General features: G+C 40.0%; 1 protein-coding gene, 1 non-coding gene and 1 pseudogene across 2 annotated transcripts; 2 read left to right on the forward strand and 1 right to left on the reverse strand.

The window, feature by feature from the left end:
* Positions 1–1,239: 1,239 nt before the first annotated feature.
* Positions 1,240–34,327, reverse strand: PIK3CG (phosphatidylinositol-4,5-bisphosphate 3-kinase catalytic subunit gamma). Its single transcript, XM_056118505.1, has 10 exons — positions 32,327–34,327; positions 28,555–28,620; positions 28,216–28,441; positions 26,086–26,189; positions 22,544–22,690; positions 20,672–20,762; positions 19,749–19,879; positions 18,572–18,683; positions 16,925–17,082; positions 1,240–1,535 (listed from the first exon to the last, which is right to left on the reverse strand). Exons 1-10 carry the CDS (start codon positions 34,325–34,327, stop codon positions 1,257–1,259), a joined length of 3,315 nt encoding a protein of 1,104 aa, XP_055974480.1. The 3' UTR covers positions 1,240–1,256.
* LOC130027845 (uncharacterized) lies at positions 24,023–24,122 on the forward strand (annotated as a pseudogene).
* Positions 34,328–60,747: 26,420 nt separating the features above from the next.
* LOC130027866 (U6 spliceosomal RNA) lies at positions 60,748–60,852 on the forward strand. Its single transcript, XR_008793084.1, has one exon. It is a non-coding gene; the product is annotated as a U6 spliceosomal RNA (small nuclear RNA).
* Positions 60,853–72,089: the final 11,237 nt, after the last annotated feature.

Raw genomic sequence — 72,089 nt, forward strand, 5'->3', positions numbered from 1 at the left:
CAACCTTCTGGGCTATGGTATAGACAAAAAGAAAGTTTCAGGCTTCATTAAAATGATCTACTTAGAAAATTTAAAAATTTTGATATATATTACATTGGATTACATTTAAACAGGGGGGAGGGAGGGAGGGAGGACAAAAATGAAAGGAGGAAGGAAGGAAGGAAGGAAGGAAGGAAGGAAGGAAGGAAGGTCAGAGGGAGGGAAGGAGGGAGGGAGGGAGGATGGAGGGAGGAAGGAGGGAGGATGGAGGGAGGAAGGGAGGGAGGGAGGGAGGACGAAAATGGAAGGAGGAAGGAAGGAAGGAAGGAAGGAAGGAAGGAAGGAAGGAAGGAAGGAAGGAAGGAAGGAAAGAAGGGAGTTCCTATTTTCTGTGCTCAGAAGGCTATACTTATATTTGATAATTTACTCTGTGGGCAGAATAGAACTAAATAAACTCATCTCTTTTTTTTTTTAACTCATCACACAGGACCAGATCAAGAGAGAAGAGAAAGGGCACAAAGGTTCTAGGTTTCCATTTTGTGGTTGTGCCTTTCAGCCATATACCATTGGAGAGCCTAAGTAGAAAAGTCACTGAAAAGACTTAACTCAGTGTCACAGTTTTTAGCACATCACTAACACTGCAGACACTGGAGTGTTGTTGGGAAGCATTACTTAAGGAAAGAGAGTGACAATGATACACCCTTTCCCACCAAGACCTTGAACAACACACGGATGATCAAAATTAAGACCAAACCCAGATGAAAATAGATGCCATCAGTGACTCAAAAATTCCCAAATGTGCTCTGTAAGATTGCCAACATGAGGGGCACAAATGAGGACATGGTTAGTCTGCTTAGATGCAGAATATTCTCCAACATCATGGAGTCCAACAAAACAAGACCAACCCGTGAGACTGAAACAGAGCATACCAGTAGTTTCTTGCATTAAAGCACTGAACTAAGAAAAGCGCTAGACTTCTCCAGTGCCAGCTTTCAAACCTGGAACATTCGGGCACGCTTTATTTATTCACTCATCTTCTTTAGGGGCCACACCAGCAGAGCTCATTCCAGTGCAGGCTGGTGATGTTGGGGTGCCCCCTGCCCTGGCACCTGCTGGTGGTGGGGAGTGAACTCGGGGCTTGTGCAAGCTAGGTAGAAACGTGCTCTACTGCTTGAGCCATCTCCATGGCAACTTCCAATTACATTTGAAATCTAAGTTTGATGGCTGATGTGCGCTTCAGCACACTGACTTGTTTTTTAAATCGACAGTTCCAAATGTCAGGCTGAATGCTTCTCTCCTTGTTTGATGCCAAGAACCAGGTGGAGGAACCAGTTAAACTGCACAGTCCATCCTTTGTCTCGGCAAACTTCAATCTGATCAAGAAAATACCTTTTTGCATCTTCCTCATTTTTCCCCACAGTGAGGGCATCTCGGATATATTCGATGTCTTCTTTGCTTGTTAACTGAGGCATGCCTGTCATCAGCATCATGGAGAACAGGATGATCAACAAGTTCGTGTGATGACGGAGTGCTAGATAAGCCTTAACGCAGACATCCTGGGTAAAGGAGGAGAAACGGTTAATTCCTGCTGTGAAAGTACCTGAGCAAGCTGAACACCACTGGGCTATGTTAACAGTTACCAGCCAGTCCAGGAACCACAGCACAAAATAGGTGAGTCTCTGGCTTCAGATAAAATGCTTGATGAAAGCATACCTTATTTTTATCATCTCTAAAGGCTAATTGCAAGTATTCAGGGCTGTGCTCAGAGCAAACCAATAGACACAGGTAAGTTTCATTTTAATTTTTACTCTCCCTGGTTGTTTCCATTTCTTTCCTTGGAGATTTGCCATGAGGATTGAAATTAGTCAGCTGCATGCAAGGCAAGTGCCTTCCCTCCTATGCTATCTCTCTACCCCCTCAAAGCTCATTTTAACAGGTTGATGCCAGTGTTGCAATTTTTGTTAATTAAATCATATTCAAGGGTGAAAATTTCTGTAGTCTCTGAAGAACAGTGAGTCTGTTTCTGAACACCGTTCTGGAACCAATAAACCTTATGCAAACATAAATTATGTTTGCCAAGAGCTAACAGAATCCAGAAATGATGAAATGTGGTGCATGAGATTTACTTAGTGGTAGTCTTATTTTACAATTTGTCCTACTCTAAGGAAACAGATTAATTAGCAGTTCATTGTCTGATTCTCAAACTTGTTAAGCTGTGAAATTTTAATATAAATTCGGAATCTTTAGTGGGAGAGGGTTTTAAAAATGCAGTGTCTGAAGCTTCCCCTAAAAGTCTTCAAGGTGATACAGGTGAGTTAAGTCTGCTTATTAAGTGACATACATGTCTCATGCCAATTAAGTTGTTTCTAAGCATAAAAAAGGAAAAAGCCTCTTAATTGCACAGCATCAGAGTAACCCAAACTCAGTAGCATAACTGGACAAATGTAAAGGTGTTAAAGAAAATGGAATTTAATTAACAGAAATATAAATATTTCAAATGAAATATGGAGTACATTTTCAAAGGAATAATGTCATAGCCAAATAGGATTTATTTCAAACTTACAGGAGTAGTTCATCATAAAGTATTGTCTTGTTCACTTGGGATTTTTATAAAAATAACATGTGAACAATTCATAACTAAATTCAACAATGAAAAGGATTATCTGAAATTACCAGAGAAAAATCATTCTGAAAGATGCCTACCAAGGAAAGAAATGAAACATAATGCTAGAAAAGATCTATTAGAATTTACAGGTAGCTTTCCTTCTTGAAATACTGAAGGGAAAATTCCCAGTACTATAGTAACTGGACTTTTTTTATTCAAGTAAAACTAGCATTTTATAAAATTAATAGAATGTCACAGGAGCCTCCAGTTAGAAAGCATAATGAAAAATTAGATCTTAGAATAATGAGAAAAACACAAGATTCCTGGGAAAAACACATACAATGTTTGCAAAGCCCATTTTGTTATTTTTATTATTTAATTTTTTGATTTTGGGGCCACAGCTGACAGTGCTCAGGGGCTATTTCTGACTCTGTATTCAGAGTGATCCCAGGAAGTGATGAGGAGGGTTAGGAGGGGTGGATTATATGTGGTCATGGGGACTTCAATTGGAGTCAGCTAATTGCAAGGCAAGTACCTTTCCTCCGATGCTATCTCTCCACTCCCTCAAAGCCCATTTTAACACATTGATGCCAGTGTTGCAATTTCTGTTAATTAAATCATATTCAAGAGTGAGCCACCAGTGAGTTCACCCAGCATCAACTATACAATAGTTAAAATATACTGAGACCCATGAAAAACAAAGCACACAGAGAAACAAACCATGTTCCTTGGTGAGAAGATGTAAACTCATCTCTGATTAATAGCAAAGTCTATGTGTGTACAGTACAAAAAAATTACTGAATAGTCAGACATGGTTTTTAGTTCAAAAGAAGCTGAGAGGAAATTTTGAGGAAAAGTATAGTGATTAAAAAACTGCTTGCTATACTATGTATTAAAACATAAAATGTGAATGTTTAAGAACATTGTGTTAAAATACTATAACATTAATACCATGAAAGAGTATGTAGTTATTTTCAAAAAAGTAAGAAATTGCTTTGAATGGATGGAAAATTCAGATACATCTAAGTATATGTATGTAATAAAATTTCTCAAATTAATGGAGAAAGGTTTATTATTTGATAAATGAAGCTGGTACAACTCATTTGTCATTTGGAGGAAAATAAACTTTTACTTTATAATATACCAAAATCAATTCCAAATTACTTAAATCAAAATCAAATATTTAAGGATATTCAAAAATATATTTAAATATTCAAAGAGGTGATATTTAAATACTCTTGGAATGAAAAGGACTTAATGATGAATAACTGCCAGTGTAGAGTCAGCAAGGAAATGATGGAGAAATTATAGAACCCACAAGTACTAAGAAAAAATGTTACAATCTTAAAAGGTAAAAATACAAGAGAAAACATCTGCAACATAACAGGTCACTCTGTTTATAAATCAATGAGAAAGAGTTGGTTAACTAGAACCTATAACCCATGGATATGCATGAGAATTCTGACCCTAACACATAACAACAGGTAATAAATAAATAGTTTTTTAAAATATGCTACTTCAGAGTAATCAAATGTCACTTGAGATTAAAAAAAACTTTTTGTTATGTTGGATAAATATTTTTATTTATTAATTATAATTGGACTGGAGCAATAGCACAGCCGTTAGGGCGTTTGCCTTGCATGTAGCCAACATGGCTGACCCGAGTTCGATTCCTCTGCCCCTCTCGGAGAGCCTGGCAAGCTACCGAGAGTATCTCACCTGCACAGCAAAGCCTGGCAAGCGACCCGTAACGTATTCGATATGCCAAACACAGTAACAAGTCTCACAATGTTACTGGGCCCGCTCGAGAAAATCGATAAACAACGGGAGGACAGTGACAGTGACAGTGATTAATTATAATTGGCAAGCTTTAATTTTCATAAGCTGATGGTAGATAAGGATAGAAATTTTGGGGAGGAGGGGAATTTGGGCCATACTTGGAGATGCTCAGGGGTTGCTTCTGACTCTGTACTCAGGAATTATTCCTGGCAGTGTCAGAGATCAAACGTAGTTCAGCCATGTGCAAGGTAAGCATCCTACCTGCTGTACTATCACTCCAGCCCCAAGGATATAACTATAATTATATAACATATTTATAAAATACATAAGCATTTTTGCAGTGCTGAGGATTGAGCGCTGGCCTTACATACACAAGGCAAATGCTCTATATCTGAGCTACATTCCTGGTCCTGGCAATAGATGTGATCTTAAAAGTGACTTGATAGCCTGCACCAAAAGCTTTAAAATGCTTTTAAATGTTATATAATTTAATTGTGGTAGTTACATAACTGATGAATTTTTAAAAATCAATTAATACAAAAATCATATACATACATTGGATAAATGCCACTGTGTGTTACTTATACCTCAATGAATTTGACTTTAAAATGGTTTCTTAGCAATTTCCATGCTAGGAATTTACCTTTTTAAAAAAATGGATAATTTGGCAGCAATTTTCTATAAGAGCATTTGTAAGAACCTTGTTTAAATTTGGAGAGAGTTGAAAACAACATAAATGGTCTACAGTAGGGGACTGATTTTAAAAAGGTTTGTGGAGGTACCTACTATTGTACATTCTGAAATGGCCACAGATTGGTATGGAACAAAAACATTTAATAGGCATGTACAAGTGAGGACAACAGCATGTATAAAAATAATATATGTGGACCAGAGGAATAGTGCAGAGGTTAAAGAACTTGCATTGCATGTGGTTGACTGTGATTTAATCCCTGGCACCTTTCCTGAACCCCTGAACACTGATAGGAGTGGTTCTTGAGCACAGAGTCAGGAGTAAGTTACAATCCCCCTGTCCCCAAATACATAAAAAAAAACATTTTAATGTTGTGTGTCTTAGCTCTTAGATAATCTTACATGTTTCACTTGCACGTGGCAGGGACCTTGGTGACAATGGGGAGCAAGTCTATGCCATTTGTTAAGGGTGGGCAGAATACTACACCCCCATCCCTAGTTCCACCCCAGCTTGCAACATATAAGCCTATGAAAACCAATGGACCGTTCTGGCATTTTGCTTATTATCTATTTGAACAGTATCTCCCAGGTAGTGATCAGGAGGGATCCCCTGCTTGATTCTCAGCTAACTTGCCAAGTGGTTCCATGTGAGGGGCCCGAGGATGCAGTCCTGTTCAGGTCCATGGTGCTGGGGGAATCATCTGAACTGCCCCTGACAGGGCTCAGAGGCCTCTATGGCCACTCCTGCAGGGCTTACGGGACCATGTGCTGCTGGGGTTAATTGTCTGCAAGACATATGCCTTAACCCCTGAGCTGTCTTTCTGCCCCCCATTTTGGCATGTTAAAAATGGTATTTGTGCTAGGTTCAGTGTTAGTTCCCACTCTTCCCCATTTGGAGTGTAGATGACTCCACCGTGACTCTCTGCCAACATCAAAGAGTGAGACTAGACAGACCCCAAAGACAGGGATTTTCCAGCCAGGGCCTTGGAGGTTCTTAACTCTGGGAGCCGCCCCAGCGCATTAGTGCTCTTACATTCTTAATGACTCCACTTATGGCCGGAAACCACTTGCTTGGCTCCTCTGTAGGACAAGGAGGTCTCTCTCATTTCTTGGTAATTACACAGCCTTTGGGCAGGTTTCATCCCAGGAAAAAAAAAATCTCATTAATTTGCCACCTCACAGAATTCTCACAAGGGCATCAATGCCACCGCTTTCTGATTTTTGACTTGGTGTACATTCTGATTTTTAATTATTTTTCTCTCCTTTTGTGAGCTGGAGTGACAGCACAGCAGGTGGGGCATTTGCCTTGCAAGCGGCCAACATGGCCAACCTGAGTTTGATTCCTCTGCCCCTCTCAGAGAGTCCGGCAAAGCTACTGAGAGTATCTTGCCCACATGGCAAAGTCTGGCAAGCTGCCCGTGACGTATTTGATATGTCAAACACAGCAACAAGTGTCACAATGGAGATGTCACTGGGCCTGCTCGAGCAAATTCATGAACAACAGGTGGACAGTGACAGTAACAGTGACTCTCCTCTGTACACTGGGGCACTAGGCAGCTGCCCACTGCCTGCACCCACTGTGTTTCAAGCAGTTTTCAGAGAAAAAATGTTGAGGAGGAAAATTAGTCTGGACTCAAGGTATTCCAGCACCTGTTTGTAGATGTATAGAAATTATGTGTTAAGTAGCAAAACACTTATATCCGGTAGCTCCAAAGATGGGCAAGGCACAGCCCTGCTTCTCCCAAGGGCCTACACATCTGTATTAGGAATTGTTGCTGACTATTCAGTTAGTTCTGGCTTTCCCAAGGGCTTCTGTGAGAAAGACAGGCCATCCCCAATTTTAGTCACAGGCACCTCACTTATTCTGTGCAGACTTAAGGAATTCTGTTCAGGTGTGATTCTTTGACTTAAGTGTAGCGTGAAACAGTGCTTCAAAGCATAGGTTCAGATGGGTATGAGAGATTATTATAGGTGCTTGATACAATTTTGATTCCCAGATACGGCCCTGGTGACCCCCGAGCATTGGTTCTGACACTGTGGACCCAGTGCAGCACTGTATTGCTTGATGCACCCTCACATTCAACCACTGGGTGTGACTGGCTGAGAATCAACAGCATCGCCCCCCTGACCCCCTGACCATTGCTCAGGAGTTCCTCCTACACCAGCCAAATAAGCCGTAGATTCACACACCAAGATATTGTCTTTATTACTGATAAGCTATTGGTCATCACAGGTGTGACTAACCCTTAGGTTCCCTTCTATGAGGAAAGAATCACAGTGAGAGCAGTGGGTGCAGGGAGGTTCAGTGCTGTGTAGGTAGTTGGCTATGATTAGGTCACCTGTTCTCAGAGAGGAAAATCCAAGGTGATGAGGTGAGTGGGGGTGGGGTGGGGGTGAGGGACAAGCCTCAATCCGCCAGCCCAGGGGCTGCAGTTGCAGATGTTTCTCTTGTTCTGAGGAGCCACAGTTCTGCCCACCAACGCCCCAGAAGTTTCATGAGAGAGAGAGAGAGAGAGAGAGAGAGAGAGAGAGGGGGTCACTCTGCTGCTTACTCCCAGGGGCCTGTGGTTTGAGGGACCATGAGGTGGGGCACTCAGGGGCAGCACCGTACACAGAAGTAAGAGAATTTTTCCTTCCCAGCCAGCACTACTATCCTTGACCTCAAAAATCCTCCCTCTGTGCTTGTTGAAGATGTCATATTACTGAGTGGGGATGAAGGGACCAAGGGAGAATCTGATGGGGTGGGGGGTGTGGTTTAATGTGCTTGGTGATATATGTGATTGTGGGGAACACTGGACCAGAACATTAGGCAGTGGCAGCCAATAAACTAGTCACACCTGCACTGTGCCTATGGTGGTAATTTTGTTGTTGGTTCAAAGCCTTGATTGTAAGGACAAAGACCAAAGCAATGCATTGTCTGTACAAAGCTACCATTCCTACAAGTCTTGGGCACAAAGGAATTTATTATCAAGATCAAAATTAGAATTTGATTTGTTATAATTGACCTAACATCTCAGTTCACTAACCTGAAAACAAACTACTTCCATACCACAATCTACTAGTTTTGTTTTTTTTTTTGAATTTTGGGGCCACACCTAACTGTACCTGCTGTACTATCATCACTCCAGCGCTAATTCTACTCAACATTTTAACTACTGATAAAATTAATTACACTGTTCAAGGGTAGCACTGTAGCACTGTGATCCCATTGTCCATCGATTTGCTTGAGCGGGCACCAGTAACATCTCCATTGTGAGACTTGTTGTTACTGTTTTTGGCATATCAAAACGCAATGGGTAGCTTGCCAGGCTTTGCCATGCGGGTGGGATACTCTCTATAGCTTGCCGGGATCTCCAATATCAGGACTGATCATGCTTTTTCTTACAACTAAACTCCCCCATCCTCACCTAAAAGTAAAGTGGAAGTGAAATATTACAGAACCTAGCCACCAAAAAGGGGAAGTAATATATGAGCCATGAAACAAAAATTCCAGGACAAAAGTCTAGAGCTAAGGGGAGAACAAAGAGGAAAGTTACAGGTATTTATCAGTGAAAAGAAATATTCTCTCTTTTCCTTGATAGTTTCTTTGTCTGCTAGAGGATTGAAGACACTGGAGAAAGAGTATTTCAGCTTAATACACAGGACTTGATTTTTGTTTTCTTGTTTTTATTTTGGGGGGCCACAACTGGTAGTACTAGCATGCTTCTAGCTCCTCTCCCAGGGTCACTATATGGTCATGCTCAGGAGGCCATATGGAGTGCCAGGATTTGTACTCTGTTTGACCATGTGCAAGGCAAGAACCCTGCCTGCTTTACTATCTGGCCCCATTGATTTCTTTTCTTTATATAAAAATCAGTGAATGGTCAAACCAGGGGTTGGGAACATCTGGTCTGTGGGCCATATAAGGCCCACTAAATCCTGTGGGCTGGCCCTGTACATGATGGGACAGATATGTAAGCTTCTCATTGGCTGCCTGTATGGGATATACTATTAATGATATTATAAGTATCCACATGGCCCTTTGCAGCAAAATATTTCCCTACCCTTGGAGAAAAAAATGGCTTTCTGGTCAATCTGAAAGAAGAGTGAGTTTTGCACTTGACCACTATATGAATTGGTTGAGTTTGATTCAGATTCTTATCTTTAAAAGTTGCTTCAAATCTTATTCTCAGCTTAATTCTCACTACATGAAAAGCTCATTAGAAACCTCAAAGTTACAACTATACTATTCTAAATAGCCTGTGTATAGGGGCTGTGTGTTTTTGGGTTATCTTCTAGCCTTGTTTCAAAAAGGATTGGAGGTTGCCTATTTGCGTATGTGATAGTCAAAATAACAATTAGAAGTAGGTAGAAGAGAAGAAAAATAAAGAAAACATCCCACAGTGGTTTAGGGAAAGAGATTCATCTTAAACTACGTATCAAAACTCCTTTATACTTGCTGTGGATAGCCCTCAAATGAATGTGTAGCCGAAAGGGAAATGGAGTCTGTTCTTTCATCCACTTTTCAGAAGATTAAAAACAACATTTTTAAAAGGAAAAACACAGTGTTTCTAGAAACTGAGACCTGAAAAGAATTTCCCAGGAGACTCTTAATAAAGAGTATACATTTTTTTACATGGTGAATAACAGCCTGGATAATATTATTGTGGTAGACAAAACAGTTCTCTAAAAGAAACTAAACATTGAAAGAACGAGGCCAGTTGGAAGGTCATTCTTGATAAATGTTTAAAAGCAACAGGGTCTAATATCTCCAAAAGGCATGGAGATATTCTGCACACTGGCTTAACCCAAGGCCATCTTCCCAGCCTTGGATTCCTCTCTTTTTCATAAAAGAAATAAAATTCAACCAGCTAACCCAAGTCCTAAAAGTTCTATAACCAAATTCAAGTTCATGATTACCAACATATTTAACCCCCCACAAGTAACTAAGGTTGACCCCTTCTCTCAGGTCGCCTTCCAGCGACTAACATGGAGAATAGGTAAGAGCTGAAGGTCTCCAGGTCTGGCTGAAGGAGACTGAACCTTACTTGCTGGGCCTTTGTGCAAATCTCAAGAGGGAATCCATTATCAACTCAGTATGTTATGGGCAATTCAACAGGGAAACTTGTCATCTTCCACTGGAATTTTCTTTCTTTCTTCCCCCCCCCTTCCTTTCTTCCTTTCTTATCTATTTATTTTTTCAGCCAGAACCTATTTATTTTTAGCACCTGGTGGAGCTCAGGGGCTACTCCTGGTTCTGGCTCTGTGCTCAGCTACTCCTGAGGATCATGTGGTGCCAGGAAATATACCCAGGCCTTTGTGCCATCTCCCAAGTTACAGAATAGGCCTTTACTTACAGCAATTTGTGACTACTCAGTTGAGGTTTAAATGACTCTGCTTTGTTCTCCATGCTCTTAATCCAGACTGTGTTTTACTTCAAATGGTATCTTAATTTCATTTCTTCACTCAAATTTTGCTACACACTTCCAGGTATAATTATGTCTCTGCCCTCCCAGGAAGGAACAACTGCATTCTCTCCCCACCCCTTGTGATATTTAATATTTCCTTCATGTCTTTGCTCAAACCATTCTTTTTGCCTGAATGTTTGCTCCCCTCCCTACATTTGCTTGGCAAAATGAAGTGGAACTGGGCCTTAAGGATGGATATAAACTCTTCCTTTTTTGCTATTTCCCTTTTCAATATCCAAGGCATGAGTAATGTAACTTTGTTGAAATCCTTCCTAAAAAGTGTGTGTGTGTGAGTGTGTGTGTGAGTGTGTGTGTGTAAGTGTGTGTGTGTGTGTGTGTGTGTGAGAGTGTGTGTGTGTGTTCTGTGTCCTGGGGCTGTGTTGCTGCTCTGTCTTATCACCTGTACCACATAAAGGCAAAGGGGTGATGAATGAAAGCTTCACATGCTGAAGCAAAGTTCGGTTTGTAGCAAGATTCACCAGGGTAAAGACATGTTGAATTAGGGGGCAGTCACATATTTGAAGGAAGGATTTAATGGTAGTGCTCACTGGCCTTCCCAAGAGATGCACTTGAGTTTTCTGTTCCTGGCACAATGCAAGAACATCAGTCAGTCTTTACTGAGTGTGTTGTTGGCTGAGTGTCCATTTGGAAATGAAAGCCCAGGGCCTGGAGACTATAGCAGGATGGAGCAGGAGACTAAGGAAGCTCCTCCTGGCAGCTTACAGCTATAAACAAACATGAGAAAAGAGTCAGAGGAGGAATGAAAAGTAATGGTGAGGTCATTGTAGTTCCCAGCCCAGTGCCCAATGGCAAGGTTGCTGGGGTCTGTGCTCACAGGAAGTACGTGAGTCCCCAACAAGGCAAGTGGCAGGAAGGAGCAGGACCCCCAGTCCCAGAGGCAGGCAGGACAAACCAGGGCGCTGGTAGAGAAACTGAGGCAAGAGTGGTTAAAGTCGCCTGGGATCTCAGTGGAGGGAGAGATGACAGCAGGGACAGACCATGGCTGAATGAAGGTTCTCGCACACAGGAGTCATGGACTCAGGGCTCAGCCTTTGGGTGGAGGTGCTCTGCATACCCTCCTGAGGGTGAAGGGGAAAGACTGCTCCCAGTAGAAGCGGGTCGGGTGTGGTGCAACTGACACCTACACGGAACCAGTTCTCACTGGTGAAACACTTGTCAAGAGTGACATCTAGGGGCAAGTGCCTCTTAAGTGCGCTCCTCTTCTGCCTGCTTTGCAGAGATGTGTTTGGGAAGGTGCTCTTTGACTTTCCTGAGCACTTCAGCTGTATCACACACAATTGTCTGGTACCTACTATGTTTTGAGGGAGAGAATGCCTCCAGAGTATCTGTATGGGGTCAGGTCCACGCTGACCGCTGCCCTGCATGTACTGCTTCCAGTGACTGGGAGAAAACAGTTAAGCTTCTACCAGGAACGGTCAAGGTCCTCCCGTTGTTCGTTGATTTGCTCGAGTGGGCCCAGTAACGTCTCCATCATGAGACTTGTTGTTACTGTGTTTGGCATATCGAGTATGTCACAGGTAGCTTGCCAGGCTCTGCCATGCAGGCGAGATACTCTCGGTAGCTTGCGGAGTGATAGAATGGTGGGTAGATGCTTGCCTTGCAAGTGGCTGTTCCCATGTTCTGCCAGGAAATCACCATGAAAATGTTCCTAGGCACCTCATGGCCCCCTGCCCATTTGCCTATTAAGTAAAACTTTTGATTTCATACTTTGGGTGTCCCCGTTCTACCAATGTGTGGGGATTGACTGGCATCTTGGAGGTTTATTAACGTCCATGTCAGTCTGTGCCTGCATCAGGAATGTAGAAACTCATAATACCACGACGAGAACTCGAGAGGTTTGGGGGGGTCTCATCCAACGTCTTCCGAACACCATGAGAATAGCCCTTCCACATTCACTCTTCCCCTCTGCTGATACCCAGCAAATGCTTATGAGGGTGCAGGCCTTAAGGGAGAGATGGGACCACATGAAGCCAGTAGCACAGCAGTGCTCACATCTTGAGAGAGAGGAACAGAGGGACTGTCATGCTTTGAGATCTGGGGCTGTAACCAGCGATGGCAGGAGGGGGAAACTGTGATGAGGAAGGACATGGAAGCTGTGACCTGCAGGTGGCCAAGAGCACTGTGGGGGAAAAGGCGGAAGTAGTGGAGCAGCTGGGAGGATGGAGACACGGAAGTCACAGAGATCAAAGGTGAGAATGTGGGGAGAGAGCTGGGGACGGTTGGAATCCTGACCTGGGAGGGGCCGCTCTGGGACCTGTCTTGACTCTCACCCTTTAATTTTTAATTGTGGGGTCATGATTTACAATAGAGTCAATATGAGTATTTTAGGTTCACAGCCTTATATGTTACTGGACCATAACTACCACCAGGGATGGCTCACTGCTCCCTGTAGCAAAATTTCATTATTTAGACTCAGTTCAAAATTAGATAAGGAGCCCCTGTATAGTTTTAAAGTAAGGGAAAAAAACATCATCATATCTGTTTACTTAAAGTCAGTTCTTAGCCAAATTCTGATTAACCTATAACTACCTAAGGATGCAATTTTTTAATAAAATGAAGGAAAAACACAAAATATTGACAGTACTGTTTTTGGACTAGAGGATAATTGGTTGAAACCCTATTGCTATTATTTGTTGCTTTTTCTAAAAACAATGCATCTTATAGATTTTTTTCTAGAGTTTTTGGTCTACTATCAGCTGTGTTCAGATACTACTCTTCGTTCTGTGTTTAGGGTTCACTCCTGGCAGTATTCAGAGCCCATGTTTCATACTGGGGATACAAACGTGGGTCAACTGTGTGCAAGGCAAGTGCCTAAACCACTGTACTCTCTCTCTCTAGCCTCCTATCTACCATATTTAAAATGAGGAAAGGGAACCCTTATGTTTCTGAACAAGAATTAGAAACTGGCAAGCTAGAGAAGTTGTGGGAAGTCAGATTTCCTTTGACCATGTATTTGTATCTGTTGTTATATGTCTGTTATTGTTTGGGGAACTTTAAAATAAACTAGTTGCAAAATAAATTTCCAGTGTTGAAGATGTTGCTTTTTGATCTCTTCAGGTAGGAAGAGATTTTTCCAAGGAGAATTTCTTAAGATCTCATTGTAAAATATCCGCTGTACACCTTGAGTGTAGCCTTCTGCTCCAAAAGCTAACACAGTCTTGGGTCCAAGTAGTGGACCTTGTTTTCTTGTATTCTCATAATTACAGCTTGTTCCTAAACTCCCTCTTTGTCTAGGTCTAGGGAGTTATTTGCGAAAATGACCCTAGCCAAACTAGTGACCTTGGGAAGAAGAGAGAGGTGGGACAAAGCAGTGCTTCCTCTCTCCATTTCCTTTCCTCCCTGTCCCCTGGACACCAGTGAGGGACATTTGTAGGTCTTTGTGGAGAAAGCCTACTCATGCTCAACAAAAAGCAGGCTAATTTTTTCTTCACCCTTTCTAACAGGCTATTTAAATAAAAAACCTGCATTTGTTAACCTTATCAACTCTGAATTAGTGCTCCTTGGAGATGAGGACACCTTTCATTCAGAATGTAAATATATACAACATATTCCAGCTTACCCAAAAATGGCAGCTTTATTATACAAGAGTTTCTATTTAGAGAGTGCAGAGACTGCCTGGTCCTGAAGGACTTAACTCAAAAAGGGAACATGAAACTAAGAAACAGAACATCTTTCTGGAAGGCTTAGTAGTGCGTAAAAATAAAAACTGTCACAAGGTCTGAGTCAAGTGGTGAAAAACTTCTGCTTGTTCTTGGTGAGTTGGAAATTTCAGAGGTTCTCCATATGCATAGCCAGCCTCTCTGCTTGTCTCTCACCCTGCTTTCAGTAAGGGAAAGGCCGGGCCAGTCAGATCCTCTTTAACCCAAATAGGGCTGCATTGTCCTATTGTAGAAATGACAGTTTGGTCCAAGAGCTCTTTTAGAAAGGCTTCTCAGCCTAAAAGCTTTCAAAGTTTGAAGCCCTGTAGTGGATATATCTAACTGGGGTAGTGACTGGTTATTGAGTTTCTTTGTGGTTTAGGTAAGAACTGCTTATAAATACACGATATAGGTCTTAATATCCCCCCTTCTGAATTGAAAGAGAAGTTTTGAAAGGGTAAATGATCTACATTTCTCTCTCTTCCTCTCTCTCTCTCTCTCTCTCTCACACACACACACACACACACACACACACACACACACACACACACCTATTTAGTAACAGGGCTAGAGCTTAAACTCGTTTGTTTGCTCCAAAGCTCATCCTCTCAACCATAACCATACTGCATGTGTGTTTAATTCACAAGCACTTACATAATCTGAGTTGGTACTCATATATGTATGTGTATTCAGTGGGTGGGGTATTTGCCTTGCATGCAGCCAACATGGCCGACCCGAGTTCGATTCCTCCGCCCCTCTCCGAGAGCCTGGCAAGCTACTAAGAGTATCTCGCCTGCACGGCAAAGCCTGGCAAGCTGCCCGTGACATATTCGATATGCCAAACACAGTAACAAGTCTCACAATGTTACTGGGCCCACTCGAGCAAATCGATGAACAACAGGAGGGCCTTTACCTTTACCTTTACATATACATACAATGAAATGCATTAAGGTATTTTAGTGCGCTATGCTACCTAGTGATTGCATTAGCTTCTGTCACAAAGGATAGAAAAAGGAGTCCAGATTTGCAAGCTAGATTGTTCAAGGCTCACTGTAAAGGTTCCATTGGTTTGACTAGAAGTTGTCTGGAAGAGGAGGGTCACCTAGTTTAGCACCCCCATACACCAAATTTTTTCATGAAAGACGATTTTGACACCTTATCACCACTATCATCACCATGAATAAGGCTAAAGGGACAGTCCTGTTGGGATTTTAATGCTGGTGTGAGCACTGTGGGAACTCAGTGAAATGCCAGCAACAGGAAGATGGCTGTCAATCTCGGGGGTGGGGTGGGATGACTGGCAACAGAAAGAATCTATTTACACAGCAACACAGGGTGACTGTCAATGAGGTGCCTGTCAAATTCTTTAAGTGTGTTCTTTAAAGGGCTATAGATAATGTTTGTCTGAAGCTAGTCAGACAAGCCTCACCTTTAGGGGAGACAAATATTTGAGTATTGTCCCCTTTTGTAATGGTCATACTCCTTTCTTAAATAGTAATATTATTATTTTTAGAAAATAAATATTTTTCTTTTACGATGTTGTCAAAACATGTGATTTCTAATTTTAAAGAAAACAGGACCTAAACATGTCAAATCCCTGGAAATAGTATGAGAGCCAGATGATTATACCGAGAAAAACACACTAAAAAGCCCAAGACCATCTGGGTTACAGAGATCTCAGTTTCTCTGACATACTGTCAGAGAGGGTTAAGTCCTGCCATCCCCACACAGAAAACTGGCCTGGAGCACAAACATGAACACATGGGTTTCAGAACTGGTACCCCCTAGTTCCAGTTTCACTCAACTTGAGACTGGTGTCATCTCCCAAAGATCACCGTGACTCAGGAAAAGCTTGGTTCTTGAAATGATGGGAGTAAACCAAATGCCATGTAACAGCACTAGGAGAGGGACCATTTCATGGGAATCTAAGACCAATGTTTATCTGGGCACAATTCAGGTCCCTGCCCAGCTGTTCACCACACACACTGCTAGCAAATGAGTGCAGTATAGTCGGCATGGCAACGTGTAGGAATTGTATGCATTTGCAATCATTACATTTTCATGTGTGAACATTTGTTCCTTAAACATTTAAATGATTTGATTGTTAAAAGTGAGTGTAGACGAGAAAGAAAGAAAAAGAGAGTGGAATGGGAAGTTTCCGGAAGATGGCTAGATCCCTGCAGGAGCTTGTTGTCAGGTAAACAGGACAAACATAGCCAGGTGGGGCCTGCATTAGATTGGTGACATTTCCAAGGAGAGAAGGGACTGCCCTCTCTAGACCTGAGATGAACATACAATGATGTAACAAGAACTGCCCTTGTTAGTGGTTTGATGAAAACATACCTGTTGTAAAACTCAAGGGATGATCCCCTAAGTACGAGAGTCCTGAAAAAGATCTGTAACATTGGCACCTTCTAAGCCAGGTAGCTATATAGTCAAAGTCTAAACATACTTGCCAGTTTATGAGCTCCCCCTTAGAGCCCTCTCTTCAGTGGTGATGTCAGGCTGGTGTTCAATGTCTTTCAGTCACAAGAAATGTGGAAGACATTCATTGGCTGCTAATTGTAGGTGGGAGGATTACTGAGAAACGCTTTTTTGTGCACTTGAGGAGGGAAGGAAGGGCAGAGCAGGGGGCAGCGAGCCAGAAGAGAGCAGGAGGAGACCCGAGGAGTCAATCAGAGAAGAAAATTAGGGCTGTGGTGAGCTGCAAGCATGAGCTAGTTGATCTTAGCAGGCAGCAATTAAGAGGGAGGAAAGCTGCTTACCTGAAATTTCTGAAAGTGGGGGCTCGTTTTCTTTCCAGAAGTTCCCATCACAAATAGGAAGTCCGGTGTGAGCACAAATGGCACTCTCTCTTTATTAATGCCCAGGAAACTTTTGTAATTCCCAAGTATGTGCCCAAAGTCAATGTGGAATAGATTTCCTTGAAGAGAAGAAAATGCCGGACATCATTCATTATACTTGGCCCCAGTGAGCCTAACAATCCTGCTATGTTTATTTCTTAAAAGGTTTTTAAAGTTGTCTGAAAATGAGAAATCTTAAACGAGGGATATTTTTTCCCCTCTCTGTTTTTGTCAGCATATGCTATTTTTGTTCTTAGCAGGTGTGTGTAGTAGTAACCTCAAAGTACTCTTTGAACCCAGCATGTGTGTGTGTGTGTGTGTGTGTGTTTGTGTTTTTTTCTGTACTTCCGGTGTTCTTTAAATGCCAGTTATAGTACATTAAAATATTCTAGTCTCACAATTATTCTTTGAAATATTAAATCAAAACTCCCTGATGATGACATATTAGAGTATGTCTAATATGTCATCTGATATGTCATCATCAGGCTCAAGACTCTTAGCTCCTTGTACACTCTGAATAGACTGACATTTCACTTCACTTATGGGAGAGGCATTCTACCTTTTGCTTTTAGATAATCTGACAGAATTCAATCATTTTGATTCTCCTCTGGGTCAGTTTTTACCATTGTCGCCACCACCACAATTATCACCATCTCTTTTCTTTCATACAGTGTGATACCAGATGCCCGTAAACATAGGATCTCATTTGACTCTCAGAGAAAGTAGGCCATTTATCCCAATATGGTGCTTTTCCTGGACTCAACTTTTCGATTAATAGAACATTTCAGATTTAAAGATATCTGGAAGTTTTCAATTGGTTTTTGCAATATTCAGCACTTAATCATGGCCACCTTTGCTTGTTTCTAAAATACGATCTTAGTTCTAGCCACTCTATGACCTTTTTCTCCTTAGATCTCATTTATTTACCTGTTTATTTGGTTTTTTTTTTGGTGGGGGGATCACATTCATCAGTGATTAGGGAACATGCAGTGGCAGGGATTGAACCTGGGGCTCCTGCACGCTTAGCTTGTACTGCAGTCCTTTGAGAATTGCATGGCTCTTCCAAGCTCATTTCTTGCACCATCTCTTCCCCACTCCTGCATTCTTTCTAGGTTAATCACAACATGACTCCCTAAATGATAATGACATTAAAATATATGCTCCATATATCTGAACTTCATTCAAAAACTTACTGTGAAGGTAAATAGAGGGAATGAGAAATTAGTGTTCTATGGGTACACTGTATTAGTTATGGAAGATGAAAATATATTCCGGATATAGCAGTGATTATTTAACCATGTGGATAGACTTAATGCCACTAAATATTTCAATTAAAAATGGCTATAAATGGGAAGGAGTGAAGTATAGTGGGTAACACACATTCCTTGCACCTGTGGCTGACCCATGTTCAATTTCCAGTACCCCATATTGTCACTAAAACACTACCAGGAGTGATCCCTAAGCATGGATGTGGCCCCCCCCCAAAAAATAAATGTCAAAATGGTAAATTTTATGCTATGTCTATTTTACCACAGTTATAACAAAAGAACCCCAATACAATAAACTCACCTGTCTCTGTGATCATAATATTGTCATTGTGTCTGTCACCTATTCCAAGAACAAAGGTTGCCACACAGTAGCCAGCACAGGAATAGACAAACCTCTCCACAGCCGCCTGAAACTAATCAAAATGCATCTGAATATTCCTTGTGTTCTAACTACAAAGAGCAGCATAAATCTATTATTAATGATGGAGCCCGCTCCCTCTCAGAGAGCCTGGCAAGCTACAGAGAGTATCCTGCCACACGGCAGAGCCTGGCAAGATCCCTGTGGCGTATTCGATATGCCAAAAACAGTAACAACACAATGAAAACGTTACTGGTGCCCGCTCAAGCAAATAGATGAACAACAGGAGGACAGTGCTACAGTGCTACCCAACTTGACAGTATTTATTTGGGAATTATTTCAAGAGTTCTGCATGATTTCATGACTGTTCTATCAAAGGTCAAGTTTCTCATAGATCTATTAATATTTAGGTCAAAAATCAATAAATTACAGTAGCACAAGGTACAGACAAGAGTAAAAATGCAACAGTAATTAAAGGACTCACTTCCTCTTCTAGCTTCATTTACTAAAAACTGTATCGGATTCGTAATTCCTCTTCCTTCAGCGAACATTATGTTTTGCTTGTGACCAATTCAAGTGTGCGTGAGTTCAGATAGTTTCGGTATAACAGACTAATAACTTCTACAAATTACACTTACCACCCCCCCACACAAAGATTGCTAACTATGCAAATGAGACATGTAGAAAAATCAAAGCCATCTAATGACACAGCTTGTGATGGCTTCAGCATATGTACTTCAGAGGAATGGTGGGACATTTTAAGTATCTATAATTTACCATTTAGATTAGAGTGCTGTGGTAAATTATAAATGTATACAGTTTATGGTTTTCCTCCTGAACAACAAAAACAGACATAGAAAGTGCTAACAAATTATTTTTGCATGAAACCCAATATTACTCAGAGCATGCTTGATACTCAAAATAGAAGCCAAGGGTCCTGAACTTCTGAACACTTGGGTTTTACAGAGCACCATGGGTAAGCCTGCAGAACCCACCCACCTCCTTTGACAGTCTCAGAAGTAAGGAACTCCCCTGCGGAGAGCCTTTAGGAAAAAGTGCAACCACTCTTGTTATGTAAATGAAAACTTTGGAGCTTCTGGGCAAAAAAGCAGGAGCTCACCTTTTCTTCAAGGGGACATTTTTCTTTGAGCCAGTGATGCAAGACTTCATCTTTAAATGCACCTGTGTTGCCCACCGTGCTTTGCTGGATCTTGGCAATTGTTGTGGCATCTTTCACTATCTCTATCATTCCTACAAGAGGAAGCACAGTGTTTAAAACAAAGATGGGCTACGTAGGGCCCTGGAGGAGGAACTGGCTATGTTTTTGTAGCTGGAAGGCAGAGGGCTTCATCCACCCATTTTCAAGGTTCGTGCTGTTGGTTTTTCTTTGGAAGGAAAGTAAGAGGAGATGTGGAGTGTGGAAGTGATGTGGGACTATGGTTTCAGTGTCCACAAAGGAAAAGAGGAAAGGGTGGGTTTTAAAGGTTATTCTTAAAAGCATATACGTGCTGAGCACATCCTTCTTCTCTTGGCAACCTATACCTTTTCCTTTTTTAATTGCAGGGTCACATGGAAATGGTTTTGTACAGTTTTCAAATAGGAAATGGAACAAAAATGTTTGATTGAAACTAAATGTTAAGTGTCTATAAAAGCACCTAAGATTAGAGTAATAGCTTTGATAATGTGAGTTCTGGGATATTAAAATAAGTGACAGATCTCTCTATTTTTAAATGTTACTTGTGAGAAAGAAATTTAATGTGCAATGAAAGGAGTTAGAGTTAAGAGCTGGAGAAGTAGAGGCGGGAACAATTTCTTACTAAAATCACTTCCATGTATAGTCACAAGGATTTGAATTGAGCATTCATGTGTTTTCAATACAACCATATTAAATGGAGAATCACATTCAGCAGGCTTGGAACATTTTCTTCCTTTCTATATGGCTTATGGTGACAATTTTCCAGTTACTAAGTGCCTACACAGAAGGAATTATGATCTTTTATAGCAAGCTGAGTGCTATATTCATCTCCTGAGGTAACCACATACCTATTTTGTCACCAGTTGAAATACAGCCATATGGCAAGAGGCACAGATCCAAAGATTCTTTCTCCCAAATGGACTCCATGATTCGTAGAATCTAAGCATCAAACACAAAAAAATGTTACCAGAGATGAATGTTTGTATGATACCATGTATTCTTCCCAAGAAAACATCATTTAAAATATAAAATACATAATTTATAAAATGAATTAAATATTAAAGAATAATATAAAATAAAAATATAAAATATGTAATTAACAACTACTTTTATTAACTGTGTATTTTAAAGCTTTTCTTTCTAGAGAGTCTCTTAATTTTGATCCCTGAGATAAAGATAAAAGGCAGAAAATTACTTTGGGGGTAATTTTAGACAAGTTTCATTTATTCAAATATTCCTTTCTACTTACATTTATTTTACCTTTGTGATTAAAAAAACTTTCCTCTCAAAAATTCTTCAAGGCACTCAGCTATAATCAAAGAAACCATAACAGCTGATGATAGCTATGTTTACCATGTGAATTGTATTAACCCTCTAGTATGGATATGATTGCTATTCTCATTCAAAGAGTGAAGAGACTGAGGTTTAAATTGAACTTAAATAACTTGACCTTGCCTAACAAATTATATGCCTCAGCAACAAAACAAAGCAGTATATAAAACGGAAAGTGGAAAACTTCCATCAAAATAAAAGGGCGAACAGTTTACCAAGAGTAATACAAAAGATTCTATGGATGTAAATGAAATTTAATACATTTTCAATATGCTTGCAGGATTTCCTTTTTTCCCCTTAAAGAACACTTTCAAAACAATGCATATACCATTCTTGAAAAGAAAGCAAGACAATAGTTATTGTTTCCACATTAGAAACAAAAGAAAAAAAAGCATGGGATTTAAAAAGAGGGTAAGCTGCCACAGAGGCAGGGTGGGATGGGGGGATGGGTGTGGGAGGGATACTGGGATCCATGGTGGTGAAAAATGGGCACTGGTGGAGGGATGGGTACTTGATCATTGTATAATTGAAACCCAAGCACAAAAATTTGTAAATCTACAAGTGTACCTCATGGTGTTCCACTAATAAAAATTAAAAAATAAATAAATAAATAAAATAAAAGAGGGTAAGTTTTTAAACAGACTACACTAATATCATGGTTTGCCTACTTGAAATAACTCTGATTAAATATTAGAAATGATGTTACCTCAACAATGTGAAACCACTAGAATATGGCGAGTATTCCATTATGTTTCTTGAATTTAGAATTAATGCAGTGTTGCCAGATTTTATGAATGTGATTAGCGTTGATACCTTCCCCTTCTCATTCCACTTTAGTAAAACTTTCACAGTGGTCACTTAACTACATTATTCTTCTATCACTTATTTGCTCATCTGCTCTTCCCTTCTTATCTAATTTTTCACTTGGGTTTGTGCTTGTGGCACATGCATTTAAGAAGAAAATCTCATATGTATGAATTCATTTACCTATGAATAGGGATAAAGTGTCTCTAGGGATATTACTAGTAATAGTAATACTAGTAATACTAGTGTCTCTAATATTCTATGCTATCTCTATTTTAAGTTACCATACCAAGAGTGGGTTGTAGAAAAAGAACATGAGTGAAGGAAGTAGATTGAGCAATTTGAGAATGCTGGACATGTATATTCTCAGAAATTGGCAGAACTGTGATGCTTACTGGATTGTGTAATAGTGATCTAGTAATGATCATACATATTCTCTCAGAAAAACTATTGTATAATCTTTGATCACTGTCAAGCAGAGAAATTGGACTAGAAACAGCAGAAAACAGTCTTAAAAATAACATACATCATATACAGAAATATTTTCTCAGATAGTTGGGGAAAAGTCCTTATCAGAAGCATACTTGCAAAATCAGCATGTCTTGGCGGAGATCATCCCCATGTTTAAAGATAATTCCAATAGTTTCGTTTGATCGGGCTGTGGGGTCTGCACATTTAAACTCCAGCCACAGAGGCTTCTTTTTTGAAGCCATCACTTTGCACTTCTCAACCTGTAAAGGAATAGTCATATAATAGCCTAAATACAATGTGTACACATCGGGAACTAAAATCCTTTGGCAAATCCCTAGTATAAATATCCATTTGGGTAAATATATAGGAAGCATTCTTGTCCCTTTTGAAAATGTTTTATGAGAGAAATTTACAGTACTTAAACCCGGGCTTCTCACACTGTGTTCTAGAGGCGCTGAGAGTCAGTGGCAATGCTGTAGGGCTGTAGCAGGCCCCATCTACTGCTCTTCTGGAACTCTAGTGCTCCAATGTTCCCTTAATCATGAAGCAGTATCACTGTAACACTGTCCTTCCATTGTTCATCAATTTGCTTGAGTGGGCACCAGTAACGTCTCCATTGTAACTTGTTGTTCCTGTTTTTGGCATATCAAATACACCACAGGAAGCTCGCCAGGCTCTGCTGAGCGGGCAGGATACTCTGGGTTGGCTGCATGCAAGGCAAACGCCCTACCCACTGTGATGAAGCAGTATGACTTCTTTTTTATTTATACATTTATATATTTTAATATATTATTCTGTTTTCTGTTTATATATTTAGCCACTCCCCTGAGATTTAATTATAAATTAGAGTACTACTTCTACCACTGTGTATCATAGACCATAAGCCAAGCCTAAGATAACATTTAATGGTAATAAGTAGAAATCTAACACTTTGGTGCAGTGTCTTCTCTTACTAAACATATCCCAGGACATAGAAAGTTCAAGATTGGGGAAAGGTGACTGAGTAGCCACCCACTTCAGAAGTGAGCTGATAAACATATGATATTATTATACATGATCAATATTTGTTTAAGTTGTAGTTGGAACATTTAAGGGGCAATTTCAAAAACTCAAACTTTGGAGTTTTAGCTAAAAGTGATTTCACCGGGATCAAAAATGAGATGTGGTCTTTATAAAAATAAATACATTTCTGAAGCTGTATCAATATGTCATGAATCCTACCATTCTATAACTGAAGTAGTGGATCATGTTTGATTTTGGTATAGAGCCAATTTATTAATAATTGTTTATAAAATACAAAATGCCGTAGCAGAAGTTCTTGTCCAACTGGAAACAACTAGAAACTGAGTGAAATATTGGAAAAAATCAGATACTTGATAACAGACAAAGTAGGATGATGACTCTGGAAAGATGGGGTCAAATGAGGTGAGCCTTGTAATTGCTTCTCCCACTTTTCTTCCTGGGGCAATTTCTAAGCTACAGCACAGAAAAAGACACTCCGGAGAGAACCCAAGGTCTAGAGGCTTACAATGCACTTAACTGAAATTCCAGAATGAGAGGTGAGAAGAGGAGACAGAAGAAATATAGTCTGAGTGCTCCCTTAGATAGCACATAGCTTGAAACAATACAGAGAAGATTAGCATGACCCCATGCAAGGATGACATAAACATTTGTGAAATGTTTCCCATTTCTGTGTGTGGAATCTAAAAGATAATATAAGAGAACAGATTGGTGGTATCCCAAGTTGCAAGGGTGGGAGAGGTCTTAGATAATGGATAAAATGGGTGGCAGTGATCAAAAGTACCAACATCCAGTAATAAATAAGTCATCAGTGTATAATGTACAGTATGGTACCGGTAGTCAATAATATTTTATTGCATGTTTGAAATCTGATAAGAAATAGATATTGAAAGTTCCCTTCATTAAAAAAGGTGATTTTCTATCATGACACCCGATAACTAAACTTACTGTGATTATGTTGCACCATATATAAATATCAAAAGATTATATTGTGCATCTGAAGTTAATATAATGTTAATATTAGTTAACATGCCAATAAATTAACTGGCTAAAATTTTTCCAATTTGATAAAATTATAGTTACAAATATACCAAACACAGTAACAAGTCTCACAATGGAGATGTGCTTGAGCAAATGGAGGAGCAACAGGAGGACAGTAACAGTAACATTAATAGTTACAAGAGGTTATAGAAATAGCTCAAGTGATAAACACATTCTAAGTATGTGCATGGCCCTGAGTTCAATCCCTCCCAACCCATGGTTTCCCTAAAACATTGTTGAGTATAACCTGGTGGCTACTGAACATTGCTGGTACCAAGCATTGAAACATCAGGCCTGTACCACCTCAGTAATCATAGCTGGTCATGCTCTTTGCTACCCCCATTTCCAGGACCAATAGAGTATAGCCTCTATTTAAAAATAAGATAATTGGGGTTGGAGCCATAGTACAGCGGGTAGGTGGTTTGCCTTGCACACAGTCGACCTGTTGTCCCTTGTGCACAACCAGGAGCAATTCCTGAGTGCAGAGCCAGGAGTAACCCCTGAGTACCAACAAGTGTGGCCCAAAAAGCCAGAAAGCAAATTCAGGTAAACACATATAATGTACAGAAATTAAAAATAAGAATGTTTAGGAGAATTATCAAAAATATGCTAGTCATAATAAATGCTGCTGAGAGCGCAAAATCCAGTCAACTCATATTTCTATACCCAGAGAAAATATCTATAAGCACATAGTTAAAATAAAGAATTATTCAGATAAATAAAAGATGAAGGGCTGGAAAGGTAGGATAGGGGTTAAGGTGCTTGCATTGCATTTGGTTTGATTACATGGCATCTCTTATGGTTCCCCTGAGTGTGGTCCAAAAGCCCTTATTTCCCTCAGAAAGATGAAAGAATTATCAGAAGACTTACACTATATAAAAAGTACTGGAAGTTGAAGGACAATAATGCCCGTTGGGACCAAGAGATAGTACAGCACTTGCTTTGCACAGGGCCAACCCATATTTGGTCTCCACAGCCTTCCAGGAATGATCTCTGATCAGATCTCTGATCTGAACCAGGAATATGCTCTGAGCACTGCCAGGTATGACCCCAAATTTTTTAAAAAGTAATGCAAGTTGGTCACATGAACTATATAGACTACAGAGTAAAGCAACGACGAATACCCAAATAGTGAAATGACCACAGAACCTGTGGTCTGCGATGGGTAGGGAGTAGGGGAGGGGGCTGGATAAAGGTGAAGGCTAAGAGAAAAGGAACAGAGAAACATTTTCTAGACCATTTTTCTGGACATATATTCTATATTATCATATATTTATGTGTCAAAATTTACTTAGCTGTACAAAAAATGGACAGTTTGTAGTATGTAAATGATTCCTCAGGAAAACTGATGTAAAATAAATGAATGGGCTGGGTACCTTAATGGTAGAGTCTATGTCTTGCATATATGAGGCTTTGGATTTGATTTGACATTGAATAAAAAGTGATGGCTTCTGCCTGGCCTTGTGGCTCTGCATACCTAGTGTTCAGAGAAGGGTTTAACCACAGCTCGTTGCAGCATCCCTGTCTCTTATCTCTTGGGCCCACAGAACAAATAGAGACATTGCCATGGCATACAGACCAGGTGAAGACTTACCACCAGGGCTCCAGCTCTTAGTCCTGGGTCATATGGAACTCTAAAGCTTTGGGGGAGATTAGAATCCTTTAAATTTTCAAGCTTTTGCTTAAGTTGGGAAATAACTGTAAATATCAAAAACATAAATAAAAATATGAGTTTAAGAAAATATGAGTTTAAAAAACTATCAATACTATTTAAGGCAGTTCTTAAGGTCATAGCTTCATAACATTCTGTATATTTGATATGTTGTGGAATAGGAGAATAAGGGGTAGGTTTCTGTTTTTTGAAGAATTAACTTTTCAAATCTGAGCATGTACATATACTATAATATGCATTAATATGTTCATTAAAATGCATAGAATACCAAGATAATCAGGTAAAGAGGGCATTTTTGAGAGTAATTAATTAATATTTTAGTTTTCTTTCTAACATATGGAACTAAGACCTGCCATCTAATTTGAAGAACAGACCTTGACGGCCATATTAAAAGAAATTCATTTACACTTCTGCAAATTCCTTTCAAAAGAGGAAGATAGATTGCATGGAGATGATATGACAGTCTTAAGATCTTAAAGGCAAAAATACTTAAATTCAAAATTAATACCTGAATTATAGACTGGAGGTCGGTACAATTGTTTTCCCCCCCACTTTTTTGGCTTTTTTGGGTCACACCTGGCAATGCATAGGGGTTACTCCTGGCTCTGCACTCAGGAATTACCACTGGCAGTGCTCAGGGGACCATATGGGACGCTGGAATTGAACTCGGGTCTTCCGCGTCCAAGGCAAACGCCCTACCTGCTGAGCTATTGCTCCAGCCCCTGTTTCCCTTTCTTAAATAAAAGTAAAACTAAATAGGATTATTATTACCTATTATTACCTAATATTATTATTTCCACGTGGAAATTCACAATACTGAAAATTTTAAATAGTGACTAGGTTTTTGTTTAGAAAAGCCAGAGGTTTGGGCCTCGTTAAATGAAAATGTTGAGCATGTGAATATGTATGTATCTCCTTTTGTTTAAAGCTCATGTAATTTATTACATCAGATGGATCTACAGTTTCAGTATTGATCAGGAGAGCCCGGCAAGCTATCGAGAGTATTCGATATGCCAGACACAGTAACAACAAAGTCTCCAATGGAGACGTTACTGGGCCCGCTCGAGCAAATCGACGATCAACGGGAGGGCCTTTACCTTTACCTTACCTTTACCTATGGGAATATAGTGGACCGTGATAGAAGAGGAGAGATTAATTATCCAAAGGCAGTATAGAATTTGTCAGGGTAGGGTAAAGAGACAATATTGAATTTTTTAAGGGGACATACTCTGAAATATGTATAATATATGAATTTATGTGAAAAATTTAAAATAGATCTTTCAGAGTCAGGAGATCATAGAGAGCTTAGGGCGCATGCCAAGCATTACCAGGCTCAGTCCTGGAAGCCCCCAGTATCACCTGAGCAGCATTGCATCTTTGGGCCTTGCACTTAACTGGTGAACTGTTTGGCTGAGATTGGTTGCTTCCAATCTTTTATTGATCCATATCCCCAGACCTACAGGCACCAAAAATGGGAAATTTGGAAATTATATACATATTTTTAAAGATAGAGATAAGAATGTGAAAATATAGGTATAACTCATCTTAGTGTGTATATATATAAAACTATTCTTTAAAAATATGGTTTACATCACAATTTACCCCCGAAATTTAAAATATATTACAATAAATTCACCATTAAGGATATATAAATTCGGGTTGGAGCGATAACACAGCAGGTAGGGTGTGTTTGCCTTGCATGCGACCAACCCGAGTTCGATTCCCAGCATCCCATATGGTCCCCTGAGCACCACCAGGAATAATTTTTGAGTACAGAGCCAGGGTTAATTACTGAGCATCATTGGGTGTGGCCCTCTCTCTATATATATATACAATTGTAATTTTACATAAAATAAAATATATTCACGTGTAATAGAGTAACTTTAAATTTGCTTACTCCATGCAGACAGAAGATGTAAAAAAATAAGGTGTTCATGGCTGCTTTTATGAAGGTACAACTTGCCTTCCAGAAGGAAAAAGAATCGTAGGGATGATGACATTTGGAGTTAATGGCAGATTGAAAGAGAACCAAGAAAGCATGGAGCCCAGTACCTTGGCAACTGACATCATACTTTTCAGCAGAGAGAGATTTGATGTCAATGGTGATCTTCTGTAACATCTCAATTACTTGAACTTGGCGGGTGAAGTCATGTAGCATGGCCATGCCACAGCCCCTCAGATAGGCTTCCAGGATAACAGCAAACCTCTGCTGATAGTGCCGGGACTGGGCTATCTCACTTCTCATGAACCAAAACAAGAAGTGACCAATTCTCTTATTCTGAGAGTAGGAACAAGACAGTTAGAAATCACTGTCACTAATCCAGTAGCTCTATCAGTCCATCAACTCTAACTTTTAACATGTCACACTATTATCAAAATGGAAGTACTTACTCTTAATGCGCGCTTCAGCAGAAATCTGGCAAGGGCACTGTCGTGGTAGGGCTCAAATTTCACAGCCTAAGGGAAGAACACATTGGCATTTTTAGGAGTATATTTCATGTTTGTTCACCAGAAAGGTGATGGGAGAAAGTGGAGCTCTGACTTCTTTGGTTTTTGTGGCAAGGGTGATAAGACTCTTCTTACCCATCACTTTGGTTCACTACTTTCTTTTCTAAGACACGTTGGGCCAGAGTGAACTGGTTGCTTAAGGGTCAGAGCTAAAACTCTTGCTGTGAATCATCTCAAAGGCAAAAAGGGTTGTTTATAGGGAAGAGATAAGGAAGAGGTCGAGATGGCTAGAACAAGTCTATTATAGCAAAAGATGAGAAGTGGCTGGGGAAAATGGACAGGAGAAACATCATACATGAAAGGAGAAAAATATTTGCTAGATGTCAAGCCCCCAGCTTTCATTTTATGTCATGATATGTGTTTGACCTCTCCTGGCAAGTTTCTGAGCTACCTCTGAGGCTTTATTACAAGAAAACCACAAGCCTGGCTCTAACCAGAAGTCACCCTCATGCTGTGCAGATAGATTTGTCCAAACGCATGTTATTATCAATGTTTCTTTAAGTTTAGTAGAATTTAGTCATTTTCCTCTCACTTGCCTAATACAGAACTAATGCACGTGAAAGTTCTGTGACTGAATAAAAGAAAACAAAATGTGAAACTTAAAAAAAATGTGAAGTTGGGGTATTTTTTTTATTCTATTCTCTGTACTTTTCTCTAAGTCTGCAATAGTGCATAATTTTTAAAAACAACAAACTAAGATTGTTTAGATGTATACATAAACTGATAGGGTGAATGTCCCACACAAGCATAAAAAGAGGTTTAACTTAAATATCTCAGAGTGCTTCCTTTGTAAATATAACATTGTCACCCTCATAACCCCAGAGGAAAATAGAAATTCCAATTGCACTTCATTTTTTAAGGTCTGGGAGCTTTTCAATCAGATTTCCAATGCTAACCTTGCTTTTCCAGGTTAGAAGTAATCAATACTAAGTTGATATTATTTCAGTTACATCCATACTTTTAAATGCTTTTTCATGGATCTCAAATAGTTGCCATTGTAAGCTGTAGTTAAGGTTTCCATTCTGAGAGTGTGGTTATTTCGTTGCCAGTACTCATTTCAGAAATTTACTTTGAATTCCTAACTCCAAATGTGAATCTTTTTTACCTTCTTTGTGTTTCACTTCTATAAAGAGCATGCTGCACTCAAAGAGGAGGAGATTTTAAACAGGAATGAATCATTTAGCCATATCTGAAAATGTCACAAAAAGTTTTACAAATGACTACTCTACTTCAAATTTATAACCACAAAGTTGATGTGTATTACTTAGTGACCTTTTTAATTTAAGACACTATTTCCAAGAAGAACAGTATTTACTTTCCACTTCAGCAAAGTTTATAATACAGCAATGAAAAACAATTCATGGGAGCTTTGGGACTTGGGGCAGAGCCCATGCAAAATCTTTTGTATTCTTTTTGTAATGGATAGCTAGAAAATGGAGATATTTTGATTATTCTAGAATATTCATTAGAGTATGTGAGTCTCTGAAGTTGTGGGTAGAGAAAAATAATGAGGATATTTCATAAATGAAAGTAGAGATCAATTGTAATATTTTAAGTTTCTGCATGATAGTATCTAAAAACTCAGTTAAAGTTGCAAATAACCAAAAAAAAACTCATAAAAAAAACCTCCAGGGACTGTCTATTAATCTAGGTAATTAGGGATGGAGAGATAGCACAGCCGGTAGGGTGTTTGCCTTGCACATGGCCGATCCAGGTTCGATTCCTCCATTCCTCTCCCTCTCAGAGAGCCCAGAAAGCTACCGAGAGTATCCTGCCTGCACAGCAGAGCCTTACAAGCTCCCCGTGGCATATCTGATATGCCAAAAACAATAACAGCAAGTCTCACAATGGAGACGTTACCAGTGCCTGCTCAAGTAAATTGATGAACAATGGAAGGACAGTGCTACAGTGCTAATCATCAGACAAATTAGTGTCTAACACTTATCCTGTCTAATCCAAAGTATCTCAAGTCAAGCATCATCTACTCAGAGCTAAAAACGTATTTATTTATTTATTTATTAATGTAGGAGTACTGCTATTTATCCAGCCACTGATTAAGCTGACTGAAGCAGGCATGAACTCTACATCACTTTTTAAAAAAATTTTTTAATTGAATAACTGTGAGATAGACCATTACAAAGCTGTTAGTGATTTGGTTTCACTCATATAATGATTCAACACTCATCTCTCCACCAGTGTACTTTCCCACAACCAATGTCCCTCATTTCCCTCCCACCATACCCCACCCTCCTTCCCCCAAGTCTGTCTCTATGGCAGGCAGTTTTCTTTTTCCTCTCTCTTTCCTTTTCCTTTTGCACATTATGGTTTGCAATACAAACCAATAGGTCATCATGTTTGTTCAGGGTGTTTGGTATTTTTATCAGGAAGGTAAAGCCAGAGTAACTTTTAAACTGAGTGGCAGCTTTGGAGTGTGGATGAGACTGCCAAGGCTTCTGGAATTACAGGGAGCTGGGGGGAGGTAGCCCATCCTGACCTCAAGAAAGTCAGGAGATTTTAGTTACAAAACCCACATACTCCAATTTAATGGCTAATTTAATCTAAGTAAAACATACCCAGGAAGCTGATTTTCTCCTAATACTTGTAGTCCATCCCCCTAGCATCTGTCATGATTTGTTTTTAATATTTGTTTGTATGTGTAATCAGTTCATTTAAGTTTTTTCCAAGACATCACAAGCTAGAAGTGGAGAGAGGCAGTCTCCGTTTGGATCACTGCTCTCTAACCGGTGTTCAGAAAGGAGCAAGTACTCAGTACGTGCTATAGAATGAATGAATGACCACATCTGTGTTCAAAAATAGCATTTACAATTCCCAGTTCCTTTACTTCCTCTTTTCAAGCAGCACATATAATAAAAAATAGCTCTAGTAAGCAGGAGGAACTGTTCCTCTTTTATTTAAATTCCTAAGCAAATCTTAGGGAAATCACTTAGGCTGTATGAATTCCAAGGAAATGCGATATCAGATCTGACTATAGGGAACAGGTTTTCCAGCTCCCACCCAGATATGAGTCAAATTTCTAAGATTCATAATTCTCAGTATCTCTTAATGGTGATAAATGAGACCAGAGAGTAAGATCATGACTTGCTGGAGTGTACGAGAGTGACACTGGATGTGTGTAGACAGTTGGGAGGCAGGGAAAACAGCAGAGCCTGAAGTCACAGCTCCTGAATTTGCATTGTGGTCTCCTTTCAACGTGTATAACCCTGAGCCAGTTAACTCAGTGCCTCAATTTCCTGAAATGTAAAATGCAGAGGTTAATTTGACCTCCATCATAGTTGCTGGAGAGTTAAATGAGGCGAACACATTAAAAACACTTAAATCACTGGGAGTCATGGCTCAAGGCATGCCAAACCCATCATTAATATAATAATGAGGACAAAGTACACCCGCAGAGTGAAGATCTCTTAATAGTCGAAATCCAGTCCAAATGTCTTTAAAATGCTTGTCAGCAACCCCTCAACTAATGACAGTTAAAAAAAAAGGAAATGGAACTGTTGACCACTTTTGAGGTGATCTCATCAGACCTACTTTGGTTATGATGGCAAAGGGTATTTGCTGGTAACTGAATGTGTGCCTGTATACATGCAAATGAAGACATTGACAAGAGTGCTGGGTGGGTAACCCCAGCATCTCCTACCTGAACCAACTGTAGCAGATAATGCAGAACATCATCATCCTCCAGGGTTTCCAGTTTCTGAACTGCAATGGCTCTCACATTTTCATCTGAGAAGTTGCAGTCCAGGAGTTGCATGGTTAACCCCACATCCAAAGCACTTTGATCCCAGACCTCCCTTCTGGCTAACAACTGGTATGTTTGGGCCACTATTTCTTGCTGTCCCCATTTCACTGAGCTAAAGAGCTTAGGATAAGCTTTGGGTTGCTTCAGACTTTCATATCTGAAATGCCAGAGCAATTCTTTGTCCTCTGCAGTGAGAGGGTTAAGTGGATCAGTGGCTATAATGGCCTCCAGTTGCTTCCGAAGCTGGTTAGGCATTTCTGCTCGGATTCGGTCCCCTTCAGGGTCTGGAGTGGGCTGGTGCTTAGGCAAAGCAATTGGATGACAATAGCTGTCCAGAAGAATGGAGATGGACATTGAATTCTCCTTGTCTGGGTTGGTTGCTGATGTGAGCTTGTCAGCATTAAAGGTCCCCTGGTCTTCTGCCTTCCCAGATATCTCCCACATATGAAGCACGTATTCCCCATGGCGCAGGAGGAAACGGTGGTCTATGAGCAGCAGGTTCACATAATAGAGAAGCTGGGATTTGCCCTTGGCCTCAATGCCGGAGGTCTCTGCTGATGTCTTGCCAGACAGTGCCAGAGCTTTGCCACAGTAGATCTGGAGATTGAGGAGGGCACCTCTGGGTAGGTCCTTGATTTTGATGTTGAACTCCAGCCACACATTCCATAGCACCTCCTCTGTGAAGGGCTTGGGGCTTGTTCTCCTTTGGCAAAGGACCTGCTGCCCATGCTGGATATTGGCCTCCACCAACACAGTGAGGTCAGTGTTGCGGGGCAGGACGGGAATGTCAATGCCTCTGATCTTGACCCTGAACTTGTGGTTGCAGTCCCACAGGGAGAGGGTGAACACACTCTCATGGTCCTTCCCTTGGATGGTCAGCTGCTCATGGTAGCCGGTAACACCTGTGCAGTCATCTACCAGTGGCCACTCTTCTTTCTTCACCTCATCCATGGCTGGATCTGGTGGGGTGTCCAGCACCAGGTGAATCTCCTCCCCATTCTTGAGGCAGTGTCTCACCCACTGGAAGTTTTTGATGGGCGTCTCGCCTACCAAGTACTCATCGCGGCCGCAGACCCTCAACACAAAGTCCTGTTCGTTTTGGTTCTCGGGGATATCCAACAGAGACTTCTTCTTGGCCATCTTGATGAAGAAGCTCTGGAGGATGGTGCGTGGGGTGTCCTCAACTGACACCTTGATGGTCTGGCTGGTGTTGCTGCGGTGGATGACGATGAAGATGCAGTTATTGACAATCTTCCTGCTCAGGTAGTCCGGGAGGGGCTTAGATGTCACCCAGGGGTGCATGGCGTAGAGCTGGGGATCACGGTCCTCCACCACAGCCAGTCGTGGGGTGACCAGGCGGCGGCGTGTGAATTCAAGCTCGTCATCGTGCACGTTGCTGATATCGGTGACATCGTAGCCCATGAGAGTGGTGAGCTGACGCTGGAAGGCCAGTGTCTCGTTGGAGGGTGCCTGTCGCTGTACCACGTGGATCTGGCCTGGGCTCTTGGGCAGCGCCTTCCAGTAGTGCAGACAGTCGAGGGTCTGCACCACCTGGTACTTGTCATAGATCTCGTACCACTGTTCCTCCTTCTGGTAGAGCAGCAGGAAATGAGCTGGGTCCTGCTTACGGTAGAAGTCAGACTCTGAGCTGGTCTCCAGGGCACGCAGCCACATCTGAGTCTTCATCTTCTCCACATTGCAGTGGCCAGCCACCTGCAGCACCGTCGTCTCAGGGGTCTTGCTGTGGCGCTGGTTGGTAGGCAGCACAAACTCAATGGGGATGAGCTCCATGGAGGACAGGCTGGCGACCTTGCTGTGCAGTTTCATCTTTCTGCTGTCGTCTCTCAGAATCACAGCTGCTCTCGGGTCTCCAGCCCTGTGCCCTGTGCCATGGGGCATGGGAACACAGGAGGTGGTCACTGGAAAGGTACTCTTCCATTACATGCCCCTGCAGAAAGAGGAACAGCACATGGATGGCTGCATGTACATGGGAATGCAAGGGGTGTGTGTAATAAGATCCTTATATATAAGGTGTTATATATACATGGATACATAGCACCACATATCCAAAATGCGTATGAATCCTGGCCCCTCCTCTTAGAATCTGAGCAACCTGAGCTAGTTACAGCATCTCCAGACCCGCCTCTTTTCGTATCTGTCATATGGGGTTCAGATCATACCCCTGAAAAGGGAGGTACGAATTCAGTGAGGTCATAGGCCAGGTCAGTATGAGTGCAGTGCAGGGGTTATAAAGGTGCAGGAATCATTTTCTCAACTTTCCAATAGGTTCAAATATTTACTTAAAAGAAAGAGAGACTGGTCTGGAGATAGAGTATAGGCTTTAAAGTGTTTGCCTTGCACCTCAGTTCTATCACTACCACCAGATACGGTCCCTGAGCACCACCAGGAATAAATCCTGAGCATCAATGGGTTTGGCCCAACCACCTCCCCTTCATAAAAAGGGAGCAAAAGTCAGAGTTGGAAATACAGTACAGCAGGTAGGGCACTTTCTTTGCATGTAATCTACCTGGGTTTGATCCCTGGAATACCATATGGACCCTCATGCACCACTGGAAGTGATTCCTAAGCACATAGCTAGGAATTACCACTGAGCATTGTTGGGCATGGCCCAAAACCAAAAATAAAAGAGAGAGAGGAGAGAGAAAGTGGAGTGGAGAGAGAGAGAGAGCGAGAGAGAGAGAGAGAGCACACAAAAGGCCTACTATGTATAGCTTAAGTGGTGACTGTGGTTCTTAAGTTTACTGAAAGCCAGAATTAAATCATCCACTCAAAGAATCAAGTCCTGATATACAGGGGCCATAGGCAATGCTTAAAAAATCAACGCCAAAGCCTGACATCCCCATTGTTCAGTCTCGCCATCCTCTGTGGGACTCAGACACTTTACACAGCCAGTTGCATGGTCTCTATTTTTAAACCAGTCAAACCCGGGATTTACTCTCAACTTGACTTCCTCTCTTTCTTTGAATCCCCCTTGCCACTTTATTTTTAGTTAATAAAGGTAGTCATTTCATTCATAAAACTCAAAAGAATTCTAATTGGTAACACTGAAAATATATATTTGCATCTATTTTAAATTTTGAATCATAAAATATGTAAACGTTCTGGCTGTCATTGTTATCACAGAGTAGTATCTCAGTAGAGTTTTCAAAGCCTGGATTCTCCTAATATGAACGTCTGGGTGAATTTTTTGTTGTATCAATTTTTTCCATCTGTCTCTCCTTTATAAAGCAGAAAGGCCACTGGATAGAAAACAGGATTCCTGGATTCTAATGACCTACTACTGTTTGGACTCTAGTAAACTATACAACTACTTTTTGTGATTATTGTTTAATATTTTCATTTCTATATAACATTAAAAATTTCTACAAATATTTAATATAAATACATACAAAACACTTAAGTTTTTCTAGACTATATTTAGAGACTCATAATATAGAAATATTTAAAATATTTCAGTAGAAACATGAATACACTGTTTTGATTTGGAAATTGCGTATCACATTATAAGATATCTTCTAGACAAAAATCATCCAATGAGGCAAATATCAATGTTTCAGGAAACACATTTTCCTTACTTCAATGACTAATATGAAACTCACTACTTAATTTCTTAAGAATAATGGAGCAGATGGCATATACCGTAAAAGAAGAATTTGATTAAAAGATAAGTTTCAAAGGTCTAAGCTTTTGTGCAAATTTTGACTTAAACTTATAAAGCCAGTATTCCTAAAGAACTATCTTGTAGCTTAAAACATTTAATACTTGGTCTTTTGCTACATTACAGAATAAAAATAATAACACATATACTATATTCATATTGACACTTATTTGAAATAAATTGATTCAAACCTAGGCAACACACATGCATACTGCCTCAGTGATATCAAACAGACAACAGAAAACAGAAAACAGACTGACTATATACTCACTGCTTTCCTTTCTGGTTGTGGCTAGGAAACTTTGTCCTTTGACAACAAGATGATAGAAGCACGGCAAGCTCAGTAATCACTAAGAGTGTACTTGTAAGACCACAAAGCCTGGCTGACACAGACTCCAGGAATCTCCCTCTTTCTCCTAAAAGAGACAAACAAAAATGGCTCGTGCACCTGCAAATCTATTGCCAGAACTTTGTGGCTATTCACATGTCTATGTTTGAATTAGACAATGAAACAGAAACATTCTGGGGTAAGTATCATGTCAAGCACCAACAGGAGTTCAGATAAAAATATCCAAGTCAAGAAGGAAGTGTCACTATTCTGAGTCAGACTCAACAAAGGGCAAAAAATAGAGGGAAACAATACCTGATAAAGTAATGGAGGCGATGATGCTGAAGGATCATTTGTTTAAATTTTGAAAGCAAAAATAATTCAAATCTACCCGATGTGCTCTAAACCCTTCTGCTTTTCTAAGTCTCCCTCATATCCAGATGCAGAGGAAGTACTGCAGTTACCAGGAAGGAAGTTTTAACCACGTTGATTATTGGTGCGTTTGCTCATTTTAAAAGTGTCAGAAATGCATTTCCTGTTATAACACAGGGCACAAAGCAGGAGAATGAACAGGTTTTTTTTTTTTATCATAGACATATAGTTTTTGTACTCTTTGAACTAATTTTTTAAAAGTTTTGAGAAACTAAAACAAAATGACATAGATCTTAAACTGAAAATAGACAATGAGACCTAAACATGTGATATATTATTCTAGATAACTCTAGAGAAACAAACAAAAAAATCTCACATCCATTATATTGGTAGAGACTGGGAGAATAATTTAAAAGAGTGAAAATAAACCCATTAGTTTTATAAAGCTTACCCACACTTAATTAATGTTATCACATGGGAGATCAAACTAATTCTTGTTCATACACTGTAAATAAGGGATGGGGCAAGGAGACCTCAAGACCTAATGATCTTGAGGACCAATTGGTCAAACTGAACATTTTCAAAGACAAGTTTTAGGAGCTTATATACTTGGGATAGTTCAGAAATAGTTTGTGTTTTTGTTTTTCCCTAAAACTTTTAGGATCTAAAATGTTACTGGTTCAAACTGAAAGTATTATTACATATGTGTGCATATCTGTGTTGGAGGTATTGGTTTGATATAAATAATGGTTCTTTGAGGGCATAATATTATGCCCTCATATATATATTATATATAATATATATATATATGGGCAAATCGGGTAACTGACTGAGCATTGTCATACTATCAGGGAAATAGCCTACGGGAGGTTGGCTTCTGAGTCCTCCTGGAATGGATAATTCCATAGTAAAGTCATTCTAAATCATGTTTAGAGCAGCTGTCTATTTTCCAGTGATCTTAATTCCTTTTAAGAATCTTCAGTCACACTCATATTCCTGGCCAGTGCCCTCTCTCCATCCCAGGCATTCTGGTGCCTGAGTTCATCCGACAACCTGGCTTCTCATAGACTGTCACTGGCTCTCAGGGATAGCAGGATGGCACCAGAGAGCTTTTGGCAGTATGTAATTAAGAGTTCATTTGAATTACTCTGACATCGAGACAAATGATTCTTAGATTTACTTCTTTTAACACAGGCCCCTTGGGTCTTGACTTTCTACAAATAGTACTTTAACAGTTGACATCACCAGACAAACCATTTTGTTTAAAGGCTGCATCACGAGTATTCAGTGGGGACTTACCAGTGTCCCAAAGAATATTCCTACTTGTAGCCACTTTCTTAGGAGCTGGGCAGTCTTAACAGTCTCAAAAACAGTCTACAATCGATTCTGAGGGAAGAGCTAAAGAACCACACTGTTGGAGCTTGCTAAGTGGTGCCCAGAGTTTGGGAAGCTCATGGGAGGGGATAGACTGGCTGATGCTTAGATTGGGAGGCTAGATCACAAGGGGACCTTGAGCTTGACCAGATTTGTCCTCTGATCACACAACAGGTTCCATCCTACCTGGGCTCAGATCAAAGGAACCAGATCACACTCATACACACAAACATATTTATTCACACACACATTTTTTCACACACATTCATACACCATACAAACATTCATACACTCACATACATACACACTCATTCACATATAGTCACTTATACACACAGTTACTAAATCACACACTCAAACACATATATAAACTCACTCATACACTCATACACATACTCATAACTCACTCATATACACACACATTGTCCCAGAAAGACTGGACTCTGTCTTCTTGCTTTTGCAAAGAGGAACTAAATTTACTTACACGAAGGTCGTCTGTTCCGTGACTAAACTTGCAAAAACTTCCAGTTTTATTGTTAGTTTGAGATTAAAAGTACCCTGATACTTCCCATACCCTAAAATAGCTACTAGAATGTGACTATATGTAGTTAATATTCTGAGAGTGATAGTGGTGAATGTCTTCCTTCCTCTCTTGGATATGTCCTGTTGACAGAGGGATCTTTTTACTAGTTAAGGCCTTTGTTACTGTGCATTTTTAAAATGCACGGTAACATCATCATCCCTAATTCTCATCATCCTCCTATTTTATATATATATATATACATATTTTTAACTTTCTGTGACTATGTGATATAGTGAAAAGACACTTGATTTAAATAAAAGAAAACAGTCAAATAGCCTGACCCTCTATATCACATCCTACTGTTACAGGAATAATATAGAACAGATCAGAAAGCAAGAACAGTATGATGGATCAACGGTCAGCAAAAAGAATATAAATTAATTAATTACTTGAGTGAGACAGACTTATTTTTCTGTGGCCATTGGAGAAATTAGACCTAATTTGAGAGTATTTACATGTAGATGAAGAAATAAGATGTAATGGCCGAATCGATAGCACAGGAGTCATACTTTGCATGCATATGACCCCAGTTTGATATTTGGCATTGCATGGAGCACTGTTAAATATGACCTTGTAGGCCTCCAAGATCACCAGGATGGCCCAGGTGGGTTCCTGACACTGAATCTTCAGACCTTAACATTAAAACTTCTGGCCCAATTCTCTGATATTGGGTATTTAGCAGTAGCTCTAGGATCCCTTGAACATTACTTGGTGTCACCTGCTGTCTCCAAAAGAAAGAAGAAAAAAAAAACAGAAGAAAGAAGGATAGGATAGTATGTACAGGCTAACTGGTCAAGTGCAGCATGTAATGCTCACTGCACAACAGCAGTTTCCTAGAAGAGGTCATTTTGAGTGGGATTGTTTAAAATTTTAACTCTGCAGGGGAGGCAAAGGGAACCATAAGCAAGTGTTTCAAACCAAATGGTATTTAGGGCATAGTAAACAAATCAGTTGCTGAAATTTAGGTATGAATGAGAAAGACACAGGAAGACAGTCAAGGGCTTCTCAAATATATTTCATGTTGGCTCAGTGGCCCATGTAAATAATAGCAATATTTGTACGGCACTCTGAGTGCCATCCTGTGTGTGTCCCAGGCCCTAGTTTCATATGTTGACATCCTGTTGCCCCATGTGGTAACCTTAGAAGTAGGACCTTCCCTCAGGTTATGAAGGTGGTGCCCTCATAAACAGGACTTTTACTTTTGTAAAAAGGACCCTGAGAGCCCTTTTGCTCTCTTCCTGCCTAGTTGGGTTCCAGGAGACTTAGAAAAGAGACTCTTTTCCTATGAAATGTTGATGTTCCAGGTGGAAACGTGGGTAGGGCTGCCCTTTGCCCTCTCCCTCAGTCATTGTGTAGTGGGAGTGTTCTCAGGTGGGAGAGAATATTTTCAAGGAAAGAGGGTCTCTTGGACTCAAAGGGAAAAGAGGGTCTCCGGTCCAAACTGATATTATAGGATTCTATTAAATTATTCATTGACTTAGACACTAATTCGTGTTTGTCCATGAATTTCTTTCATTTTTTTTTATTGAAGAGAATTTTAGTGCTGGCATATGGATTCCCCATGTGCAAGGAGCTGGATATTTAGGAGGGCAGCAAAGATGGTCCTGCCTTCCCAGTGGGGAGCCTCAAATCTCCGAGCTGCAGAGGAAAGGACTTAAAAACAGGATGCTACCTTTTTAAGTTGAAACTTTTTGAGTGAGGACCACTGTAGGCAGATAGGGAAAACATGCAGAATAGAGCAAGCAGAGACGAGAGAAAAGAACATTGTAGAAGACAGAATAGTGTACTGCAGCATTTAAGTTGTCCAGCATCGGAGAAAATGTGGGAAAAGATGCTAGGAGCCAGTCATGGTGTTACTGACAGAAACATACTGAGAGATCTTTGCAATCTATTCTTTCTAAACCAAGAACTTCTGTTGTGAACAGAAGTGGTTAGAACCAGGATGAGGTCAGAGTGATCTCTAGGGTCCTTTAGGTTTGCCTGTTTTAATTAGAAGCTTTACCAAGTTGTACTTTACATCCCGTTCCCTCTAATTTTAACCTTTCAGAGAACTACAGTGCTCTGAGGCAAATGCAATTGTCTCAATGTAGTCGTTAGAGTATGTTTACTGTGTGAATAATTACAATAAAATATTAGTGGGTATTTAATTTTCTCACATCATAAGTCCCGGACTGGGAGAGATGCTGTTCTAAGCAGTCATTCAGGCCCCATCTCCTCACAAGTATCTCTACTCACTTCTTGGGCCTTTAGTTCTTGCACAGAGTCTGAGAATGACTCATATCTCCTATGCCCTCATACCTTGGGCAGGACACTCTTGATATGACTCATGCTACACAGAGGGGTGGCTTGGAAACAGAGCCCATTTGTGTGCTTAATGGGGAAAGACAATAGGTTGGCTAAACTTAGACTACAACGGGTAGAGAGGACAAGGCTTCAATGCACACAATGTAGCTCAATTACTACGATTTTGTTTTAGACATCTGTTCATATGCTATTTCTACGAAGAAACACTTAGAATATGGCCCATCAATCTTAGGAAGTCATTGATGTTGTGATCAACTCTTGTCAAAGTTGATAGTGATCAGCAGTCTTTTACAAAACCTGAAACTGGTTTTGTAACTTGGAACTTTGCTTTCTCCAAACTCCTCTATAGCAATGCAGAACTTTTTGCCAGAAATTATCTTTTATAATTTCTTCTTTAATGTAGTCCAGTCAGCCAATGCAGGCATCTAGAAGGTATGCCTGACAGAATGGAGAGAAATTCATGGGGCTGCCAACTCCCTTTTCTTTAAATGTAACCTAGCATTGCAAAAATTGAGAAGTATTGGGGATCTTATCTTTATTTTATTTTATATGCGATAGCACAGCGGTAGGGTGTTTGCCTTGCACGCAGCCAACATGGCCGACCCGAGTTTGATTCCTCCGCCCCTCTCGGAGAGCCCGGCAAGCTACCGAGAGTATCTCGCCCGCAGGGCAGAGCCTGGCAAGCTCCCCATGACGTATTCGATATGCCAGACACAGTAACAACAAAGTCTCCAATGGAGACGTTACTGGGCCCACTCGAGCAAATCGATGATCAACGGGAGGGCCTTTACTTTATTTACTTTACTTTATATAATTTTTGAGTTTTGGGTCACAACCGGCGATACACAGGGGTTACTCCTGGTTCATGCACTCAGGTATTACTCCTGGCAGTGCTCGGGGGACCATATGGGATGCTGGGAATCGAACCCAGTTTAGCTGCGTGCAAGGTAAACATCCTACCCGCTGTGCTATCACTCCAGCCTCGGGATGTTATTTTTAAAGAATGAAAGAAGGAAAGAAAAATTTAAAAGTGATATTTGTGATATTGAGCTATAAAAATGAGAGATGGATTTGCAACCACAGGGCAAGGTTCTATGGTGATTTCAAGGGAAGCCAGTGTCAAAGTATCTGCTAAGAGGGGAAATCTACATTTGAAGACTTGGGACATAAGAGGAAAGGAGAACACATTAATGTTAAAGTTATTGGTCAGGATGGCAATGAAATTTACTTGAAAGTGAAAATGACAGCACATGTCAAGAAACTCAGACTTTTTCAAAGACAAGCTCATATGAGCTCATTAGATTTCTGTCCCTCCCTCCCTCCTTCCCTCACTCACTCATACCTACCTCCTCTCTGCCTTCCTCCCTCTCTCCCTCCCGTCTCTCTCCGCCACTTTTTCTTATTTTGTGTGGGGCCACACCCTGTAGTGCTCATGGCTTACTCCTGGCTCTGCATCAGAGATCACTCCTGGTAGGGCTCAGGGGGCAAAATGCAATGCCAGGAATCCAAAACTGGGTTATTCTCATTTAAGGCAAGCACCCTACTTGCTATACTATTGTTCCAGCCCCCATCAAATCTCTCTTTGAACATCCAAGAATTGCTGATCATCAGTCTCCCAAAAGAATTGGGAACGGAGGATATGTCATTGAAATTTATCAGGAACAGGCAGAGGGTTTTTCAAGGGTTTAGATAGTCTTATTATTTTCTTTCTTTCAATAATTTTTCATTAAAAAATTCTTTAGGGGAGAGTACAAAGGACTGGGGGCATGCTTTTCCAGCAGGAGACTGAGCAGGGTCTGATCCCTGGTACCTCATGGACCCCTGAGCACTGCCACGTGTGTCACACACACACACACACACACACACACACACACACACACACGCACACGAAGTTCTTTGGTATGTGATGTTCAAAAAGAATCGTTAGTAGACAGTCCATTTTGTTAAAGCATCTATTAATTTGAATTTTACTGTCAGTTATTCATCATCATTTGTTCTTATTATACTAATTTTTGATGCTCAAACTTTAATACATTCAGTTTGTCCTCTCCTTTAAAAAGAAAAAAAGCCTTACACTTGTGCAGAGAGAGGCCCCTTTTTGCAGAAATGCATTTTCAGGTGTGAATAAATTAGATGAAACAGTGTAAGCATCCAGATTGGTTTTCCTGGAATGCCAGCACATGATTGCTTCTGTTCTAGACTATTACTTTCAGTGACAGAAAAAAGTTTTCACAAGTGAGCTGTGGGTAAAATGACGTTTCCTTCACCTGAATCTGCTTTGAAATTTGAGAGTATGAACCAAAAGCAGAGGAAAATTAGGTTGTAGATGAGAGAATAGATACAATGAGAATAATGCCTGCCAAGATGACCTCACTGAAGAGAAAGTATTTTAAGACTAATGAAAAAATTTTAACAGAAGATTCCAAGTAAGTTTTTTTATTTATTAACTTAAAGTTATTCCTGCAGAAGTACACAATGGGGCACATATCAATTGTATTTTTTGGGGGGGGCACACTCAGTGGTACTCAGGGCCACACCTGTATCTGAGCTAAGGAGCCACACCTTGCGATGCGTTAGGAACCACATGCAGTGCCCAGATTTGCAGCAAGGTCATGGGTACAGCTGCATACTATGGCAAGTGACACAATCTTTGTGCTATCTCCCAGGTTGCCTATGATATGGGTTTTAAGTTAGTATTGTCTGTAAAATTTAATTTTAATAAACAGAACAGTTGTTTATTTAAAAAACAAGCAGAAAGGAAACCTTAATTCACTAGAATGTTTCTTAAAGCATAAAATGTTTTATTGCTGTTATTAGATTGATGATGCAAGAGTTTGCTGGATTGATGACATGAGTCCCAGGAAGGAAGACAGATAAGATTTTATATAATAACACAGTCCAGAAGAGAGAAGAAGCAAAGGCCAGCATGATGACCAACAGGGCTGTTCGTAATTATTCTCATTCTTGAAGGGAGGTGGAGAGACAACATTCCCTTCTCCTTGGAAGTTGAAAATGATGACTGAGGTTACCTTGAGCCCATGAGATATGAGCAGACATATGTCACAAGGTGCCCTGCATGCCCTAGATTACTGTGGGAGCATTTCTTTAGTTGAAACTTTGGTCATCTTACCCCTACCCCCTGCAAAACAACAACCACAACAACAACAACAACCAGAAATTAACAGAACTCCCCCTCTCCCTAGAAAACAAGTCTGTGGGCGAGAAATGGACCTTTGGTAGGTCAGTAACTGAAAAAGCCAGAAATTGACATAACTCTCCCTCTTCCTAAGATGACAGGTCTGTGGGTGAGAAATGGACCTTTGGTAGGCCAGGAACTACAGTTAAATCTGTTCTGTTCTGACCACTACACCAGGATGCAAAGGTTCAATGTGAAAAATAAGTAAACTGATCCAGAATTCTGGTTAATTTTTTCAAGACTAAATTTCACTCTGGTAGATTTAAAAATAAAGCTGCTTTGAGTGAATGCTTTTATTGAAATCAACTTTAAGTGTTATCAAATCCATACATTTAATATTCTGTTAAAATACTTCAAAAAAGTTACTATAGTCTTCTTATTCTTTACTTCTTTTAGGGTCACACCCTGCAAGGGCTTAGGACTTACTCCTAAATATGTTCAGAGATCACTGCTGGTGGGGCTTGGGGCACCATAGGGTGCTGAGGATGGAAGCTGAATCAGCCACATGCAAAGCAAACACTACTCCCTGTACTATCTGTTAAACTCCCATAAACTTGAATATTATATAAAACACCGGAGAAATGCAGCCAATGTTTAAAGTATACAATTATAGAAAAATAATAGCTAATTTATTTTTCTCAGCTGCTTTTAAATGAATCATAATTTAGAGCCTTTAGACAGAGTTTTTACTAAAAGTAAATTACGTATAATTCTTTTTATCTTCATGAAACTGTTCCTCTTTCCCCTCAGGGATTATGTGGCTTTTCTGAGAACCGCCTCCTTCTTAATGGTATTGAAATAACTGGAATTAATACCAGAGGATCTTCTTTTTCCTCATTTTGTTTCCTCACTTCTGCTTTAAAAATTCTCTGATTCCCATATTTAAATTGCAGTGTCAGTATATTTACCACCAGTGCCAAGATTCCCTGAGCCTCACAATGAGCAAAGTTGACGATGACACAGAATCATTGGACATACACCTAGGTGTGAGACAATGGGCTACAAGAATTTGCAATTTCACAGGAAAGCAGAAAATTCAGAGCTCTGTAAGAAACAAGAAGGCCTATGATATTGTTTCCCAAATACCAGGCTGCAGACTGGCTTCATCAGAACCCTCTGCTCTGGAAGATTGGTTCAAACATGTACGTTGGTAGAGGCCAGAGAGATAGTACAGTGGGAAAGGCATTTGTCTTGCATATAGCCAACCTGAGTTTGATCCGTGGCTCTGAATGTGGTCTGAACTCTGCCAGAAGTGCTCCCTGAAAACAGAGCCAAGAGTAGGCACTGAGCTGGATGTCACCCGCCGTTACCCCCAGCCAACGCCCCCCTTCCAATTCCGAAATTTTAACAATTATATCTAGAGGTATTTCTGCCCAAACCTGCGGGGTTCCGATATTTTTTCCTCAGTCTCTAGGATCCTGGCCATTAAGCAGATTGATCAGGAGCCAGAGTGGTCATTCGTGGGCAGCAACTCGGGGTCTTGTTGGGGCGGGGAGGAAAGGGCTGGCTCCACCCCCACGTATCTCGTCACTACGAGCCCAAACCTGACTGTCCAATGGCCTCTGGAGGATGGCAGCCACCGAGCCACCAAGAGGGGGCAGGCGGAAGGTCAGTACACTTTCCCCTTGGGGTGACCTGGCTCTGGTAACATACTGCAGGGACTGGATGCATTTCTGCCAAAGGCCACTGGGTTCCAAGATTTGTTTCTGAGTCTCTAGGATCATGGTCATTAAGCAGTTTGATTAGGAACCAGAGAGGCCTTGCCTGCAATTATGTAGCTGAGTCAGAGGTGATTTGTTGGGGTGACTCCCACGTACGTAACTTTTGCTTTCTTGGTAAACTTTGTTGCAGGTTTTTGGGGTCTGGCCAAAGGTACAGCAGCAATTTTGGGGTATCTAGAAGTCTGAAGGCACCATTAGGCTGCTGATGCACTCACCTCACAGGTACGATTGATTTGCTGGAGGCACCATATCCCAAAGGCAGCGTGTTTTATGGTCCAGTTGGTCCTTCTGCCTAGAACCATTGCTGGTGACCTATAAAACTGGTTTCAGTCAAAGCTGCTTCACCACATTCATGCAACCTGACATGTCATCATGGTAATGAAATGGAAATTAACCAGGAAAAAGTTGAATTATTTATCATCCTTTGAGCTTTATTGTGATTTATAGCAAGAATATTCTGAATTTTAAATTTTTATCTGTTAAAAACTATGTAATATACAGTAAGGATTTGTCTAGACTGATGGTTCAGAAAATTGGCTCAGAAATCAGGCTGCATATGCCCACAATCTGCTCCCATTGCCTGTGTGTAAGTTTGCTTTAGCAAGTTCCTTCATATTTCTTTTAGTTCATAGAATAGTACCTACCTTATAAAATGTCAAGGGTTACATAAATAATACATGTAAATCCTTTAGAATAGTGCCTGATAAGTTGTAGCTATATGTATAACTTTAACTAGCTTTGTCTTGTTTTGCAGATAAAAAATATCTCCAGCCCAGAGATGACTGATGGTCCTTTTAAGGTTATGCTCTGTCTTAGGGCATAAATTGAGACTGGATTTCGTATCTTCTAATATCTGAAGCAATTTATTTTCAAAACAAGAAGCAGACTGATGGCAGACAGTCTCTGAAGGTAAGAACTTTACCATTATACTATTATGTGAGAGACACAGGGGAATTTGAGAGTAATTTAAAAACCCTAAATGGAGCTTAATGTAGCATTTACATCCATGAACATTATATATATAGAAAGAACTAAAAGTGATGCATACATATAGTATGCTGTAGTCTATAGCTTTTAGTGGAATTGGCTTTGGATGGGAGAATAAAATGTGTAGGCTCTCTGGTGGGGCCTTGGAAGAGCTGTGAGAATGAGTAGGCACGTGTGAAAGAGAGGTCTTGGAGGAGATGAGCCAGATTATAAGGGAGTTGGTAGCTAATGGCATGTAGAATCTGGTATTATGTCTGTGGTTTGGTTTGGGGATTTTTAGAGGGTGTGTGTGTGTGTGTGTGTGTGTGTGTGTGTGTGTGTGTGTTGTACGGGTGCTTTGCTTACAAAGATTTGTGGAGTTTATAAAAATGTGGGCTGATTCTCTTTACAATAGCCAGAAACTGGAAGAAACCTGAATGCCCAAGAACAGATGACTGGTTAAAGAAACTTTGGTACATCTACACAATGGAGTACTATGTAGCTCTTAGAAAAGATGAAGTCATGAAATTTACATACAAGTGGTACAATATGGAAAGTATCATGCTAAGCGAAATGAGTCAGAAAGAGAGGGATAGACATAGAAAGATTGCATTCATCTGGGGGATATAAAGTAACAAAGTATGAGATTAATACCCAAGAATAGCTGAGATCAGCACCAGGAGGATTACTCCATAACTTAGAGGCCAGCCGGGTATCCTAGAGGAAAGGGCAGTTCAGATAGAGAAGGGAGCACCAAATAAAGGATGTTTGGAGGATCCTCCCAGGAGGGGAGATGCATGTCGAAAGTAGACTATGGACTGAACATGTTTGCCACTCAATGCCTCTTTTGCAGACCACAACACCCAAAAGGAGAGAGAGAACACAGGGGATTGCCCTGCCACAGAGACGGGGGGATGGGGGGATGGGGGTGGGAGGGATATTATCCATGGTGGTGGAAAATGGGCACTGGTGGAGGGATGGGTATCTGATCATTGTATAATTGAAACCAAAGCACAAAAAATTGTAAATCTACAACTTTAAAAAAAAAATAAAATAAAGGGGAAAAAAAAATGTGGGCTGATTAACCATCACAATTCCCCAGAGAAACAGACCAAGAATAAGTGTGCAAAGATGTGTATGCATTTAATGTGTTGTATGTATATTTTACATATGAACGCATATACACATGCTCATCTATGTATATAGATATATAAGATATTTATTTTAAATTGGATTATGTTATTATTGGGACAAGTAAATCTGTAATTAGTAGGGGATATATACTGCCTGGAAGTGTAGGATTTCTGTTTCATTTTTTCAGGAGGTCACGTCCATTGGTGTTAACCATCCCTCAAAGTGGTGCTTGGGGACCACCAAAGCTGGAGTGCTTGGTTGAGGAATGGTGTTCTTGAGTTATCTCTCTGGCTCCTCTGTTTTACATTTTTTGGGCAGAATCCTTATTTTTTTTCTCTAAGTGTTTTGCTATGGAGGCTTTCAGATGATTGGATGAAGGCCTCCTTCCCCCACATTTTTAAAGATAATATCCTTTGCTTATTTATTTTGTTCCATCAATTTTTTTTAAATATCTACTGTCTATAGATGTTAGCCACATCTACAGGACAACATCAAAGGAATACATGACTAATGTTTGATTAATAGGGCACCTAAACCTAGCTAAGTTGACACAAAAAATTAAACATCACAACTACCAGCATTTAAATATCTCCAGAGTCTAAGAAAAAAAAGAGCCAGAGTTCTAACTTCTTTGAAAAAATAAGGAACCCCGGACTTGAAAGGCCTTTAGATAGAGCTCTGAGTTGCCATAGTTTTGTCCCACCTGTGGTGGGTTTCATCCTGGATCCTGAGAGGGAATAAAGAAACTGGAGTTTTTGTAAAGAAAGATAAGCCCATTTGATGGAAGACATTGAAATGCAAGTTTAGGAGAAAATCCTAGTTGTTAGAGGTGCAAGAAAAGAATTAAAAAATAAATCTTACAGATCAGTGGTTATCTGTGGAAGCTGACTGGCAGGGTGAGGACAGATATGGTTTTTCTGTATGCTTTAATCTGAGTGGCTCTGCTTTGAAACAGTGGGTGTTTGGGACTGCTCCAAAGCTCTTGGCCTCATTCAAGACCAGCAGTCATTTCACAGTAGCAAATCACTAAGCCCAATATTTTCATGTTTCCATATTATAGACCACAGAAAGTCTTTGAAATATACCTCTGTAAAGCAACTAATGCTTCATCGGACCAGATGTAATTGAAAACCATAGTCATGCCATACATGATTATATTCTTGATGATTCACATAAGATTTAATATGTATTGATAGTTACCTGAAAGGGGAACTATTGATCTTTCTCCCTTAAGGATGTCTAAATACTCCATGAATCTGCAATTGTTAACTAAATAAATTCTCAGGATAACTGAGATACTTTCTAGAGGTAGGGCAGTAGTTTAGTCTGTGGCCTATTACATTTGCCTTCAAATTTTTTAATTAAATTTTCATTTAACTAATGAAGCAATCTAGTTTTATTGTGCTCTGTTATATTGTACCCTGCAGATATTGTGTTTTTCCAATGGAAAGTTTCTGATAATCCACAAGCAAGCCTATATGTGTGTTTTTCTCACATTTATTCTCTTTATGTCTCTGCCTCGCTTTGTAATTCTTCTAGTTGAAACTTGATGATGGTGATGATGATGATGATGATGATGATGATGATGATGATGATATTCACAGTGATCTGGGATGAGTGATTTTCGATGTTACCTTTTACCTATTTGGGGACCACAAATAGCACCCCTATTTGACAACAAATTTTATCAATAAATGTGTGTTTTCTGACTGCTTCACAGATGAGAAGTTTACCATCTCTCTCATTTTCCTTGGGCTTCTTTATTTCTTGAGTCTCAATTTAGAAATTAGATCAATAGTCCTACAATGGGATCTAATTGTCCAGATGAATGACAGTTGTACATCTCTCACTTTAAATGAAAAGCAAGGCATGTGGTTAGATACACACCTTCATCCCCAGTAGTATGCAGGCGCTGGCTCTATGCTCCAAGGTAACTTCTGGTTCTGGGAACCAAAACAAAATCAGCACATGACAAATTTATTTTGAACTGGTTATTCCACTCCTTAAAATGAATAAATGTGTTACTTGGGCTTTAGGCATCAACTGACAACTCATCCAGATTAACCAGATTTAATGGGAATGACTAAAAAATTGGTAATACTACCAATGTACAATTTATACTGGTACTTTAGATTCTAAAAGTTAAAAAAAAAACCAACAACTGACTCTTAAATATCTTGCAAAAAATAGGGCTGAATGATAGTACAGAGGTAAGGTGCTTGCCTTGCGCCCAGCCAATCCCCAGAACTGCATATGGTCCTCTAAACACCACTGAGAATAGTTAGGAGTAAGCTCTGAGCATAGTTGGGTGTGGCCAATCTCCCTGCCCCAATAAATAGATAAAAGTTGAAGATTTTTAAACAAAAACTTACAGATTAAAGTTAGACTTTAAATTTGTATCAAAATAAACGTGTAGCACTAAATTAATTAAATTCTTATTAAAAATATGCAGACAATCCAAATGCCCATCAGCAGAGTTAGATGAAGATGTGGTTTCTATTCAAATTGGAATGCTACTCAGCTCTAAGGAAAAGACGAAAAGTTCTGTTTGTCACAACATGTATGGAACTTGAACTGGTTGTGCTGGATGAAATAAGTCAGAAAGAGACTGACAGGTGTTATAAACAAACACTATCTCAATATATAGAAAGAGAAAATATACGAAATAATACATTTTAACTTCTGTAATGAATTTTATTGTAGAAATAGCTTTAATTTAATTAATGTCAATGCAACTGCCTTTTTAATATATGTAAATTAACATTCAGCTTAGTGTCCAAATATTGGCTATTTAAATATAATTTTCGCTCAGAGCTAGTGTTTTTGTAATTGAACTTGTTTAGTTCTCAATCTGAATTCACCTGTGCCCAATTTCATTCTTAGTCCTCAAAGTCTCTCAAAATGCTTTAAGTATATCCTAAGTGTAAATAACCTTTTAAAATGCCAATGTGAAATAAGTCTCTTAGCTCACACAGACTTACTAAAGAAACCTATTATTATCAAGGCACTATCCTTGATAATACATATATATGTATATATATATTTACATATCCCTATCAGATGAATAATTTTTAGAACAACATTTAAAGAGCATATAAATGAAGACCAACTAGAAAACTTGCAAGAAATAAAGGAACAAAGGATGAAAATCAGAGGAGGAATGAAGAGAGAAGACTGCATTTTAGGAAACAATGCAGCTAGTGGGAGGGGAAAAAGGGAAGTCCAGCTATTCCAACCAGATAGGAGAGAGAAAGAGAGAGAGAGAGAGAGAGAGAGAGAGAGAGAGAGAGAGAGAGAGAGAGAGAGAGCAGGAGAGCCTTGGATCTGAGAAACTAAAAGATAAGAACTTTCGAAGAAATGGAGAGATGGCTGATTACAAGCCAGGTCATAAAGAGCAAATGAAGCGAATGAATGTATCACTGAATTATGCCAGGCATTCTTGGTCCTCATACACGTAGAACATATCATATGAACATGGAAATAGATGCGAGAGAAAAAGGAGAGGGAAAAACAAACAATGAGATTCAGAAAAGACTAAGAAATGCCAAGAGCTCACCACTGGTTCCCATAAAATGTCTTATTTACATCAGTGAATGAAACAAATCTATTAGTGTCCGTAATTCATAGTCAAACAATGACTTCATATTATTTCTGCTAATGACCCAAGATGGAAGTTCATTAGCAAGTGCATATATTCCCCATAGATCAGTCTGTGAGTTATAGCAGTGGTATTATTAAAATGCTTTGGATTTTTTAACTTAATTTTTAATTTTTTAGTGGAATTACAGTGAGATACACAGTTACAAGGTTATTCATGATTGAGTTTCAGTTATATAGTGTTTAACATCCATCACTTTACCAGTGTACATTTCCCACCACTAATGTCCCCAGTTTTCCTTCCCACCCCTGCCCTGCCTCTGTGGCAGCCATTTTTCTGCTTCTCTCTCTCTCCTTCTCTCTCTCTCCCTCTCCTCTACTTTTCTCTCTCGCTCTGCCTCTCCCCCTCCTTTTGAGCATTATGGTTTGCAGTATAGATACTGAAAGATTATCGTGTATATTCCTTTCCCTACTTTCAACACTCAGTTCTTGTTCAGAGTGATAATTTCTAACTGTTATTGTATTACTGGTCCCTTCTCTATCTTAACTGCCCTTTCCCCTTACACACTTGTGGCAAGCTTCCAACCAGTGACCAGTCCTCCTGGCTCCTGTTTTACCTGGCCTTGGATATTAGTGTCATACTATCTTTTAAAAATATATTTCACAGGGGGTATGGTGCCGCCAGCAGGGCAATTTGTACCTGTGAGGCGAGTGCATCAGCAGCCTGATGGCACCATCAGACTTTCAGATACCCCCAAATTGCTGCTGTGTCTTTGGCCAGACCCCCAAAAATTGGGGCAAAGTTTACCAAGAAAGTAAATGGCCAAAAGTTAGGTATGTGGGAGACACACCCACAAACCACCTCCGGCTCAGCTATATAACTGGAAGCTATATAATCTGGTTCCTGATCGAAGTGCTTAACAGCCATGATCCCAGAGACTCAGAAACCAATCTTGGAACCCAAAGGCTTTTGGCAGAAATGCGTCCTGTTCCTGCAGTAAGTTAACTGGCGCTGGGCCACTCCAGGTGGGAATAGGTTTTGTTCCTTGGCCTGTTCCCCCTGGCGACCCAGTGACCACCATCCTCCAGAAGCCACTGGACAGTCAGGTTTGTACCTGCAGTGACGAGACACATTGGGCCTCACCAGATGGGGGTGGAACTGGTCCTTTCATCCCCATCCCAACGAGACCCTGAGTTGCCACCTACAAACAGCTTCTCTGGCTCCTGATCAAGCTGATTAACGGCCATGATCCCAGAGACTCAGTAACAAATCTCGAAACCCATCGGCTTTTGGCAAAAATGCATCTGGACCACATACAAGGTGGCCACCACCTCAGAGCTTATAGGAAAACCAGGTATGAGCTGGTGGTGACGGGACAACTGCAGTCCCATGGGAAGGGGGGTGGTACCGGCTCATCCTTCATGCCCTACCGAGGTCACGAATTGCCCCCCACGAGCAGCTCTCCAGCATGGCCATGGCTCCAGAGGCAAAAGGACTTAATCCAGAGTCTGGCAGCTTGTGGCAGAGAAGTGAAAGGACCATGCACTAAACTACAGCACCATGCCTCCCTGGGAGGGAAAGGGTGTTGCTCCCTTCCACCTCCTCCCCACACCCCGGAAGCAGGTTGGCCGCTGCCTTGGAGCTTACAGGAAAGCCAGGTATGAGCCCGGTGACGGGGCATCTGCAGTCTCATGGGAAGGGGGTTGGTACTGGCTCGTCCTTCATGCTCTACCGAGGTCACGAGTTGCCCCCACCAGTGGTTCTCAGGCACAGCCATAACACCAGATGCACAGAAACCAATCTTGTAATTATCTGGCTCTTTTCAGAAATCCAAAATCATTATATGATTCTCATAACCAGCTATAAAAAACAAAGTATATCACAATGCCTTTTCAGCAATTCTGATTTGGGGGGGGGATTCTAAACAATAATGTGCATCTTTTGTCGAAATAATGAATGTAATCAATGTAGAGAAAAGTTAAGTAGAAATCATCTGCCTCACAGGCATTGGGAGGGGTGGGTCAGGGAGAATATTGGGGCTCTTGGTGGTGAAAAATGAGTACTGGTGAAGGGAAAGGTGTTTGATCATTGTTTGACCGTGACTTAAACCTGAAAGCTTTGTAACTTTTCCCACAGTGATTCAATAAATAAATATAAGAAAATAAATAAAGAAATAAAATTATGAAAAAAAAGTAAGGTGGAGTTCATGCCCAATTCAATCAGCTAATTAGTGGCTGAATGAATATCAGTACTCCTACATTAAAAAAATAATAAATAAATATATATTTCACAAATGAGTGCAGTCATTCTATATCTGTCCTTCTCCTTCTGACCCATTTCACTCAGACTGATACTCTCCATGTCCATCCATTTGTAAGCAAATTTTATGACTTCATTAAAATGGTTTGGAGTAATAATCCTTTCACTCCAGATATTCTGTTTATAGAGGCAACAGGGGTGGTCAACACCAGAAACTGCTCTGGTTTCTCTGTGAGTGCTCTTTCTCTGAGTCTGGAAGGGGAAAAAAAAGTAAATGGAAACTAGTCATAGGAGTTACAGTAAATGCTCTGAATTGTAAACAAGGATAAACAGTAAGAGTCATTACAGGAAAATTTCAGAAAATCCCTATGGCTCTCTTCCTCAGACTGTCTATCGTAATCCTGCTGCATATGAATTTCTTGTCCACTTTTGCTTCTGAAAATATATTCCTTTTGTTCATCTGGCTCTTTTTCTTGGTTCTCCTATATTCTCCCCTAAATCTTCATGATTCCCTTCTCTCTGCCAGTGGCTTACAGAACTCTTTCTCTTTCCAGACTCAGTCACCAACCCTCATGTCTTTTCTTGAAAAAAGTCCTATATCCTTTTCAGATATGGGTGATTGCAAGTCTACATGCTTCTTCCCACAAGTTTTGCATTCTTACCTACCTACTAAACAGTTCCTCTGAGAGGTTTTATAGGCACTGCAAACTCACTACAACAACCACACCTGTTCTCTTTCCTGTCCCCTAGTTAATGGCTTCAACATCAACCTCACTAAGCTAGAATGTGGGAGTTAATTCTCCATGTGTTCCCCTTCCCATCTCCACATCCCATTTGGATGGTGGGCTCTCTACTTTTTGGTATTTTCCTACTCATCTATGTCTACATCTTTCATTCAACAAATGAGTCTTGTGGTAGGCCAGGCACTGGGGTATATACCAATAAACAAAACAGATCAAGTCCATATTCTTGGAAGTATATATAATGGTCACTGTCACTGTCACTGTCCTCCCGTTGTTCATCAATTTTGTTCGAGCGGGCCCAGTAATGTCTCCATTTTTTTGAGACTTGTTGTTACTGTATTTAGCATATTGAATACGGCATGGGGGGCTTGCCAGGCTTTGCCGTGCGGGTGAGATACTCTCAGTAGCTTGCCGGGCTCTCCAAGAGGGGATATATAATGGTAACTTGTATTAAGTGTTGGGAGGAAAAATGAAGCCAGATGAGGGAACAAGGAAGAATGGAAAGAGGATGTCATTCTAGATCTGTTGGTTAGAGAAGATTCCTTCAGAAGGTCACAAATGAAGAGCTGTAAGTGAGGGAATGAGTCCTATGAATATTTGGATTAACACAAGCCCCACCTGGGTCCAGTTTTCATTCCTGTTCTCCCAAGAGTTGGGGCCTCTATACTTCCAATTTCATATTTCTTGCTTTTATATCATTGCATAGTGGGTATGGCATTTGCCTTGCATGCAGCCGACACGGACGACCAGAGTTCGATTCCTCCGCCCCTCTCGGAGCGCATGGCAAAGCCTGGCAAGTTGCCTGTGATGTATTCAATATGCCAAACACAATAACAAGTCTCACAATGTTACTTGGCCCACTCAAGCAAAATAGATGAACAACGGGAGGACAGTGACAGTGATATCATTACTTTCCAGTCCTGAAATGTCCACCATGATACTGTAGTGTCCACCAGGAGGCTGCACTCATAAGAGACCTTGGGGCCCTACCCTTACACCTCCTGTACGTGTTACTCTTTTTGTTTATTTTCTTTCCCGCAATACTTATGCCAGGTGATCCTTTAATTATCCATTCTACATCTTTCTGAAACTTCCTGCAATCTTTTCCAAAACATGGCACATACATCACTGGATTTAAAAAGTTTGGCTTGGACTTTTTCTCTTACATCTCTTTTGAAATTCTCACAAAAATATAGCCCCCTCCCTTCTCAATACTGCCCAAACATTTTATGCTAGAAGCCATGATAGAGGTCACTGTTTCCCCTGAGAGGACCAGAAAGCGAACACTTCAGACTCAGCAGACCATATGGTGTCTGTCACAGCTACTCAGCTTTGCCATAGTAGAGAGAAGCCACAGAAAATATGAAGACAAATCAGTATGGTTATACTCAAATTAAAGTTTATTTTCAAGGATAGTGTGTTTTGGGACTCCTGTTCTATGGTCTTGGAGTGTGCAGTAATGTTTAGGCTGTTTTGCTTCTTCCACAAATGAGGAGTCCTTTGAGAATAAGGAATTCAGTTTTAAGTCCTGTTCTAGATGCTGGCAGATTTTTTTTTCAGTAATTGCTCCTGGTGGTGCTCGGGGGACCAGATAGGATGCTAGGAATTGAACCCGGGTCATCATGTGCAATATAAACACCCTACCCTCTGTGCTATTGCTCCAACCCCCTATCCACCCTACTTCTGATCTGACAATTGATGATTGAGAAAAATTATCTTAGTTAGATTTGAAACACTGAAATAGTGCTATTCCTGACTAATAAATGAGAATTCATGCATTTCTAAGCTGACATTGGAAATTAATGCCAGTAGAAAATAATTATTTGTCAGGCAATATATCAGATGGGGGCAATTGCAGCTGTGATGTAATAGATAATCTATCTGCAAAGTTTGTTCACCATCACCATACTAAAATGTCTGGCCCAGGGTAGAGACAATCAAATGAAGCATACTAATTAATGAATGATGACAAAAAAATACACTGTGTGAATAGTATCACTTAGCATGGAGTAATCCCGGATATATCTTTGAATGTCACTTTACTTCACTCTGAGTGTTATTGAAACACACATTATGATTTTTGGACAGGGATGCACAGGGAATTGGTATTGAACTTTTCAGCTCTCTGTTTGAGAACAATGCAAGGAAAGAGTGCTGCAGTGTGCAACAAAGCAAACATTAACAACCTACAACCACTCCAGAGTTGCTGTATGCTTCTACTTTAAGGAATGGATTGACCGATGACTGGCAGTCTCCTGTTGCTAAGAGCCCTCCCTAGTTGCTAGAACAAAGGGCTGCCATTTGTCATTCCTGCCACAGATGACTGCTTCCTCTTCTGATGTTGCAGATGTGCCCTCAAAATCTGCTGAGATGTCCCACAGGCATCTCAAAACCAATGGTCCAAAGCTGAACACAACTTCCCCCCTTCCCCTGCTCAATCCCTCTCTCCTTTCTGTGTTCTTCATCTCAGTAAATGACACCACCATCTGCTCAGCTGCACAAGCCAGAAAACTGGGGTTCTCTTTGACCCTTCCTACTCCTAATAGGGTCCATCCAACCAAACTCAAGTTCTGCTGATTCTCACTCTCAAGCCACTCTCAGAACACATCCATGTCCTTATGGCCACAGCATACCCCTCTTCAGGCTGCCTCGGGGAACACCTCATGACCTAGCTTCCCATCTCCTGCATCGACTTACACTGAGCTATGTTTGAAATAAAAATATTTGCTTCTTCTATTCCTACACTTTCTCCTGTTCTCTTTAAAACGGTGCTCTAATATGTATGCAACAATGCTATTAAAATAGGGGTAAACAAACATGGATAAAGGTCAGTGGCAAAATGCACACCTTCCATGCATGAGATCTGGGTTTGATTTCCCAGAATTACCAAAAAAAATGGAAAGAAAAAAGAAACAGAAAAATTGCCAAAACAGAACATCTAACTTGGGATTCATAGCTCAAGAGAAGATTTTGATGTCTTTGACTTTAACCTCACTTCTATGTGAGCAAATATATTTACTTGTGTATTTATGTTATCAGACTTTATAAAGTATTTTTCAGTTTCATTAAAATCTTCATTTATTTCTGTTTGATTCAGTACGGAAACACATTAAAAAATTAAGTAGCTCTTATGTGGTGGCTACTCCAAAAGATAAAGGAGGAGGAAAAGGAAGAGGAGGAGGAGGAAAAGAAAGAGGTGGAGGAGGAAAAGAAAGAGGAGGAGGAGGAAGTTAAAGAAATCCAATGACAAACTGTCAGATTGAGTTCTTTTAGAAGTGTAATGTGTGGGTCAAGCCTGTCGATCTCAGATTCCCTGATAGGAGTGTCTCGAGTTAGTTTACATATCACCAGTGACTGTTCTGAGGGCCTGACTGGCATTGAGACACCTGGTCATGCTCAGGGCGTGTGCCTGACTCTGTACTCAGGCATCATCCTGGCAGTGATCAGGGACCATATATAGTGCCATAGTACTTACTCTAAAATTAAGAACAGAAAATACATAACATGTTAAAATAACATTTTATAAAATGCTAGAGATGGAACCATTTGCAAGGCTAGCACCCTATCTGCTCTACTGCCTCTGGCCCAAATGTCTTGATGCTACTGACAGGGCATAATCATTTCCACTAGAAGTGTGATCCCACTAAGATGGGAAAAAGAAGCCAAGTAAAGATGTCTGGATAATTTCAAACTAAACAAAATAGTTTAAATATAGATGTGTGGAGCCAGACCTATTGGATCAGGAAAAACCATGAGAAAATTGAAACCAGCATTCTACTTCTAATTTTCCAAGTGTGATAGTTCCCTAGATGTACTCACTTTCTAAAGGAAATACAAGTAAGGTTTTTGTCACGAGGATTACATTTTAAATGTGCTAGAAAAGCTAGCATGCAAGGAGTTGTGAAGTTAGTTCCTTTCTAAAAAGGAATATATAATTGCATGATCAAGACCATGATATCTTTGGTGTAGTTCTTCCTAGGTTTTATGAGCAGAGTTTTTATTTTTTAATGAATGTAAGAATCCATAGATTCTTTAGACCATTGCTCTAGGAAGAAAAATGTTCTTTTGGGGGTGAGGGAGGAGGGAGGGGTTCAGGGGTTACTCCTGCCACTGCAATCAGGTATCATTCCTGGTGATGCTTGGGGGACCATATGGGATGCCTGGGATTGAACACTGATCAGCTATGAGCAAGACAAATACCCTACTGGCTCTGCTATTGCTTCAGTTCCAGCAAGAAAAATATTCTGACAAAGTAACTTTTAAACTAATGCTTTCTGGCACAGAATTTTTATTTAATTTTTTAAAAAATAATTTAGAATTTTAATTTTATATGTATATAAAGGACTAACAGATATTCATTTGTACCTTATATCGATATAGTACAGTAATTTATTTTTATTTTATTTTTAATTGATTTTTTAAAATTTATCTCACAAATGGGTTCAATCTTTTTATGTTTACCCCTCTTTTTTCTGACTCATTTTAGTCAGAATTGTATTCTCCGTGTCCATTCATTTATAAAAAAATTCATAACTTCATTTTTCCTAACAGCTGCATAGTATTCCATTGTGTAGATTCACCCATAGTTTCTTTAACCAGTCTTCTCTTTTTGGGCATTTGGGGTACCAACAATTTATTTAATAAAAATCTTAGAATTTCTTCATGTACTCTATGAACAACAGGAGAACAGTGCTACAGTGCTACTTAAAAATTATTGAGTAGGTGGGGCAGAAGATGGCTTGAAGGACTTCAACTCATGCTTTGTATGAAGAAACCCTAGGCGCTATGTGCTAGAAAAGCTAGCATGCAAGGAGTTGTGAAGTTAGTTCTTTTCTAAAAAGAAATATATAATTGCATGATCAAGACCATGATATCTTTGGCAACTTATACACTGAGTGTCACTGCGATTGAACCTTGAGTACCAAGCCAGGACTACTACTAAGCACTGCTGATTGTAAAAAAACACCCCCAGCTCCAAATTATTGAGGAGCCTCCAAAAGTTTTTGTGATTTTGTTTATTGATATTTATAATATTGAAAATTAAAACTGAGAATTAAAAATTATTAAATTACTCTAAAATTAAGAACAGAAAATACATAACATGTTAAAATAACATTTTATAAAATGCATGGTAGCATGGTCCTCCCATTGTTCATCGATTTGCTCGAGTGGGCCCAGAAATGTCTCCATCGTGAGACTTCCAAGTCTCCTTAGTATGTTTCTTTTTGTTTGTTTGTTTGCTTTTGGACCACACCTGACTGTGCTCAGGATTTACTCCTGGTTCTGCACTGGTATCATTCCTGGTAGGCTCAGGGATTCATATGGGATGCTGGACATCAAACCTTGGTTGGTCGGTGCAAGGCAAACATCCTACCTACTATACTACCTTTCTGACCCCAATATGTGTTTTAATAGGCCTTCAATATATTCTTTTTTCTGATTCTACATTTAATCTATGCATATTGGTTCTTTGAAGTACAGGAAAAGAGAAACATCTAGCATTTATGTGGAAGTATGTACTAATCATATATTACTGGATTTTATTTTATTTTTAATTTTTATTAGTGAAACACCATGAGGTACAGTTGTAGACATATACAATGATTGAGTACCCATCCCTCCACCAGTGCGCATTCTCCACCTCCAATGCTCCCAGTATCCCACCCACTCCCCTATCCCTCCCACCTTTAGTAGTCTTTCAATAATATTTAGCATTCTTTATAAACCGTCAGAACTCAGTAAAAGACAGTTTATCAAATACTCGTTGCAGTGTTGAAACATGTTGAAAATTATCAATGAAATTTTATGTTCTCTTACACTAAAATCAGTTGTTTTACCTTGCTTCTTAAATGGATATCTTATTCATGCATGATTTTGTAGTAACATGCAATGGTCATTTGAGATACATTGGCCTACTGAATTATATTGATCTACTAAATGTTAGCACATTTTATTATGCAACATCAAAAAAGAAAAGACATTTGTTACTATCTTCACCCAGCTATTCTGAGGAAGCATGAAGTGTTGTGAAGCTGTTAAGCTGTTAAGTTTACAGTGGCCAAGCTCACTTCAGCAGCACATATACTCAAATTGGAGTGATACAGAGCCGGTTAGTACAGCCCTTGCTCAAGGGTGATACAGAAGTTCATGATGTATACCATAAAGAAAAGTTGCAGTGACAGGAACAAGGTTTTAAAATTTTATTTTTTTTTGCTTGGAAATGTAATTTAGATTTCATAAGTGACTTTTCCTCAATAACCTGAATTTTCTATAATCCAGCTGAAGCAATGTTTTGCTTCATTAGAGGACTCTTTAAAAAATAATTGCATGAAGAATATGCTGATTAAAATTGTGACCACTAGCCTGATAGATAACAAGGCATAAACATTTATATCTGTCACTGCTTTTACCATCTCTGAAAGTGTGAGCATGTTGAAAAGAACACCATCTTAGTAGTATTATGAAAAGTAGTTGATGGTTTAGCTCTTCTGTGTGGGTCTGGGAATTCCCAACACATTACAGGCACACTTTGAAAACTTCTGTTTTATTGCATACACAAAAGGAAAAGAAAAATGACACAAATTAAAGAATTTTAAAACTTTATGGTCAGAATTTTACTCTTTCAAAGCACTTTTTGACTGGGTCAAAAAATTCTTAAAGTTATCATTCCAAACACCATACATACCAATTTTGTGACAATAAATGGTATCTTTTTTCAGTCCTTTAAAAAGGAGTATTTAGAGTAAAAAAGTAATACTTTAAAATTGGTATCATGTTTAAACTCACAATGTACAAATTAAGAGTACCATGAATTGGTAAGTAGAACTAGCTTAGTTTCTAAGGGTCCTTATGCCACTACTGGAAAAACTATAATTTGTATAAAACAATGGTGTTTTGGCATGACTGGCAAATGATACTTGGTAAATTTTAAGAATGTATTGCATTTATATTGCATTTGTGCTGTGCTACTTGGTAAATTTGAGAATATATTGCCTTTATGTTCACAAGAAAGACCTGAGTAGTGATTTTGCACTTAATTTAGTTAATTTATATTTTTTGCGGGACACACTCAGTGGTGCTCAGGGTTTTCTCCTGGCATTGTGCTCAGGGATCACTCCTAGCAGTGCTCAGGGGGACCATATGGGGTGCTGGGGATCTAAGTCAGGTCAGTCACATGCAAGGCAATACTATACTATCACTGCAGGTCTAGATTTGTGTTTCTCTTGAATGCTCCTGTCTTTCCAATTTTCCCAAGGGTCGAATTAGAGTATCCGAGATTAGGAAAGTTGTATCTATGAACATGCACAAACTTCATGGCATTTGTCTTCAGTTAACTCTATTTTGTGATCATAGAACTTAGGAGATGGCTTGTGAAAATAAAGTATCTTCTTGAGAAATGAATGGAGCTGGTCATAAGAGTAGGTATTTAAGACAACAGGATATTTTACTGTATCAGTTATGAATCCCAGGTTCCAAGGGATATGGGCAGACCATGACTTTTATGATTCATGATTATTAGCTTTGGTAACATATGGGACAACTGGGATGTGGGAACCAGCATCTAGGAAGGAGACTAGAGAAGAGTGAATTGGATGAAAACTGGCATATGAGTACAGTGGAAGGGAGTATAACTAACCAGAAGATAAATGTACACTGGAGATAAGAACACAGTGTCTGATTCTAGATGTGGGATGAGTACTACTGCTCAGGGAACCCCACTGAGGGGGAAGGTGGTGTCAATCTCTGAATTGATGTACTTTATTGTTTGGTTTTATCTGATGTTAGGAAAGTTTATTGATAGTGACATTTCTAGACATTTTAAAACACCACATACAGAGCAAAATAAAACCACCAAAGCTGCTAACCCTGGATTGATAAAATTAATCACAACAGCTTATAAAACTGCTTACCATTTCCATATAATTACATGCAGCAAATTGTTAAATACAAACATCTAGAAAGGTGCTGAATTAGCTTTTCTGCAGTTTTGATAACACTCAGCTCTATTCGCATACACATGATTGCCAGTTTAGTGCACATGTCATATGGTTGTTTGCATAAAATAAGGAAACCCTTGCTTAATTACCTCAGGTCCTCAGTACTCCTCTCCATAAACGTCTCACTGTAGAATCTTTGATGCTGTGGTTAGAATGGAATTGATGTACTCCTTTGGACCAAACACTTGGTTACCCGGAAGTCCAAAAGGTTAAAAAAAGGCTTTGAGATGGAGGGAGGTGTGAGTGCACACAGGGCCTTCATGAAGGAAACTTAGTCTCCAGCACTGCAATGTCCCCTGAACACTGGGTGTGCTCCCTTCTAGCTCCCAACAAATACCTGTATTGCTCTGGCTGTTGTATCAACAGTGAGCAGTGATGACTGTGGGTCCACATTAAGTTCATATCAGCAAAAAAAGGAGAAATGACTCAAAAATCAAATGTCTCCAGACTCAAAACTTAGCTGCTGAGAATTAACACCAGAGAGCATTTTTGAGTCTGAAGTGGCATGATTTGCGCAAAGTCTCCAGGACTTAAGGAGCATGCACACACACACACACACACACACACACACACACACACACACGTGCGCGCACGCACACGTACAAACACAAATGCATGCCCTGCATTCATGCATGCACACAGAGTGAGATGTTATGGATCTTTCATGAGACGATATCTTTATGAATTCTTTGTTCTTTGGGTGTCTGGAGTAACAAAATAATTGAAACTGTGGAAACCACAGACATGAGAACAGAAAGTATGAAAAATGGAGGAATTCATGTTTTCTTATACCAGATAATTGCCGCATGCAAAAACTGCCAGTCTCTGTTTCTTACAAAACTGCCAGCAATGATCCTAAAAAGAACTCCTGCTACCCATGGACCAGCAACATCAGGAGGGCAGGAAAGCAGAAAGCAGAAGCCTAACTGGTTGTCTTTCTTTAACTAGAAATCATTCCCGAAAATGAAATTAATTGATATTCAAAAATGCTCTCATCATCTATTTCTCCATCTGCCAGTTCTGTGGGATTTCACCTTTGACACAGTACTCTTTTTAACCATAGGGGGAAATTGTGGGCGACAATGTAAACAAAGTAGATAACATTTGAAGAAACAACCCTGGCATCTAGATATTTAGATGCAACACAATTTAATCAAAATTAGTTACGCAGATATGCTATCATTTGTGCTAATGGCATTCTGAGGAATGCAAAGTAAATGTAATTTACCCATGTTTGATTGAGAAATGAAGATATTAGCAGGGAATTATAGAAGAAGGCAATATCAAGAGCAAATGCGCTTAACACTTTTCATTGTTATAATTCTTTTTGAATCACCACATTAATTTCCAGAAATGTAATTCTGCATGGTTGATAGAGATTAATTTAGTTGATTTTTTAAAGTATTTTATCGTTGTTGTTCATGAAATTACTTTAGAAACTGAGCCCCATCTAAAATGCTCCAAGTAGTTAATATTACCATAGATTCAGGTAGTAAATATCAATCCCTTATTGTTTTAATTATTATCAAGGGAAAAGTGCTGGGTCTATTTTTTCATTGCCAAATATTCAGGGAACGATTGGTGTTTGTGTAAAATCTTAACAGTGCATTCATTCAGTCACTCAGTGTGTTATGTTGAGCTCCTTAGAACCAGATATTGAGCTGAGGCCCCTGGACCAGTGAGCGGCACTCTCATCTTCCCATCTCAACAGACACTGCAGGCTTTCTTAGGGAGAAGCAAATGCCAGACACACAAGTCCTCTGCACAATGAGAAGAACTGCTCTGATAGTTTCAGAGCTGTGATCGGCACATGAGTTAGAGGAATGGGGGCATTGGAATCGATAAAACATGCAGAGATACCCAGAGATGATCCAAGAGGGAAATGACAGGTGATCAGCAAAGAGAGCTGGCAGTGTCCATAGCACTTGACAAGTAGGACAGTGAGAAATGTTATGTCGAATTGCATATTGTTCAAGGTATTGTGTGCTAGGTATTATTAAAAGAATTCAAAGGATAATTTCGGAAGAGCCAGTCAAGTATAGGACCATGCTAGTGGGGAAGGCAAAATTAAAAAGGATAGTAGATACACAGAATAGGAAAATTGCTCCATAGCTGGAAACCTGCCTCATGAGCAAAGGGGAGAAGGCAGTTGGAATAGAGAAGGGATCACTAAGAAAATGATGGCTGGAGGGACCGGTCAGGATGGGAGACATGTGCTGAAAGTAGATAATGGACCAAACATGATAAACTCTCAGTATCTGTATTGCAAACCATAATGCCCAAAAGTAGAGAGAGAGTATGGGGAATATTGTCTGCCACAGAGGCAAGGGAGGGTGGAAAGGGCGGGGTATACCAGGGATATTGGTGGTGGGGAATGTGCACTGGTGGAGGGATGGGTATTTAATCATTGTATGATTGTAACCCAAACATGAAAGTTTGTAACTATCTCATGGTGATTCAATAAAATTAAAAAAATAAGTAAGCTAATACACAGATAACAGAATAATAAAACAGTGATATGTGTGATGAAAAATATAAAGCAGGAAAAGGGAATAGAGGATGACTGGGCAGAAAACAAGGGTGGTCAGGGGTAGTTAAATAAACAAATCATATGAAAAATATGTTTGCGTTTCCATGGGGCTCTCCTATGGGAAGTTCTGGCATTGTGCATTGTTTCTCCTTAACCCCAGGAACTCCTTTTATGTGGAGCACATGGAAGGGAAGTAAACCTCCTGGCTGAATAATACTATCACAATAGGTATTCTTGACACTGGAATAACAAACATACAATAAAGGGTCTTTAAGTATTTTTCCTTCTGCATTTATTTCCAAATATTCCATGGGCAAATATTTGGAGAAGCAAAGGAGAAAGAAAATGGACTTTGTATATTCTGATAATGTGCATTGGTAATCCTATTGATACTGAACTAAAAAAATAATTCTAAGTTATTTGAGGAAAAGGAGTAGGCAAAGAAGAAAACACAGCCTTCTGGCTCAGAACACAAAACTTCCTTTGATGATTTTAATGGACGATCTGGAGAACCTCGATGACATATTAGTAATTGGAAAGAAAGGTGTGTGAGGAGGCAGAGTGGGGGAGAGGTGCCAATCAATGTGATACTAGATTTTCTTTGCACATGACTAGGCTCTTGTCACTGACATCAGCTAAAATACAAAATCTGACAATTTGTCTATTTCTGAGGTAATTTGGGATTGGGGGCTGTCATCTAAGGAAATTTTGCTCTTTATTATTTTATGTCAAACCAATTTGGTCCCTGGTTACTCTTGTCTCTAAGCTCTTTGGTCTTTGGAGCTAGAGGCATGGGAAAGAGGCAAGGAGAGAGGAACTCAATAAAAATTTGCCAGTAGAAATTGAATAGTTTCCTTCCTCTGTATCCTCCATGATGAATGCTTTAGAGCTTTCCTATCTGGCATGAGAAAACACAGAACTGGATTGTAATGGTGCCACTTTGTCATTTGTAGTAGGTAGTAATTCCCAGTTTTACATATACAGCATTAAGAAAATAAATAATGTATGGCTCCATGAAACTGTCAGTAAGCATTAGGATCCTTATCAAAATGCTAATAAGTATCATAATTAAAATTTGATGCACTAGTAAATTTAGTATTCAGTAGTAGCCTTAAAAAATAAATTGTGGGGCAATGCCCTTGGGGTGCCTATACTATAAGTAAAAAGGCATTGTTAGTGGAAGGTGAGCTATGTAGTAGCAAAGGGAATCAGGTTATTTGGATCAGCCTAAATGTAAAGAGAGCTTCACCTAGGGAGCATAAAACTATAGAAGCCAACAGTCTTTATCCCACAACAAATATTCATTAATAGCCTACTGTTCTCAGTTCTGAGATATAATACAGTAGTACAGACCACAAACACTGCCCATCTTTTTCCTTTTTCAGAAAAAAAAGAGTTGTAAATATTCATATCTACCACTCAGCTCTCTCTACCACTCAGCTCTGCACTTGAGGTGAGAAAGCAGTCACAGATAATACGTGAATGAATAGGCACATCTGTGGTTCCAATAAATGTTATTTCCAGAAAATGCCATTGAATAGATGGAGGTAGGGAATGGGAGGAGGATGTGTAGATTTGGCTTTGGGGGCACAGTATAATAACAACTTTGGAGGTTGGGTGTAAACGTTAGCCTTGGAGATTAGGAAGACACCTCCCCTCTGAGTGGGCAATATTGGCATGACAGCTCAATATGGGAGATCCACAAGGATCAGGGAAACATCCCAGAGAAAGAGAAGCCAAAGCAGCTAAAATAGGTTCACTTCCTAATTTGGGGAGGAGGGACTTCTGTATTTTGCTGTGTGATTTTGTACAAACCCCCAATTTTTTTTCTGCTTTGTCTCCAGGGACAATTTTCTTTTGCGGGAGTGGTTGGGGGTGCTAAAATTATGTGCATGAAAGCTTTTTTCTGGACAAGTCTTAGGTAGCACTAACTAGGTTTTAGGAAATCATTGTGAATAAACTTTAATGGAGTCAGAATTTTTGGCATCAAAGCATGGGACTAGTGGATCTTTTTTTTTTTTTTCCCCTTTATTTTATTTTATTTTTTTTTAAAGTTGTAGATTTACAATTTTTTGTGCTTTGGTTTCAATTATACAATGATCAGATACCCATCCCTCCACCAGTGCCCATTTTCCACCACCATGGATAATATCCCTCCCACCCCCATCCCCCCATCCCCCCGTCTCTGTGGCAGGGCAATCCCCTGTGTTCTCTCTCTCCTTTTGGGTGTTGTGGTCTGCAAAAGAGGCATTGAGTGGCAAACATGTTCAGTCCATAGTCTACTTTCGACATGCATCTCCCCTCCTGGGAGGATCCTCCAAACATCCTTTATTTGGTGCTCCCTTCTCTATCTGAATAGCCCTTTCCTCTAGGATACCCGGCTGGCCTCTAAGTTATGGAGTAATCCTCCTGGTGCTGATCTCAGCTATTCTTGGGTATTAATCTCATACTTTGTTACTTTATATCCCCCAGATGAATGCAATCTTTCTATGTCTATCCCTCTCTTTCTGACTCATTTCGCTTAGCATGATACTTTCCATATTGTACCACTTGTATGTAAATTTCATGACTTCATCTTTTCTAAGAGCTACATAGTACTCCATTGTGTAGATGTACCAAAGTTTCTTTAACCAGTCATCTGTTCTTGGGCATTCAGGTTTCTTCCAGTTTCTGGCTATTGTAAAGAGGGCTGCAATGAACAAACAAGTGCAGATGTCACTTCGACTATACATTTTTGCCTCTCTGGGATATATTCCCAGGAGTGGTATTGCTGGGTCAAATGGGAGCTCAATTTCTAATTTTTTGAGAATCGTCCATACTGTTTTCCAGAAGGGCTGAACCAGTGGACATTCCCACCAACAGTGAAGGAGTGTCCCTTTCTCGCCACATCCACGCCAGCATCGGTTGCTTTTGTTCTTTTGAATTTGGGCCAGTCTCTGAGGTGTGAGATGGTATCTCATTGTGGTTTTGATCTGCATCTCCCTGATGATTAATGATGTAGAGCATTTTCTCATGTGCTTTTTTGCCATTCGGATTTCTTCTTTGAGAAAGTTTCTGTTCATTTCATTGCCCCATTTTTGGATGGGGTTGGATGTTTTCTTCTTGTGGAGTTTAACCAGTATTTTGTATATCCTGGATATCAACCCCTTGTCAGATGTGTATTCGGTGAATATTCTTTCCCATTCTGTAGACTGTCTTTGTATTTTGGTCACTGTTTCTTTGGAGGTGCAGAAGCTTCTTAGTTTAAGATAGTCCCATTTATCTATCTCTGTTTTCACTTGCTCGGCCAGTGGCGTGGCATCTTTGAAGATACCATTAGCTTCAATGTCATGGAGGGTTTTGCCAACTTTGTCTTCAATGTACCTTATGGTTTCTGGTCTGATGTTGAGGTCTTTAATCCATTTTGATCTTACTTTTGTACATGGTGTTAGGCAGAGTTCTGAGCCTATTTTTTTGCATGTAGCCGTCCAGTGATGCCAACACAATTTATTAAAGAGGCTTTCCTTACTCCACTTCACATTACTTGCACCTTTATCAAAGATTAGATGAGCATATGATTGAGGAGAAATGTCAGTGTATTCAACCCTGTTCCATTGGTCTGCAGTTCTGCCTTTGTTCCAGTACCATGCTGTTTTAATTATTACTGCTTTGTAGTACAGTTTGAAGTTCGGGAGGTTGATTCCTCCCATTTTCTTTTTCCCAAGAATTGCTTTAGCTATTCGTGGGGGCTTATTGTTCCATATAAATTTCAAGAGTGTTTGCTCCATTTCTTTGAAGAATGTCATGGGTATCCTTATAGGGATTGCATTGAATTTATACAATGCTTTCGGTAGTATTGCCATTTTGACAATGTTAAGTCTCCCGACCCATGAGCAGGGGATATCTTTCCATTTCCTCATGTCCTCTTTTATTTCCTGAAGTAGCGTTTTGTAGTTTTCTTTGTACAGGTCCTTTACTTCCTTAGTTAAGCTGATTCCTAGGTACTTGATTTTCTGGGGCACAATTGTGAATGGGATTGTTTTTTTCATGTTGCTTTCTTCTCTCTCACTGTTTGCGTATAGGAAAGCCATGGACTTTTGGGTATTGATTTTATAACCTGCAACTTTACTATACGAGTCTATTGTTTCTAAGAGTTTTTTGGTGGAAGTTATTGGGTTCTCTAAGTAGAGTATCATATCATCTGCGAATAGTGAGAGCTTGATTTCTTCCTTTCCTACCTGAATGCCCTTAATATCTTTTTCCTGCCTAATCACTATTGCAAGTACTTCCAGTACTATATTGAACAGCAGTGGAGAGAGTGGGCATCCCTGTCTCGTCCCTGATCTTAGAGGGAAGGCTCTCAGTTTTTCCCCATTGAGGATGATGCTTGCTGTAGGCTTGTGGTAGATGGCTTTAATTATGTTGAGGAAGGTCCCCTCTATACCCATTTTGGCTAGGGTTTTCATCATAAAGGGGTGCTGGATCTTATCAAATGCTTTCTCTGCATCTATTGATATGATCATATGCTTTTTATCTTTTCTTTTGTTGATATGGTGGATTATGTTGATTGATTTCCGAATGTTGAACCATCCTTGCATCCCTGGGATGAATCCTACTTGGTCATGGTGTATGATCTTTTTGATGAGTAGTTGGATTCTATTTGCTAGTAGTTTGTTGAGGATCTTTGCATCTGTGTTCATCAGGGATATCGGCCTGTAATTCTCTTTCTTTGTGGTATCTCTGTCTGCTTTTGGTATCAGTGTGATATTTGCTTCGTAGAAACTGTTTGGAAGTGTTTTTGATATTTCAATTTCGTGGAAAAGCTTAAAGAGTATTGGGAGTAAGTCCTCTTTAAAGATTTGGAAGAATTCACTAGTGAATCCATCCGGGCCAGGACTTTTGTGCTTGGGGAGACTTTTTGTTACCATTTCAATTTCCTTGATGGTGATAGGTCTGTTCAGGTATTCCAGGTCTTCTTGGTTCAGCCTTGGGAGTCTGTAGGAGTCTAGGAATTTATCCATTTCCTCGAGGTTTTGATGTTCCGTGGCATAAAGCTTCTCAAAGTACTCCCTGAGGATCCTCTGAATTTCTGTGGTTTCTGTTGTAATGACCCCCTTTTCATTTCTGATTCGGTTTATTAGGGTTTTCTCTCTCCCTTTCTTTGTGAGTTTTGCTAGAGGCTTATCGATCTTGTTAATTTTCTCAAAGAACCAGCTCTTGGTTTCATTGATCTTTCGGATTGTTTTTTGGGTTTCCATCTCATTAATCTCTGCTCTGAGTTTTATTATTTCCTTTCTCCTGTTCGGGTTGTGCTCCTTTTTTTGGTCCTTCTCCAAGCTCTTAAGCTGTGAGGTTAGGTTACTTATGTGTGCTCGCTCCTCCTTCCTGAGGAATGCTTGTAGAGCTATAAACTTTCCTCTTAACACAGCCTTTGCTGTGTCCCATAAGTTTTGGTAACTCGTGTTCTCATTTTCATTCGTTTCTAGGAATCTTTTGATTTCCTCTTTGATTTCCTGTCTAATCCACTCGTTGTTCAATAGTGCACTGTTTAATTTCCAGGTGTTTGATTTAGTTTTCTGTTTTTGTGTGTGATTTACTTCTAATTTCAGCGCATTATGGTCTGAGAAGATTGTTGATACAATCTCTACCTTCTTAATTTTATGGAGGCATGTTTTGTGGCTCAGCATGTGGTCTATCTTGGAGAATGTTCCATGTACGCTTGAGAAGAATGTGTATTCAGCTTTTTGTGGATGAAGTGTCCTGTATATATCTACTAGGGACTAGTGGATCTTTGATTCTCACTCTTGGGTAAGTTCTGTTGTAACTTCCCATGCTTAATGTATTAAAGTTAAGTCAGCAACTGATTTCATGCCAACTGCTTCTCAAGGGTATCAACATCTATGGAGAACTGTTATTATTACTTGTTATTGTTTTCACTGAATATTGAATTATTTTTGTTATTACTTAGAGGCAAAAAATAAAGTTAGACCCTCCAGGCCATAAAGTTTTCTTTTTTTTTTTTCTTTGCTTTTTAGGTTACACCCGGTGATGCCCAGGGGTTCCTCCTGGTTCTGCAGTCAGGAATCACTCCTGGCGGTGCTTGGGGGACTATATCGGATGCTGGGAACCAAATCTGGGTTGGCTTCTTGCAAGACAACTGCCCTGCCCACTGTACTATTGCTTCAGTCCCCCTAAAGTTTTTTTTTTTTTTTGTGGAGGGGTGTCTCCCAGGTGCTTTACAGAATGAGGGTGGGGGGCTTTGTGTAGGGGGGTAGGGGGCACCAAGGCACTGTACAAGTACAAGGGATGACCTTGGGCTATCTCAGTAGCTTGGGGATCTCCAGTGTCCATTTGGTGATGATCAGGAGACAATGTAGTACCCCAGATAGAACGACTGTCAGTGGCCACATGTAAGGCATATACCTTAATACTTGTATTCACTCTCCAGTCCTCCAGTTTTATTCCTGTGAAAGCTATCTTAGGCAACTGAAGAGTCAACAGCCAACACAGGTGGGCCTCAGAGTTGATCATGATCTCATCCGAGGACTAGGAGCAGCTTGGCCTGTAAGACTGTTAAGGCCTGGCTCTGTGTGTCTCCCCTAGTGCCTGCAAAGTCCCCCTCTCCCCCCACCAACACACACACATACACACACAAATGCTTTACCATAGCATATGTTCTTAGTTCCCAGCCAAACCCATACTTTGGATGCTTCTCTAGCCCACTCCCATCCTTTAAATGTGTCTATGGTAGAGCATAGACTGCAGCGATAGCACAGCAGGTAGGGCATTTGCTTTGCACACAGCCAACATGGCTGACCCGAGTTTGATTCCTCCGCCCCTCTCAGACAGCCTGGCAAGCTACCGAGAGTATCTCGCCTGCACAGCAAGCCTGGCAAGC

Source organism: Sorex fumeus, unplaced genomic scaffold (assembly GCF_029834395.1).
Source record: "Sorex fumeus unplaced genomic scaffold, SorFum_2.1 ptg000037l, whole genome shotgun sequence".
Taxonomy (NCBI): domain Eukaryota; kingdom Metazoa; phylum Chordata; class Mammalia; order Eulipotyphla; family Soricidae; genus Sorex; species Sorex fumeus.

Coding starts and splice junctions, on each gene's coding strand:
- PIK3CG (XM_056118505.1), bottom strand. CDS start 34,327: ATGCCCCATGGCACAGGGCACAGGGCTGGAGACCCGAGAGCAGCTGTG. Junction 26,190..28,215: donor GTATGATGTCAGTTGCCAAG/GTACTGGGCTCC, acceptor TGATATTTACAG/TTATTTCCCAACTTAAGCAA. Junction 19,880..20,671: donor TTCAACTGGTGACAAAATAG/GTATGTGGTTAC, acceptor TTCCTCTTGTAG/GAATGATAGAGATAGTGAAA.